Here is a 72,089-nt window from a genome sequence, read left to right on the forward strand (position 1 = left end):
CTTCAGCAAATAGTCCTTTGGTGGGACGGTAGAAAGAGATAGACGGCTTCTTCCTCAGCCCGACATTGTGTCCAGTTGAAGTCGGAAAGAAAAGTCATCTGGTCTCCGCTGTTATAAGAACCAATGGATGTCCAATGGTTGGAAATTAAACGATGGACAAGTCGAGAGGCAAACCTGTAATAAGTCATAAAAATTCAGAAAAAATGAAATAATTCCAGAGTTGATAAAAACTCGGAATAAATGAAAGAAACATTTTTAGAATTGGTGAAAATTTAACGTAAACAAAAGAAACAAATCCAGAATTGGTGGAAATTCAAAATTTATGAAACTTGCAGAAATCCAGAATCTTTTTTTTTTCTAGATGAAAATACAGAAAAGTCCAGTGTTATTTCTTTTTTTATTTATGGAATTTATGGAAATTCACAATTCCAGAATTTTTTTTAAATAAAAATTCAGAAAAAAATTACAGTAAAACTCCGCTTAACGGATATCACTCAAATGCGGTTATCCCTCTTTTAGGACCAAATAATAATTTCCCCTTGTTCAGTAAAAGTATGCATTTCAAACACTCATTAACGGACACACCCCATCCTCTTTTTACGGACGAAATATTTTGTCCCACCAGTGTCCGCAGAAGAGAGGTTTTACTGTATTAATAACGTAAGTGCGGGGCCCGGTGCGACCGTCTGTCGCACACTCTTGGCGCGGCTCTGGTTTGTAAGCTCGTTAACGTTAAGTTCATTAACGTTATTCTCTATGGAAACCAGCCAAGGACGCCAATTATTGATAATATAACAGAGAGGTCGTTTCAACCAAAGTCGTTTTAACCAAGTTTCACAGAACTTCTGTAAGGCCACCACGCATAACAATTACGTACAGTAATCAAATATCTAGAAATGAGTAATATTTTCAAAATTAGACTGGTTTCGAAAATGTTCAAAAATGCAAATTATTTACAAAAAACAATTTTGTTTTTGCTGTTTGGTAAATACAAAATTCTTCCTAAAATTATTATTATTATTTTGAGTTGTGCTTCCATTTTTCAGACATCTTTTCATACTCATAACTTCAGGAAAAAGAAATACATATTTTTTTTTCCTCTTCCACTTATGGAACTTTTCAATACGCGAAGATAGGGGAAAAAAATCATTTCAGAAATACATATATATTATGCGAACACAAGAGGAAATTCGAAACCAGATCCGAACTCTCTTTATACACGTATTTGCGGACAAAGTCTCCTGGACCATGTCATCTCTTAACAAAACTGTCAAAAATAATAGTCCTTTTACGACAGAAAAAAGCATCAGGGAAAAATACCATCAACTCCCCATAATAAAAAAAAATTCTCTATTTTTTTCCATATATTCATGTACATACCTATATATATATATGCCATTTTTTTATACGTAGTACTGTAATTCTACGCGAATTGACTGACGTCAGCTTGACTGTCAATTGTTGGCGAATGTCACTATTCTCGAAAAACATGCCTAAATGGTTCCTTGTGGTGGGGCTGCCGGGAAGAAGGACAAGGAAATAATGCACCTCAAAACCTGGATCCAATGACCCCCCGCTTCCTTCATACCGTGCGTATGCACTTCCCACAACCCCCCAGTTATGTGGTTTTTTAGTCACGGATAATAATAATAGTAAAAAGACTCTCCAGATTGTGGATAGGGTCTTCATAGGGGCACATATAGTCCTCTGGAACAGCACGAATGATGAATTCCTTATATACGTATCTCTCCTCGAATGCGTTGAAATTTTTTTGTTGTTGAGTTGCGTGTGTGTGTGTGGAGGAGGATAGCATAAACGAATACAAAAAAGTAGAAGGACAGTCCTCGTATTTCTGCTTTTGTAATTTTGAATTGGATGGAATGCGCTCGAGTAATATTCCTCGAATATTTGACCCCCCACCTTCTTCTTCTTCGGTGAAATGTGTTTTTATCATGTCTCGATGATATAGATATTATTTTGTGCGTGTGCGTGTATTTTTCTGCAACATACGCATGAGTATATTTTTATATCTCTCCGTACATGCGAAATGTAAAGAAAAATGAAAATTTTCTTTTTAGTTGATATTCATGTATGGACATATACAGGGTGTCCTGTAAGTGCGAATGTGGTCTTTATCTCATTGACAGTCCGTCATTGAAGTATGATTCCAATTTAAAAAAATGCTCAAAAGTCGTTCAAAAATTACCCTGTGTCAGTTTTGAGAGTGGAAATACAGTGTTTCACAAAATAAAAAAAATCTAAATTTTTAAACGTTCCCTTTGTCCTTTGACTTCCAATTAGAGAGTTGTTGTCCTGAATCTCCCGAGGTCAACAAAAGAGATCCCATGTTTTTATCTGCAATATTCACTGAAATATTCTAATTTAGAAATCGCAGAAAAGTTGGGAAATAACAGAAAATACAGTAGGTAACAGTGCTCCTTTTATTTATGTTGTCCTTTCCCAACTTCTCTCCGATTTTTGAATTCCAATATCTCGACGAATATTACACTTAAAAGCATGGAATATTTTTTCTTTTGGTACTCTCAAAATTGGTACGGGGTAACTTTGGAATGTCTTTTGAGTATTTTTTAAATTATAACCCAGGTGTTACTGAGGTGTATATCCCTACAAGGAACGGGTGATGAGATAAAAGCCGCATTGCGACTTACAGAACACCGTGTATAGGCCTACAGGGTGATCGGGTAAGTCCCCTTGCCGCAAATTACTGGCAAATCGATGATCCTAGAGGCATAATTTCAATAAAAAAATATTTAAATAACGTGTATCAGATACATCATTCATATCGCAAGGGGCTGTATAGTTATTAAAATAAAATAAAAAATTAACTTTTTATACGGACACCCTGTCCAAAAAAACTAATTAGGAAATTTAATTTAATTTGATTTTGGAAAAATGTAACTCTCTCTCTCTTGAGGTCAACCATAAAAGTTCCACGCTTTCTAAGCGGAATATTCGGTGAGATATTTTAATTCAAAAATTGGAGAAAAGTTGAGAAAGAATCGCATAAATGAGGGAAAAGAAGCACTGTTCGTTAGTTTTTGTTTAACATTTTCTAAAATTCGAATTCAAATATCTCAGCCAATACTTAGAAATGCACTTAAAAACGTGAAACAATTGTTGAGCTCAAGAGATACAAGACAACATTTTTCTAATTGTGTTTTTAGGACAGGGTTTGTCCGTATAAAAAATCATTATTTTTTTTAATCATTATATATATATTTTATACAGTTTCAATAGTAGTAGCCTACTAAAAACTGTAATATCCGCAACCGCGAATTCTATTCATAAATAATGACATTTCAAGGAATGGAAGAGCTTGCAATTTACGTTTCTGTAGAAAAAACGTCTAGTTTTAGTTTTATTTTTTGAAAGTATTGTTTACAAATTGACATCTAAAAATATTTATTTCTACTCGAAACGTTAATTTTTTAGACACAACTAGTTTAACTAGTTTTCCGAGGATAACGTCACTCTCCACTATCCAGACTAAGTTTTTTACCAGCTGGCCGATGCGACGATATATTTTGGAAAGGGAGAAAATTCAACTGCCCCTGCGTGAAATCGAAACCACGTCCTTTCATTTTCCGTTCTCAACCATTGGAAGCTCGAGGCCCGGTAAATCTCTGTTGCGTAAGTGAAAGGCCCGGTCATCAGCTAACGAGTAATTAACGGGAAAATGAAACCCCGAATCACACACTCACGGCCCGGTGTGACACGGCTCGTGTGCACTGAATGAGACCGTGCATGGACGGTCGCACTTAATTCAGGGCCAAAGTTCATAATTGCTGACAATGCCACCAGATGGCGATTTATTCGAGGATGTTAGCCTGAGTTATGTCCGACTGTCCATGTACGATCCCGTTCAGTGCACACGAGCTCGAAGGAAAGATTGCGATATTCGTTACCTCTGTAGTCTAGTGCAGTGGTTCTCAACCTTTGTAAGCCCGCAGCCCGGTAAATCTCTTTTGTGTAAGTGAAAGGCCCGGCCGTACACACGACTAACGAGAAACTAAAGGAGAATATTAAACTGCGAATCACTCTCCCGGCCCGGTGTGACTAGTGTCAGGTCCCGGTACTTGAGAAACACTGGTCTAGTGGTCTAGGGCAGTGTTTCTTAACCTTTTTCAGCTCATGGCCCCCCCCCCCCCTATGGATCGCATTTTTTTCTCGTGGCCCCCCTCTACCCTCATTCAAGAGTGAGATACTTTCTATTTTTTTTCTTATGAATGGAATTTTAATAAATCAGATCAATCTCTGGAATCCTGGCTAGGCACGGATTCAAAAATGGTGGATTATCATCCCTCCCAGGAGTCAAATTATATGGTAAAAAATGGTCTGTGTAAAATACGGCACGATCCAACGAACCTGCACGATAAATCGACCCTCCCAGCACATCAAATGTTACTTTGGCGGCCCTCCATACTTAGCTGGAAATAACAGCTTACATATGAAAATCATAGTACCAAATCCCATATAGTGCAGTCCCCTCCCATTATAGACATGAAGACACGGATCATGCCACATAGACCCAAGGGTTAAGATACCCCTGGTTCTATGGACGGATCTGATGAATTCTGAAAGCAGTAATATTTTTCAACCATGTTTCACTTTTAAACCTTTTCTAATCACAGCTCTCTATAACTCCCTTCACCACCTGTCGTGGATCACCTTTCTTCTGATTTTCTCCCGTGGCCCCCCTAGAATATCCCAGGACCGCAAGGGGGCCATATGGCCCCAGGTTGAGAACCACTGGTCTAGGGCGTGCACCCTGGAAGTGAAAGGACGTGGATCCGATTCCCCGCAGGGGCAGTTGAATTTTCTCTCTCTCCAAAACATATCTTCGCATCAGACAGCTGTTGAAAAGCTTTGTACAACTAATTTTATTAACAAATATTTTGAAAAAATCTTGAAAAGTCAGTTTTTCTTTTATTAGACCACAGTAGGGAAAACGTGCTTAATATCGCAACCATGTTGAATGTTTGTTCTCAAGTTGTTTGTATTGCACAAAATGAAGCTGGGGGGCGGATATGATTGATGGAATATGCTCATAGACAAATGCAGTTATGTGTTTTTCGTCGATGATGATATTAATTACAGGAAAATCAATTTTTGTGAAAAAAAATAGACGAACGTCGAAATTGTCATCTTTCTAATAGTGTTCCTAAAATAGCACAAAAAATTTGTTAATTCTCGCATTATGTTGTTCAAGTAGTTTTGGCGCATGAAGGCAGAAGAGACATCGTATCTACCGGTATTTCACTGTGTCCGATCTTTTTTATAAAGAGATGGCGCTAAAAACGAAACCAATTTATCTTCGCACGCACAATTATTGAAACCCAAATTATTTCGAGAAATAACAAAGTGTGTGTCTGTGTGTTGACACCCACAACAAAACAAAATATTATACCAAACGATTATTTGATTGAATCAATTTCTCTAAAGAACAAACACCGTTATAAAATTACTGAATTATACATAAAGTTGTGGGGGCGGCAAAATCATGCTTTCCCGGGTGGCAAAAATCCTAGTTACGGCCCTGGTGCCACCTATCTAACTCCGGGTATTAGTGTATACTGCTATTAAGACGGACCTGGCTTTGTCTGCTGGAGATTAATTAAAATGTATAAAGAATATCTCAAAAGACAGAGTTGTTCATTGCAACAAGAATAGAAGTTTAGAAACTACACATTAAGTCCAGCTGGACAGTGAACAACATTAACCGAAATTCACCGTGGAATGATAGTAAATGTGATAGAAGGAACGGAGGAGAGGGGGGACTACCGAATTTTTGCTTCCCCCCTTGAAACAGAAATACGAGCATCGCTCGCACCCAAGCCCAACCACTGGGTTTTCGGTCCGGGAGGGCGGGATGTATCACATCAGATTTCGGGTTCCTCAATTCAAGCCTCCCATTTTATACCAAAAGCCTTCAGCACTTTGTATTGTACAAAGAGAAGAAGAAAAAAAAATGTAGGGGGAGGGCAAAGAGACTACATAACATATATGTGTGCAGTATATACTACACGGGACCCCCATTCCGGGTCAAAATAGAAAATGTCGAGGGGGGTCCCGCTGTTTTTTGAATAGAGGAAAATCTCCCGATAGGTACCTCCCCTGTCATTTTGCACGTCTTTGTCACCGTGTTTTCATTCTTTGGCGGACTTTTAAGAGGATTTTGATGGAGTCGGAACTCAAAGGAAACTCCTACGAGCGAGTCACTAAGGTAGGTTCGGTATATGTATACGGTATGTGCCCTCGTGAAAGGCACCGGGTTCCCTCTTTTCATTTAGTACCCACTGGTGTATAAATGGCGCAGCAAATCGGCTGAGCCCCCTTCTTCCTCTCTGCCCAAAAAGGAAAATAAAATAAAAATCTGTAGTAGTATATTATATAGTATGGGAAGTCGGGGGGGGGGGGGATATATGGTAAAGAGTGTTAGGTATTAATCCAAACGTTTTTTTTTTTTTGACTGAAAAAAAAGTACCTTTTATTCTGTCCACCACACCCTCGAAATCTGTTAGCCTTGAATATTTGTGGACCAATGGTGTGAAACCTTTCTTGCGGATGTCCTTTTACAAACTATTTCGGCCACGTCAAAAAGTTCATGGCATCTGGATGTGATCTCGGTTTTAGAGCTCCCCCCCCCCCCACCTCACCCCCATTAGTTTCTGTATTTACAAGCTTAGTGAATGGAGGCAAAGACGGTATAACCCTTTGGGCAGAAGCATGAGTATTTTATTTGAAAATACGTTACTATATAAAACGCAACAGCTGGAAGAAACAATATGTGGTCACCATGGCCCTACGTACCCTTAAATGTAGTCCCATACGTCATTGTTTTGGGCATGGCCCCCACAAGGGGTGGGCTAGCAAGGCTCCAGCCCTGGGGCCCGGAGAATTTTCACAATTTTTTTGCTTTTTCACGCTATAAATTCATCATAAAGGGGCCCGCAAAAGATCCCAGCCTAGGGGCCCTACTCCAGGATGTGGGGGCTATGGTTTTGGGTGGGCTCCTTCTGTTTATTAGCTAGTAAATTTATAGTGAACGAAATACATTGATCTCTCACTTATGCGTGGGTGCAAGAGAAGAAGAAGAAAAAGACGCATGAGGTGTATAATTGAATAGTATTTATATGCTATATCTTTGGCCGAAGTGCAGAAAATCGTCTTATAACTGAGATGGTGTATAAGTGAGAGATCACTGTATATACGGGTTTTCTTGTCAGCATTGTAGAAGCCGTGGTGTTCCTATAAGGCAAGGGGTCTTCAACCTTTCAGACATCGCGGGTCAAATTGAAAATTCCCATGAATCCCGCTGATCAACTCATAACTGAGGTATTTAGAATTAAAAGTTGGACTCCGGATTTACAATGGCACAGTAGCATCTTAACAGGGGAGGGCCAACTCCCCCTCCCCTATTTTAAAGTTATACAGGAGCTCAAAATAATCGAATACTTGGATTAAATAATCTTGAAATTATTTTTTTCATCAATTCCGAAATAATATATTTCAGTAATTCTGGATTTTTTTTCTTCCATCGCTAACGCAAAAATGATTTCTTTCACTATTTCTGAAAATATTTGGTTCAAAAATTACTTCTTGCAGTGATTCCAGAATTATTCTTCCATTGATTAGAAATTTTTATCAATTACGAAGTGATTTCAAAATTTCGTGGAATTATTACTTTTAAAAAAAAATTCTGCAATTATTTCTTGGTTAAAGTATGTTCTTTTCCACATTTTTCTGTGAATTCTGTTATTAGGTATGCCTTTTCGAATGCCGACTTTTTCATCTGAAATGTATGAAATCAAGGGCCCTAAAAACTGATTGGGCCTCGCGCTCAGATATCACTGACCTGTGGGTAAAATTATTATTATTTTTATTAATTATCTTTCGACTATTTTTAGACATTTTCTGAAAATGGTCGACGGGCCATGATAAAAATTCTCCGAGGGCCAAAAGTGGCCCGTGGGTCATGGGTTGATGATTCCTGCTATAAGAAATAATAGAGTGATTTTTCGAAATACACTTTACGGAGATCACCCTTTTTAAATAAAGTAAATAAACTTTTGCACGATTTTTGTATTAGGTACTAGTAGAATGCTTCCTATAATAACTTTTCACGTGCCTCTACCTGAATTACCAAAAAACGCCCAAAGATTTTGTCTGATTTAGTAGGTCTACTCGTAAGGTATCGATTAGTTTCTCAATCAACATCTTATTTAAATTGTGTTGTTTCTATACGATGCATCTGAAATTTCTTCATTTTCTTATGTTCATTCCCCCTCCCCCCGAATATTATACATAAAATAAATCCATAAATTATAGTCAAACACGTTAATAAAATGAACTACAGATCAATTGCTCTAATGAACATATTATTTTCAGACTTGTTTCCTGATGCACTTGCGGAGATGTTCTTTTTCACAAACTACTTCCGCCACGTCGAAAAGTTCATGGCATCTGAATACGATCTACACTCATGGCACCTGGATGTGTTACAATTGGATATTGATATAAAATATACGTCCTCTAATGGTGGTTAAACTATCAAAGGAAAAGAAATACACAATTTCTCCAGATTTTTATGTCTTTTAAGATAAATGTTAATGGCAAAGTTGTTGTTTAACAACTTTGTCAAGAAAAGCAAAGTCTGTCTTTTTTGCAGAATTTTTCCAAACTATAAATTAGATCCTTCAAAAATAATGATTTTTTTTTCTAATTTTGAATTATCCAAATCACTCGAAAAAAAATTAACTAAATAAGAACTTTTAATATTAAATTAGGTAAAAAACCCAAGGGTAGTTCGAGTTATCCAAAATTCGAATTAACCAAGTATACTACTGTATACAGTCGCTCTCGCTTATAAAGTTTATAAGCAAGAGCTTAAAGTTATAAGCATCAAATCTTCATGAAAAACGTTCTAAGAGGGAAAACGCTTGAAACGGGAGATCTTGATGAGTCTAGGTAAGAGTTGAGTTCTACTAAAATGAATCGTACTAAACGAGAAAACGTTATAAGTGGGTACATTATGAGCGGGATCCGCTGTGTATTTCATCCTACTTTACATTAGCACAGTGATTCTCAACCTGAGGCCACATGGCCTCCTTGCCATCCTGGAATATTTTAAGGGGGCCACGGGCAGAGCTAGAGGCAGATTTAATGGCGAGAGCACCAGGCGCGCCCAGGGCCCCGATTTCTAAAGGGCCATGGAAACCCCAAATTTCACACTTTTTTCTAATTTAAGGGGCCCAATATTTTCTTTTGCGCCCGGAACCTCGACAAACTTTAATCCGCCACTTATCGTGGTACACTGCTTTTAAATTTCTCGAATATGAGTAGCGATACCACATGAGATATTTGGAAAAAATGAAATATCTCATCTCTTTAAAATAGAATCCCCGCATTAAAGTGTTCATTCCGAATTCATTTTTTTTATATAAAAATATTGAGTAAAAATGACTCAACTTCTGGTTAAGTGAAAATAACATCATATAGCAAGGAGGATTTGGGGTTTTGGCTGAATTGATCATGTTTTCCCTTTGAATTCTTTAATTCCATTGCAATTTTCAAAAAAGAGACGCAAATTTTATACCGCTTTCATTGATCTCAGTCGCGCGTTCGATTCTGTAAATTGTAATACTTTTTGGGGAAAAATTATTTCATTATGGAATTAATTCCGGGTTCATTTCAACTACAAAGAACTTCTATGATAAAGCGAAAGCAGATGAAAGTTTTAACGAGGAGATTTCACCAAGTTTCCCAATAAAATCTGGTGTATTGCAGAGAGTGATCTTAAGCCCTAATCATATTTTTCCTATAGGGGTCATTCAAGTATTACGTCAGCATCGGGGGGGGGGAAAGGGGGGTTTCGGATTTGCTGACTTTTGATGACAACGGGGGGAGGGGGGTTTGAAGATTGCTTACGTCATCAACGACCCCTTTTTGAAGATATGATACTCCAAGCTGCTGACGAAATTTTGCTGACGGGGGGGTGGGGGTCAGTGTTTTGCTGACTTTTGCTGACGGGGGGGGGGGGGTCAAAAATAGCTGAAAATCTGCTTACGTAATACTTGAATGGCCCCAAATACGTATATATATCAATGAAGTAGTTTAATTATTAGAAAATATTCCTAACATATGGTGTGGATTCTAATACTGAACGAAATATCATGCTTTACGCCGATGATATGATGTCCTTGGCACGTCTGGACTCGATAACCAAAGTTCCGTTGGAGCAGGTTCGTCCGCGATCGTTGGATATCAGTTATAGTTACAGCCCGGATTATATGCAAATGCATATTTCGGCCTTTTTCAGCATTAATGCATATAAATCAAGGAATTTTTAGAATAAGTGCATACTTTTTTTGTGAAGGTTTATTGAAGCTCTCAATCACTTTTTCATAGTTTTTCAAATGAATATTGCTCACAAATATTTTCATAACATCGGTTTTTTTTCCTCGCGCAGGTAGGATTGTTCCCCCCCCCCCCCCCAAATATCAACTGTTTCATTTTAACGTTATTTCTAGAGATAGCGTTCAATTGTTTTAGAAATAGCCTCGAAATATTTCTTTTTACTGGTATTTCGTTACTAAACACAGCCACGACTAACTAGAAATTAAAAATGCTCAAATAAAAAGTTTTAGCGTTTTATAAGTTATATTTGCATATGCAGTATGTTTATATGTGAGGGTAGTTTTTGTAAATGAATATGCACTATAGAAAATATGCATTTTAAAACATATTTGCTTTTTTTTTTGCCCAGTGATTTTTTAACGTGTATTTTCCAGTTTTTTGGTACATATTTTTGAATTTTTAATTTTTTAAATATTTTTTTGAATACAAACACAAAGGCCACAACAGGAAAATTGTCTAACGAGGCGGCTGAAAAAAGATACCCATAAAAAATATGGATCCGTGTAAAGATAGTATATATTTCGGCATTTTTAAGTGCATATTTTTGGATTTTTAAGTGCATATTTTAGCATTTTTAAGTGCATATTTTAGCATTTTTAAGTGCATATTTTAGCATTTTAAGTGCATATTTTAGCATTTTTAAGTGCATATTTTAGCATTTTTAAGTGCATATTTTAGCATTTTTAAGTGCATATTTGCATATTTTTAGAGCATATTTTGTCACTTTTTAAGTGCATATAATCCGGGCTCTAGTTATAGTCGTGTAGGCCGTACAACTACAAATCGATGTCATCTTTGCGTTTTATGGAGTCCTGGTCCAAGTCAGCGAATGTTCGGACACCTAGGTGTTTTAGCTGATATTAGGCACACATTCCTGTTCCATAAGTATTCAACATCTTAATTCTCCTGGGCAAATAGGAGAGTTTCATATTTCCCGAAGCTACATCGACTGGATAGCTGGATTATGGGTGGCATTGATTCACCACGTTTACATGTTAAGTGTCTATTATAAACATTCTATTATAACAATATAAAAATTCAGTTTTTCATTTTTACGAGAGCCATATTTAAATTTAACATTTAAAGTCATTCGCACATTTTTCCGACTGAGATCTAGCTTGTCCTTTCTGAATGAGAATGGTGAAATTACGTTGTGTTATAAGTGCGAAGAAATCGGTACGCTTTGTAATTCTGAACTCATTGGTACATATCCTATTTCATTATGTGTTCCCTTTTCCATATTTACTGTATTACCATAATACCATACAGATATATTTGAGATATATGAAAATGGATTTTTTGTAAATTATTAACTCATCGAATAGAAATTTTATATCAAATATATACAATTTTTTCAACAATGTTTGTTTACACTTATTTGAAATTGATATGTAAATTAATTTCTCCCCTTTCCTTTTTAATTTTTGAACAAGTGTGATTATCATGATTTCTTGAATTATGATGTATTGTTGTGTAATCATGGTGTTGTCAATCTTTACAACGGGCGCATTACTTACAGAGAAATCAGAGGTGCCCAAACCGTAGGACACATGCGGTCAAACCAAATCGTGCCGAATGACTCAATTAGATAATAATTTTTAAATTAAATAAATAAATACTGTTCTAAAAAATTAAATGTCGCATAAACACATAAATAAGTAAAAAATTTATTTTAGAAAAAAATAAAGTAGCTCTTATATTTGAATGCGGTTTGCGAAAAAGTTTTTATCATGGAGGAAAGATTTTTTTTTTGATTCAATAAAAAAATAGTTGAATTCTTGTCACTAGAGAGCGCTGCACGGAATCAAATCATTAGAAAATGTAAATCAGAGCCCAATAAAATGTGGGGTGTATGATTAAAAAACAGTCCGGTTATATACACTAGCACTTACATAAGGTTTTCATTGTGATGTTAACATTTGGTGGATAAAGCGCAATTTACGAAGTGGTTTTACCTCAGCCACGAATCGGTCGGCTGAGGCTTTACGAACGTTTCGAACACAATATTGAAGAAAGATTCACATCCGATCACTCCTGATTTACTTTCGTGCAGCATCCTGAAAAAAAAAATCCCTTTCTGTGAAAATAAGTTTTTTGCAAATCGCATTCAAAAAATTCATAAATAAATCATAATAATTCATAAATAATTCATAATAATTCATAAATAATTCATAATAATTCATAAATAATTCATAATAATTCATAAATAATTCATAATAATTATAATTTGCAGCCTTCAATTTTTATGCATTTTTAAACTATTTACCAGTTTGAGAGAAACACTGTATCAATGTTGCTCGTGGCAGATTTCAAGTTTTCAGTGTGGATCCCACTTATAACGTTTTTCAAAAAACCGTCGTACAAAACGTGGTAAGCGATAAATCTCGATGAGTAGGCTATTAGTGAAAGTTGGGACCACGATAATAAGTCTTCAGTGCAGGAAAATGTTATTATATAGAGGAAACGTTATAAGCGGCATCCACTGTATTTCGCCACAAAAAAGACAAGGAAAAGGCCCTGCTCATTTTTTTCCAATAAAAATGATACATTTAGATCAAAAATGCTCTTCTCAGCTATCATTTGCATTTCGAGTACTGCTTATAAGGCCGGCATTACACTATACAAGTTTGATAAAATCCCTTTTATAAAACGCAAAAAATTCAACCGATAAAGCTCATAGGTTACATTCGAGCAAATGCAACCGATAATCTTATTCGTTGAATTCTTCAAGTTTTATGAAAATACTTTTAGAAAACTTCCTTGCTAAAAAAAACACATTTAGGGGTCATTCAAGTATTACGTCAGCATCGCGGGGGGGGGGGGAGGGGGTTTCGGATTTCTGACTTTTGATGACAAGGGGGGAGGGGGGTTTGAAGGTTGCTTACGTCATCAAACACCCCTTTTGAAGGTATGAAATATTCTAAGCTGCTGACGAAATTTTGCTGACAAGGGGGGGGGGGAGGGGGTCAAAAATGACTAAAAATCTGCTTACGTAATACTTGAATGGCCCCTTACAAAGTGTAAATGTGTTCTTCCTCTCTCGCGTTTACAGTAAATTAATTTGTAAACATTATCGCAATGCATGTTTATTTATGGCGTTCTTATATTATATATATTTTATTGTAGTACTTATTACATAATTATTGTGTTGTATTATTGATTGAATGCTGTTTTTATTAGTCATTTTTATATGAATCAATAATTGTGCTATTATTTCCTAATGGAAAGTTTGATTCGGTATACGAGCTCGTTGGCGGAAGAACGAATTAAGCTCGCTAACCAAAGTTCCACTGTAGTTAGATAATTTTAATATATTTTGCATTATTCTAATTTTTTCCAGTGACTTCAGTTTTGGGTTTCGTAACAACCAAGTTTGGCTGTATAACTAGAAAGAGAGAGAATATTGAGAAGTGTGTGTATATAATATATACTTTTTCATAATATAACTGCGAGAAAAACGAATAATATATTCCGGATAATAATAATAAAAATATTTCTCCATCACACGATCCCTCTTTAGTTATATTATCGGGGGGGGGGGTGTCGTTGTCGACAATGGAATCATGGAGAACGAGGAGGGTATATCATCCCCACACCAGATTGTTGCTCGCACTTCTCTCTCAACAACATCAACCACCAGCTTTCCATCAACGGCGGCGGCGGTACCACCACCACGATCCTATCCTCTCTCTCGTTGGAAATAATCCGACCGAGAGCGACCGATCACATCCTCCAGTCATTTGTCCTCATTTGTCGCTCACTTTTCACGTTTCAACTCCCCGAGAACCGTCCTTTCACAATGTGACGGTGGAAAAAAAAAGCAGTCAAAAGAGAAGAAAGAGGAGGGGCTGTTGAAGAAAGGCAAAAAGGCTGAATGTCATCTGTATAATATAACTTCCACATTGGTCTCTTTTTACCCTCCATCTCGCCTCTCTCTCTATGGAACTTAACTAAAGCAACAGATATTTTTTTATATGTATTTTCAGTGACGGAGTATGTTGTCCTTCCTCTTCGTCGCTGGTTCTGCGCCTGTGAGAAAAACTAGAATGTTTGCTTAACCGGGAAAGGCAACTTTATATGTATATTGAATGACACAATATATAAAATTCTTTTGTCGTTATTATGGTTTCCTCGTTTTTTTTTCTTTTTTTAATACATTTGTGGATTTTTTCCCCTATATTTTTCTTACGTCTTTTTTTAGAAAATTACAAAAAAAAATTCCCTTGTAGATTTTCTTTTTGAATTTCATGAATATCTCGGTGATGATTTAAAATATGTCTATTTTATGAATTATGGAGTTGATTTTCAAACCAATTTTTTCTTCTGTTTTTTTTTACTTAACTCTTTTAGACCTGAACATTCATTTTTTAGGAATTTTCAAAATGCTTTTTGCATTTTTGATGTGTGTTTGCCTACTCAAAAACAAATAAATTATTATTCTTTTTTTTGTGAAGGAATAATTCGTTTCGTTCAATTTTTTCTTCAGCCAAAATGATATATTCATCTAAACATACAGATTTTTTTCCAGAATTTTATTGCTAAATTTTATGCAATTAATCCCTTTTCTCGGAAGCACTTTTTTCTGAAAGCCATCTGAAAAAACCCCTGAAAGTTAACTTCAAGTGCTGCCCTCTGATGATTCCCCGTAAAGTTCATATTTACCCTATTTCTAACTAAAAACGTACACAATCTCTGAAAAGTCAGGGCATGATTCACTGAGGTCAAAAGAAAAAAAATCTACAGAGATATAGTAACCCCACACATTTGTGGCACCAGGGTCTGAAAGAATGGGTCAATTATAAGCATATGAAAACGTTCAGAAAGCATTTTAAATTATACCTAATTTTTTTACGCTGATTTCTTAAGAAATTTTTAATATCTCGATGGTGATTACCTATTTGTTTTCAGCAGGTCATCTACAAGATGTAATTTCAACTAAATATGTGAAATATTGTTGGGTTTAAAAGTTACTTTACTTTAAAAAAAGGATGATTTTATCACTTTTTAGCACGCGTACTTACAATTTATTTGGTGATACAGTTTAATTGCAGCAAAAAAGGTTTTTCTAAACTTAAATCATTTCATAAGACAACAACGAACTGCTTATCATATAACCCAGCGTTTCTCAACCTATGATCCGCGGACAGGCGGTGATATAAAATAGGGATAGATGACTTGAAGATGAATACTAATTTAAACAAAAAGAAAATTGTATGCTACGGATATTTTTTTATATATCCATACAGGTTCGATAAAAGAATACAATGCATAGGGATCCTGCAAGTTGGTGTCGCGAATTGTTTCAGACCTTTCTGGTCTTTGGGTTCATAAAGGGTGACAAATGCTGATATAGGCTATGAACTAATTTAATGGCCATATACACACTTGTACACGCAAAATTCGAAGCAGAAATTAATTTTTACGGTTGAAATTTCTTTATACGGTCTTTGATAGCATGAAATCTCGGCTAGCATTTAACAGATCTTTGTTTTCATTCGCTAATCCAATTCAATCAACATTTTACTTTTTTCGTAAGATCTCTAATTACTGTTAGAAGTTTAGTTATGCAACAAGTTTTCATAATATTGTGTTTGCGAAAGGGCAAAGCCTGCGAATTTTTTTTGAGATTTCTTTTGTCAGCAAATACTGTATGTAATAATACAACGGTGACGTCGGAGCCGGAGGTGCAATGGGTGCTCGAGCACCCCCAGAATTAAGTCAGAAATCAAAATCTCCTATATAAATATCAAGTCGAGCACCTGCAGCTGTAAAACACTTCCAACGCCTCTGTAATAAAATTCTCCGTAAACAAAATCTGAATTTGAAAGTGTATAGGTCTAGTCAAGAAACATTATTGTCTAACCAGTCAAGATTATTCCCCACCAGTTACCCTCAGCAAGAGTCGAAATCAATAGCTGTATGAAACATGTAACTAGAAACACGAACGCTTAAACGAATAGAGACCGTACAATCAGGTAGCGTCCTATAAATTAAAAATTGCTCTGAATATGGACTGAGTTGTCGTTCGGTTAGTTGGTCAAGAAATATAAACACCGAACATGAAAGAGAAACCTAGTCATAAACTTCTTGGGAAACATTAAAATATTTTTCTTAAAGTGAACTTCTTATATTCGCAATAGCACTTCAGAATGCGCTGACAAACATAGTAGGCCGGCGTACTTGTGGCCACATAAATGTATGCGTAATTTGTAGATGACGTGCACATTATCACGTGTTTTAATTTGTATGATGCCTTATTAATTTTTGTATTTTTAATCTTTAATGGATTTTATACGTAGGCCTACTGCATGAACTAATGCGAGCCAAAAAATGCTGGTCTTTTTCACTTCTCGTAGTATAATCGATTTCGATTTTATCAAAAATACCGCGTATAATGCTTAAATAAAGTTTAAAGTGCGATTTACGAATCCTCTGATGTTCAATTTTCTTTTCTAATAAATCTACTGCGAAAGGTATTTATTCAAACTATTTTGTTATCAATCAAATTTCATTTCGAAATGTTAGAGAGAGAGAATATATAATGGTTTTTTTTTTAATTGCGATGAAATTCAGTGAGTTTTTAAAAACGATCAAAATGATTTTACCATTAATTGAGACAATTTCTTTTTCTCCGTTTATCATATAATTTTATTACTCGTATAATATCTCTCTATATAAGTTATGTATATATGTACAATGAGTTATATGCATCTAGGTTAGTTATGCAAAAAAAGTACTGTATTTATTTACAAATTTCTGTTTCGTCGATTTGTCTTTTCATCATTTTTGGCATCTGTCTCATAATACTTGAAAAAGAATTTTGACGTAATTCACTGAAAATTCAATTTGGTATTTCTTGTAAACAGCGATTTTCCATCTAGGGAAATTCATTTTTGAAAGCTCTTTGCGGCGTCAAACGGTGACTAGAAAATTCTGTTCGATGTGATTACGTCGACTTGTACAGGTCACACAAGAGTTTCTCGATGGTTATATTTCCGATGGTTTTCCTGAAGAAAAGTTCCTCTATTGTGTTATTACTAACTGTTTTCAGAGATGGCAACATCAGCAGAAGTTTTCCGAATCTGAAAGGCTGTAACGGGTATGCCGTTTGTATGTACTTGCTGAGGGTCAGCTGAGCCTGGTCTTGTATTGCTGTCACTGTGTGCATGTCTCGCAGACCTCGGATTTCGGCAGCACCGGATGGAAAAGCTGTCGAATAAATAACCACATATTTATTACAAATTTAACGATGTTAGTAAACACATAAGACACGATTTTCTCAATTGCCCTGATTTAGCTTTAGGTAATAAATTAAACAAAAAAAATAAATGCATAGTGAAATTAGAAATAAAGGACTGACCTGTTTTGAATAAGACTATTAATCTCAAGTAATAATATTCTGTTGGATCGACTTGAAGTTGCTTGAATTTGGTAATTAGTTCTTGGAATGCCGTTATTTCAGTCATGATAGCCATCATCTTTTCAGACGAAGAAGGTTCACTGCTCAGACCTTTGATCAAACACATACAAAAATTTAGAATCCATCTTTTTATCCCTTAATTTTTTAGTGCATAAACAAGTAAATGAGCTAATGATGATATAAAATCAATTATAAAATTGGAGTTTTTTTTTCTGCCATTTTTCTAAAATTTATTCGAATATTAGAAATCGATTAATCCCTCAAAAAAAGTGAATGTGAAGTTTACCTGCTGAGGACAATAGAGGTCCAGCCTCTAGCGGCAACTGAATCTCTGCTGCACAAAGTAGGAAAAGTTCTCGCCATCCTTCCTCCAATAACAGAAGCTGAGAAAGAAAAGAAACGATCTTTCAGTTAGAAAAATTTAATGTATAGGCCTACGTGTAAGTTCCAATCATATAAATTATTAATAATATGCGCTGTAATATTTTTATAACGTTCTCTATAGTTTCATGAATGACCTGATCTGCTTCAGTCTCACCTCTTGTGACTGACCCACCATGGTTATCTTTAGTTGCATGAGTCGAATAGACTGAGACCTACACAAATACGAACGATCCAACAGCTTAGAGCTGACAAAAATCTTTAAACGCGTTTTTTTAGAACTGATTCCAAAACACTGAGAAAACACGTTGCCATAACTGGGATTCGAACACAAGCTTGTGTAAAATGAAAGACTAGTGTGCTAATCATTAGGAAATTACCCTTATTTTTCAATTAGTTAGCTATTGTATTTTCCTGCGTTTGATCAGCACACGAAAATCTAATTCACCAATAATGAAATCTCAAGAAATAGAAGGAGTTTGTACCTTTTTGCAAAAGAGATGCCGATTTCTATAATCACATCTATTCGTCATCCCTTTTCTTTTTTTCAAACCGAGCACACAACTCAGGTCTATCGCCATCTATAGGCAATTTACTACCTAGTGAGTTGTGCCGGAAGTGTAAGTGTGTGTACCTGTCTGCGTGCGTATCTACTGTTGATCTGATTTTTCAGTGCTGCCATGTATATTTCGGAAGTGAAGTGAGTGAAGTGTAATGATTGAATTGCATTTGTACTGTTGTATATTTGTTGCTTTCTGTGGCGAGACTTTATCAAGAAAAGACTCACATTCACGCCTCGAAGTTGGGAAAACCAACTTCAGCCAACCACCACTGTGGCGACTGAGGGGTAACACATCACCTATAAATCTTTAACAAAAATTATTGTTCACCAATTAGTTTCCTCATTTATTCCTTATTTATTCATGACAGGGAAAAAATCAGCAGAAAAGAGACGAAGTGGTATATAACCAACACTAAAAAACCCGTCAATCAGTTTATTTTACCTACTTCTTATTTTTTTTGATGAACAAAACAGTTCTGCAGCGTTTATGAAGCTATTGATGAGGGTTCGGAAGATCAGGTTGAGTTAAGTTGGTATTCGCTGCAAACGGTAGGCCTGGTAGGCCAGTGGTTCTCAATGGGAACGTCGCGGCTACTAGGGAATTTCCAGCATCTGTCTGGGGCGTCGCCAGGTGTTGAGTGTATTAATGTATACCCTTTCACTGTTTTGAAGTGATTCTTCTCTAGACTATTCCCAGAGTTCTTTTAATAACAACGTTTAGTTTTCAATGGAAAATACTATACTGAGAGAGGAAGACGACATTTTCTCAACCCAATACATCAAGGAAATAGACATTTTCCAATTTGCAACAGGACCTGGGTTCGATTCCCGGAGACCGATTTTTCTTTCCGATCTCACCTCGGCATAAAATCCAAAACAGGTCTATTTCCTTGAAATTCTATATTAACATTTTTTTTAAATAACAAATAATAATACAGTATACGCCCATCTGAAAATTTTTTAATAACAAATATATGAATGTTTAAATTTTTTTAAACTAATTTCATTCGAAATAAATTTTTATGAACTACTTTTTACTGTCGTTTTAAGTTCCTCTACGAAGAGACGCATGTCGGAGTTATGTAAGCAAATATTTCAATCTATTTTTTACTACGATGTTTTCTACGATTACTTTTTTACTGCACTGGCAAATTTTCTAAATTGCATTTACTCATTAAACATACGCTTACGATCATTTGAACGATTTTCAGAGTTTGTTCTTTAATTTTTCGTAAATATTAATGAAAAGACGTCAAAAATCACTTTCAGAGAAATGAGAAAAGAGAGACGATCTATGAATGAAACGCCTACCTGATCTCTCATTGGTAGAGCTATGAAGGCGGGAACAGTTTTGACCCAATCAACGTTATGGAAGAGCAGTCTTGCAGCCAATTCACAGATCCCTTCCGGACTGTTACTCAGAATACCAGGAGTAGGAAAGTGATGAGGATACTGAAAAGAAAAAAGGATTTAAAAATGTAAATTACAAAAATTCTTAATCATTATCGTCTCCCCCACCCCCATTCAAAATTGGTCCCCCCCCCCACCCCCATTCAAAATTTCAATGTGAAGACTTTGGGGAAAATCATCAATAAAGAAATTTCTATGGCCGAGATTACACTATAAAAGTTTCAGAAAAGTTCTTTTATGAAACTTCAAAAATGCAGCCAATAAGTGCATCGGTTACATTCCAGCGAATGTAACCAATACGCTTATTGGTTGTTGTTTTTTTCAATTATTGTGAAAGCACTTTTATCAAACTTTTATAGCGTAATCCCGGCCGAACAATAAGATCATTAGTTGTATTTGCCCGAACGTAACCGATATGCTTATCGGTTGGATTTTTCAAGTCTTAGGCAGGTTATTAGGCACTATAAAAGTTTCCAAAAGTTCTTTTCTAAAATTTGAAAATTCAACCAGTAAGATTATCGGCTGCATTTGCTCGAATGTAACCTATGAGCTTTATTGGCTGGATTTTTCAAATTTTATAAAAGGGATTTAATCCAACATTCATATTGTGATCCCAGCCTAGCTCATTTCTGTTCATTGCGTAAAATTTATATTGCGAAAAAATAAAATATATATATAGGCTTATATCCGGCCAAATTTAAATAATTATCTTTAATTAAATGATAAACGATTAGCATAAAATAAGAAACGTATTTTATCGTATTTTCCTACGTTCAAACCGTGAATTATAGTTTAAAAAAACATGAGCTTTTTAGTGTGGATTATATAGAATTGCGTCTTATCTGCATATCGTTTTTCTGAGAGATTTTAATAGAAACAGACCACACACATATATTAAAAATTTGTCAAATAAATAATTTATAGATGGCGTAGGTCCTACAGATGACAGTAAAAATCATCCGACAAAAAAAATTGGACAAAATTCATTGGAAAAGAAATTCTGCGTTCTTTTTCTACAAAAACGTGACGAACAAGACTTTCATTCCTTGAAAGTTATTGATTTGTGAAATTTCCACGTGTGGATTATAGACCTACTCCACTGCGGACTATATAATGATATATTATCTCAATAACCGAATTTGGATCTGCGAATTATTGGTGCAGGCTACTCGATTCTCGGCGTACGAAGTTCATTTCATTGCAGGGAAAATATCGTAGTTTAATTAATGCATAATGGATATGATGAATTTACATTAACTTTGAAGATGATTATTTTTCAATTACGCCTATTTCTTTCCACGGTTTAAAGCCAAAATAAACTGACTCAAACGCTTATAATTGATGTCTACAATGTAGACATACGTTGATATGTAGAATCTACATATCAACGTCCATCATAACTCTATCAATATGGGGTATTGTTCCGGACTTTGCCACGAAGCTGGGTTCTGGCAACGGGATAATTCCAGCGGCAAAGTTCTGGCGTTCGTTCATTCATTTTCAATATGGCTGTAGACAGGGCCGTAACTAGAGGGGGGCAACTGCCCCGGCGGTAGTTTTAGGTGGGAGCAAAGAACACCATTACAAAATTATCGAAGTTTAAAGCTGTGGGGGCGGCCGAATCATGTTTGCCCCGGGCGGCAAAAATCTTAGTTACGGCCCCGTATATAAGGAATAGATTCATCGGTACGAGTCTTACGAGTCACGATCTTAAAGTTAAAAAATTGCAATCTGCCAGTAATTTTTTTCTATAAGTAGAGCGAAAAAGGAACTGAATGCCAGAGTGTGAAAGAATCCAAGAAAATTTTCCAAATTTTTTATATGTTTGAATAAATATTACCAACATTTCGACAATTATTTACAGTGTTACCGAGAGAACTTGTGCACATTTTTCCATGAAGTTTTCAGTTATTTCTTTCGAGTGCCCCACCGCTCACAAGCACGGACTGAATTTTGAACGCAGGGTTACTTCCGTTATCTCAAATGAGGCAGGATTGTATCGCGAAATTTAAGTTAGTGAAGATTTATCGCAGCCGCCTCATGCGCGCAAGCACCGTATCTCTCGAGGCAATCTCCCAGGTGGAAACAACTATAAAGTTAAATTGACATGTTTGCGCAGCGTAAATTACGCATCAAGATGCAAAATTTTATTTACCTTGGGTGTTGGTTGGCACAAAGGAATTCCAGGCCTCGCCAGCCTTACTAAATCCACCGGAGGGAACGCAGTCGGAGATGCGACGGTTGTCGGACGCGGTCCACCTCTGTTCTCGGTAGCCAGCAGATTCATCACTGAAACTGGATGATGGTGAGGTGACGACAAAGGTGGAGGTACTGGTGGTCGAAAATGATGAGGCGACAGTGACAGGGAATCGGGACTCGTCTCTTTGAGATACATGGCCACGTGACGACGGAGAGTGGAATTACGAGGACCTCTTTCATGCTGGACTGCTACAGTCGAACAAGGGAAATGCAAAAGAAACAGGGAAAAAAAACACTGAAATTCTGAAGAAAGGCATCATAATCATTAATCAATTATAATATTTCATGACATTCCATGGAAAATGAATTTTTAGTGCTGCCATATATTTTTCGAACTATGAGTGAAGTATAATGATTGATTATTTGTGCCGTTGTATGTTGATCTCGGTGGCGAGACATTTTAACGGAGAGATCGGTTCGCATTCGCGTTTTGAAGTAGGGAACCACAAAAAACCAACTTCATCCAATCACCGATTGTACCACCGGAGGGGTTCGAACCCAGATCTTCCCGATGTCAACCAGTCAATATGAGCTTCCGCACGACTCCACAGCGACAACACTCCTGACTAATCTCATGGTACTTACGGTACCTTTGTGAGGTGGACAGGGCCGTCTTTACGCATGGGCCCACCCGGGCACGGCCCAGTGGCCTCTAGAGAAGAGGGGGCCTCAGAAAAACGAGAAGTAGTCGAATTTTTCGAGAATTTTCCAGGTAGGGCCTCAGAAAACTCCCTTGGCCCGGGTGCCCATGATGTTCTTAAAACGGCCCTGGAAGTGGACAATCACTGTCGGTACCTAGGTTGCTCCAGCACACGATTTAAGAATCACTGACTTATAGGGAATAATTTCTAATAAGCAACATCCTTCAGTGCGCAAAGGGGCTATATGGCAAATTCGAAGGTAAAAATTCATTTATCGGGATAATCTTCCCTCAAGGAAGGGAGCCTAACCCAATATAAACGCTGTTTTACTCAATTTTCCATGTTTTCGGTCTCCTACTGATTCTGAATAGGGGCATCCCGCCGACGGAACCACTTTCTCTGGTAGCCTTCTTGGCGCTCTCAATATTAACCACCCATCGGGACCATGATGATGATACCTCTACGTATGACAATAGCCCGCCCTCCCTTTTCACTATCCTCTGAATCGGTACTCAATGCACGAATCTTCCTCCCCATACGAAGCCCCTCAATATTCTCTGGAAATGATGAAGCACCTGCTTTTTTATAAAAAGATGTATAAGTACTAGGCGGGCGAGGAGGAGAAGATAAAGTACTATCACTATCCCGTATCCAATAAGGCTATACCGGAGGAAGGGGAGGAATGTAATGTCACTCATGTTTTTTTACGAAATATCCTATCGCAAAGTACTTTGCTGGTGGTGGTGGGGGGGGGGGGGGGTGAAGGAACACGAGTAAACTTCCACTGCGACTCAATTAGTTGCATGGAAATGTTCGTGATGAAGTGACGATAATCTTCAAGTTGGCTAGTGCATAGCAAGTTTAGACCCGACCGTATAACCACGATATTATGAGTTCTAATGATGAGCTGAAAAAACCCTTTTACCTAATAAATGACTTCCATACAAGTCATGTTTTACTTGTATTGCAAGTCTCCCCCCTAATCAGAATCATGATCGCGCTTCAACAGTCGTGCTCGTTTCAATTTGATTCATTCTTACATGATTAAAGATGATTTTTCGATTATCCGAGATAAAAAATTTAACTCCTTTTTTATTTAATTGCCAATTTCTATTTTTTAACCGATTTTTAAATCAAAATATTTGTTTTTCTCATAAGTTCTTGGCTTTTTGCGTTGTGAGTTTTTAATAAATGAAAAAAAGTCATTTTTCTAGATTTCTGTTTGCATTCTTCGGGGTCCCTCCTCCATTATTCAATTTATCATTATTAATTAGACCTATCCATTTTCTCAAAGCTTAAGCTACTTGTCAGGAATTTCCTAATTTCCAAAATTTAATTTCTTGAGAATTTAGCTGGTTTGGATTTTAAAAAAAAGTCATCCGTGGGGCTTTAGACAGCATTACACTTCCCACTTGTAGAATTTTGATGAAAGTGGAAGAAATGATGGTTTGATGGTGGGAATATGATGGATATATTTTATCCCAGCATATCCCGTGAAACTTTCCAAAGAGGACTGAGAAAAATGATGCCTTCGTTGGTGTAGGTTGTTTCCGGTTCGCTTCAGAATCACGTCATACATTGAGTATCAATGCATGCAGTTTTTCCGAAACTATTTCCTCGGAATTTTTACGAAGGTTAATTTTTGGATTGCTCAAAACAGGAGTGTTCGACCTTATAATGAGCACGGACCACTTAATGGCTATCGTACAGTCATTGGTGTACATTTTTTACTACCGTTTCGTAGACCATTTGAGTAATTTTTTAATTCTTCGCGATAAAAAAACAGTTAAATTGTGCAAAATTTCCAATAGAACACCACAATGGAAACTTAAAAATAATAATGGTCAGTGTCGTCTTAATGGTCTGGCCCACAGGGCACACGTCCCCAAGTCAAACAAAGGCTCTTAATCATTTAACTTCTCTCTCTCTGAATATTTTTATTACATTATTTTGATGAATATTGCTTTAATTTTGATCGTGGAAAATTATTTAAATCAAAAATAATTTAATTAAATCTTAATTTTAATTTGGTGTTTTACACGTAAAATTAGTTTCACAGAAGAAGAGCCCCAAAATGTTCGGCTCGGGAGCGTTCGAACTCCTGAGATTCGGATTTCCTCTACCTACGTAAAGTAGGAAATAACCTCCTCTCCACGTTAGAGAATCCACAGAATTACATGTGATCCCACTTAGAATATTCATATTTTCCTCAACTAATATTAACTTAAGATCTAGTACGTATTCGATTTGGTTTCAAGGTTCACACACTTGGCAATATAGTATATGGTTAAGAATCTCTGCTAGACGTTGCGTGATCAAATTTAGAATTTGTCCGATTCCCACTTGAATAGCATCGTTACCCGCTGTAACTGTTCATCCACTCTGATCCTCAACTTCTATATAGATCAGTGGTCTTCAATCTTTTCTTTGCTCACGAGCACTGCCTATACCCATCATCAAAACAAGAGCAGCTTTACGGCAAGTTTGACATTGTGTGCTTCAGGAAGCACTGCGGTGCTGGCGAGCAACTAGTTAAAGATGCCTGTTTTACACAGAAACTCTCAGATTTTAAACCATCAAAACGTTGATTCATTTAAAGTAGTGTTTTTCAAAGTGGGCAATATCGCCCCCGGGGGGCGATAGAAGATTTGGGTTTGGTATACGATCCTATGGGTTGGCTTGAGTTGGGGGAATGAGAAAATAAATTTTTTTGAAGAAGGGGGTGATGGAGAACAAAAAGTTTGGGAAACTATGGTTTAACGCATCATCTGAATAGGCTTCATAAAGATTCTTAGAAGTTTGAAGAGCATTACTTCATTTTCTAAAAAAAAAAAATGACAATAACATCGAGTACCTGAAGTTAGCGCCTGTCGCAGTGGTAAGATGCCCGTCTTCAGCTATGAAGATTACTATCAAGGTCCACGGGTTCGAATCCGGGCAAAGAACATGAGAAACAAGTTCTTTACCTATCGCAACCGCCAATACATATCTCCTTCACTTCCCACTGAATTCCACTGATTGGAAATTGCCCTACCACGATCATGGCTCCCACATCCTAGAGCAGGGCTCCTAGGCAAGTTCTTTTGCTGGCCTCCAGACCAGACTTTCACGGTCCACTTTATGATTGGGCCACATGATCCTGATAAATGACCGGAGTTGTTGGGCAGTATCTAAAGAGAGTTCACCTTTCGATCAGCAATATTGAACACCGTGTAAAAATATGCAAATTACGCTAATTCTGATAAAAACCAAATTGGACACCTCAGAAGACTATAAAGTTTCTTGTTTAGCCACAAGTTGTTTATTTTAAGCCAGCGGTTCTCAACCGGTGCTCCGTGGAGCCCTTGGGGCTCCTTGTGCACTCTGCAGGGGTTCCGCGGCCGCTCGAAGAAATTAAAAACGAAACCAGTAAAATTTAAAAAATAGTTGTAAAGGTTCCGCGAGTCAAAAAAGGTTGAGAACCGCTGTTTTAAGCAATAAAAAGACACACCAGCAGTTAAAGCAACAACGCTCAGGACTTTTGGGACAATGAAATACAGTAGATCCCGCTTATAACATTTTCGAAAAACCATCATGAAAGCGCTTTAAACGGAAAATCTCAATAAGTATTAGTAAGCGTTGAGCCATGAAAATATGTCGTACTAAGCGGGTAAACGTTTCAAGTGGGAACGTTATAAGCGGAAATGCACTGTGAATACCAAGATAAAACTTTCAACTGATCGTACTCATATATCATCGGCCGTCTGTTTCTTCGAGTCTTTTCCATATATTTCTTTTTACAAGAGTTTTTCCACACCATGCTCCCAGATTTCCAGGTGTTCATTTTCTAACTTTTTTTTTTTCTCACGGAAGCAAGATGGTGTCGGATTGTAAATGACTGATAAAAGAAAGAAAGAAAGAAACTCACCATCTTTGTTCATTCCAGCTTCCAGACACTTCCTGAGGCGACACGCCCTGCACTGATTCCTGTGAGTTTTGTCCACGGGGCAACTATTGGCACCGGAGCCCCTGGCCTTGCATATGTACTGGCGATTTCTCCTGATACTCCTCTATTACCAACAAAAGAAGGAAAAAAAATCATGACTATTGTGAACATGGCAAATGGTCTCTTTATGGCATAACGCTATTGCGACACAAAAACGCAATTCATTATAGGAGTTACATTCATTACAGACATACAGATGGAAGCCAGACTTTCAAAGATCAATAGAAAAGCAGCAGTAGTCAGATAAGATGAATACGTACTCATATGAGTGGTTATAAAGCCAAGATTTTAATGATAATTTACAGTGGATCTCCCGCTTATAAGTTACATTAAAACTCCGGTTATATTAGAATTTAGTTTCCCACTTCGACGTTTTGCTGCTTAGAACGACTCATTTTCGTCATCTCAACTCTTATTAATACTAATAGAGGTTCAGTTTAAAGTGATTTCCATCTACAACGTTTTTTTAAATGATATGACTATGCTCCACTGTAGTAATTTAATTTCCCAGATGGGTAATCTGGGTAGTACACCTTCTGTCATGATTGTAAAATTTGAATAACGAAAATTATCATGAAATTCCAAATGCAGTAGCTTATTATCGTAATTATCTTCAATTCATCTAATCAATGTTTATTTCATCGATCATCATTAAAATCTTGGTTCATTACTGAAGAATTAAGCTAATAAAGAGAGAGAGGGAGAAAGAAAAAAGGGCTATATATAAAATGTAATTCAATATATATGTATATATAATATGCTTAATGTACATCGAACCAGAACCCAGTCCGAAATATGAAACTCCGGTCATAATTAAAAAAACTGAATGGGGGATACCTTAGACACGCTCTTATTACGTAAGCAGAGCACATGGTTATGTGATATTAAAAGGATATTTATTGAAAAGTTATTGCACACACACACACACACATAAATTTAACTATGTTATAGAACTTACCTTGAAAAAACCAGCACACCTAAACAAGGGAGAAAAAACAACAAAGATTAATTATTTTTCAAAATTGTTTAATTTATTTAGCATTTAAGAGAGATCAATTATGAAAAAAAAGTGATCAATAGAGACAAAATTTCACCGTGAAAATGATTAAACGATTCATTGAAATTGGGATTAAAAACTCACTTGTTCAAAATTTCGTATAAAATGTCTAATAATAAAAATTCATAGTGATTTTATGTCAAGTAGAGGTAAGTATGTAGACCTACTGTATTTTTATTAATTAGAACTCGGAGGAATTACAACGTATGTATTTTTTTTTTTTCTCGCTAGATTTAAATTTGTATTGACTGGAAGGCGCAACACTTTGAACACCTTTCCTTCTATATTCATGAATTAAGAAAAATAATTGAATGGATTTATTTCTTAATAAAAATCATGAGAATAAGTAATTTTTTTGTCGAATTATATAGGCCTATAATTTTCTTAATGTACAGTGTGTATAAAGTTTCTGGAAATTGAAAAATTGAGACGATATCTACTCACCCATCGCACGCGAATATTCCGTAATGCTTTCCCGACGAATGATCCTGGCATACTTTACACGGTACATCGAGTAGAATGCGACCTTATGAGAAAAGAGATAAGATTTAATGAATATTAATTCGAACGATATCTTCATAAACCTCATTTCTAACAAAATACATCGAAATCCTCTCTTAACAGCCACCCATTTTTTATGGATCAATTCATTTGTTCTGCCGGGGTCCGCAAAAGAAGGATTTTACTCAGGCCGTACCGTGCGTTCTCGAGCCCTGGGTCAGACTTTTATTATGCAAAATAAATGAATATTTTTCTGGGGCTCCATTCAGCTTGAGGCCTCGGTTTTACTATTCTCTACAATAGTATTTGCAGTACTTTATAAATCCAAAGTCGAGCATGAATCAAGGCAAACTTATAATTTGCTGAGGGAAAAGTTTGTCATGGCAATTTTTTTTAAAATACTGTTTTTGATTAAGGAAAACCATTGCAAAAAACACAAAGTCCGTGTGATAAAATTAGTTGTCAACTTAATCATTGCTAGAGAAGCCCTTCTCAACCGGTGCTCCGCGGAGCCCCTGAAGCTCCATGTGCACTTTCCAGGGATTCTACGGCTTCTCGAGGAAAATAAAATAAATCAATAAGCTTGTAAATGAATTAAAAAAATCCTACGGGGCTTCGCCATAGAAATTATATACTCGGCTGACAAGAAGCAGTTGTTGCTTGTCAGCCGAGTTGTCTGCACACTAACCTCCAGTTCAACTCGACTAATAAGAACTAAGCGAAGGCATGGAAACGTAGCCAAAGTATGTTTTCGTTGTGTACGCCTGAGTCTGAAATTGTGCTTAAAAATTACCGTTTTAATGCAAAAATTTGAGAAAATATTTGTTAAATAAAGTCGAGAACATCCGTTGAGAGAAGTATTGCCTCGCTCTTTCAATCAAAAATACTTAGGCCTATAGTATAATACTGGCAAGAAAAAGAGATTGTGTATCTTGCAGATTAGTCAAAAGTCTTCATTAGACATTATCGAGTTTCGTTTCGACAGACTTTTCATCCAGTCTTTACAATAATCATCTTCACTCCGTTTCTTACAGGCACAACGGTTCTCGGTGAAGCAACCAGGTGAGTTCGATGCTTGTGGTTGACTTGCTACTCGCTAAGTATTGATCGATACTCTGAAAAGTTGCACAACTATAGTCGATCCCGCCTATAACGTTTTCCTGCTTAGTGCGACTTATTTCCGTGGTCTCAACTCTAAGTAAGTAATTCTCATTAAGATTTCTCGTTTAACAACGGTTTCCAGCTTATAACGTTTTTTCATGACGATTAGTTGGAAAACGTTAAAAGCGAGATGCAATTAAAAGTTAGCTAGAGCTTGGCAAATCTAAAAAAAATATTTAGGCGCATGAGACCCGAATTTCTTAAGAACAAAGCATGATTTTTTCCACCCAGAATAAAAAGCCCTAAATGATTTTTTTTTACTCTTCCTGAACTGAATGACCCCATTCCAAATTTTAGGAGACACATTAATATGAAATCAAGAAATTTTATGCAGTCCTTGTTTTCGACTGATTTCGCAATCACACCAACAGCGATTTTGTAGCGCCGTTATGACCTGACACGTGGGATTTATCAAGCGCTGCATTAGACTCATACTGATTTGAATACTCTTGAGCATGTGTCAGAGTTGCAATATGGGTGCTCTTCTTCTGATGGCGACATAGGAAGTGCTCTTTACTCAGAAATGGTTAAAAGAACTCTCTTTATAAAAATCATAATTGATTGGTTTAAAGATAAATATTTATTTTTTGACTGTTTCAACTGGACATTTATACTTGTGATTATTCACGAAGGATAATTATTGCATATTCTTCTATTAATAGAGCTTTAAAAGAAATTGAATAAAATATCAATTCTGTATGGACAAACCGTTTCATACGCGTACAGTAAGTGGTTTCAATTACATGTACACGCAGGGAACCGAAATGTACTAGTAAGTTCATTGCAGCATATAAAGAGAGATGAACACCTGTACAAAATCCCACACTGTTTATCGAAGCATAGACTTACGGCACCAAAAAGTGCATCCCGTCACGCAATACCATGCACTGATGATGATACTGTATTTTGTACGCGTTTTTTTTTTTTTTTACTTTGTGATTTGTAACCATGCTGCAGCTCATCCTAAATCCAAGTGACTGAATACGTCACAGAAGCCGTTACAGTAAACGTTGGGAAATGAAGAGAGACAGATGTTCCGACACATCTCCCTCTGGGTATACGCATCCACGCACGCACAAACACACACCGTGTCAACACTTCAGTACTTAACTGTACCGTTGTTGTTGTTGTGTTCGGGTGAATTGGAGGGGATTGGCGGAAATTTGAGAAAAATACCAGGTTCGAGGATGGATTTAGTTACTTCTCTGAAAGGGGGAGTAAATATAAAATACCCGTTTAGTACTAGAAAGTAAATCTTGGCAGCCTGGCTAAAGGGTCAGAAAGAAAAATAAATAATATTGGTGCCATTAAAATCCTAGCTGAGTGTAAGGAGGACCCCCACCCCCCCATTAACTAACTTTTACTTGACGATTTAAAAGTGTTTCCCAAAGTGGGCAATATCGCCTCCTAATGGCTGATGGAATGGTCCTGGGGGAGGGGGGGGAATAGAAGTTACGAATTTAGCATTGGATCCTATGGGTTCACTTGAGTTGGGGGGCGATGAGAGAAAAAAAATTCTGAGGGGGGGGGGGGGCGATGTGTGGAATGAAAATTTTAGAAACTTGGAAAACTGAAAAAATTGGAAAAATTTTGGAAACTTGGAAAACTGAAAAAAATTGGAAAAATTTTGGGCATTTTAAAATGATTTAAAATTCCGTATTTACGGTGTTCTCAAAAGTCACTAGCAACGACCATATCGGGAATGCTGACAATGCTCCAGACCGGAGAGGAACGAGATTATTATTTTTTCACTCTGTTAAAATTTACTATGGGAGGGTGGGGGAAATAAACCTTCGTGGCCCGAGAAAGTTCCAGCTCAACGACAAAGCCGTCTTGAATCATGGGTCCTTGGGGGAGGGGGGGACCTTACAAAATGTTGCTACAGTAGACTACTAATAGTCCTATGTCAATAAATCACCGGATCATTGAGATTTACATAGAATATATATTTACATCGTTGACTGATGAACTAAAGAATCGGCAGGGCCCGATTTCCGAATGGCAATCGGGATGTTTGCACAGAACCCCCATAATTTTAGGGGGGAAGCAAAATTTGAACAATATACTGTATATTCGCTGGCTAACCGAAGACCATTAACGGGGGAGGGGGGTTCTAATTCCTGCTTTGCCCAAGACCCTCCCCCTGGCAAAGTCAGACCCTTGCTCCTATCTTCACAAATATCGGAATCGTGAAAAATATTTTCGCGACACACAAACCTTTTATGCTGGGATATGCTAATAAGAACTATACGCTCCTTAAATATTTCTCAGCAATTCGAATGGCCCTTTTTAGATCATGGAAGCATATACTGAGGGCCGAGTTGATCTCCAGGGGTGTGCAGCAAATCGGCTGCACCCGCGGTTGAAGAAACGGAAAATAAAATATTAATTTATAACAAACATGTAAGAATAAAACAACGCGCTACAAATATGGAAAATATTCTAATTAATACGATTATACAATTATACTAATTACTAATTATAACAATATTCGTGCATAATTTTGGTAGGTTTTGGAAACTTTTTTACGCATCTCTCGATCCAAATATCTTCAAAATAATTTACATAAATGTAGTTGGATAAATATAAGTAGCCTACTAATATTTATGCTACATTAGCAGTTGCAGAAAGGGACATTTACAGATAAGAATACAAAGAAATTTGTGCCAATTTCCATGGTTGAAAATCTGTCGAAAATTCATTAAAATTCGTTAAAGGCGTACTTTGCTGAAATCGGTGTTCAATATAAGTGATCAAAACGACATAGATAAGCGATACGAAATTCACGGGACACGGGAAAAACTTCGTTATACGTGGAAATTCCTAGTATCCGTGTTCGTCGTTATAAGTGAGGCCAACTGTAATATGAATTAGTTAACGAAATTGAATAGTGACTAATCAGTTTGGGCTTTTTCTTCAATTTTGATTCACTTTTATCTTTTTAATCCGTATTTCTGTCAGCAAATATTCAAATTATGTGATCACATAGGGTATCCTATTTATTATACCGTATATAGAATAAAAAGAGTAGAACATGGAATTTCTCTCTTACTCTCACCATTAATGGTGTTTCACGATTCAGTTTTCGGCGATGCAAATCCTTTTCGTCGAATGTGTGATGATATCTCAAAAAAAGATTGTTAGAGATTACTTATTTTCTCAATTAGGTGTCTGCCACCTATATAAGGAAAATTCTCTCTATGTCTCATAATGGTGAAGGCTCATAGGAGTCTAGCCTGGTATCCAAGGGATCAACCTTATTTATCTATTTATGCTTGAAATTGACGCAATATACAAATACAAATACAACGCCACAACAGGCAAAGTGCCCAACGAGGTGGCTGAGATTTGCTTATTTATAAGCAAAGGTGCGAGGTGCTTATTTATAAAATGAATATGGGGCCCACGAAATTTCTAGTGTCCAAGTGCCCACCAAAATCCTAATTTAAAGACTTATTCCAGGGTGTCTACTGAGCATCAGGGCCATCTTAACAGCATCGAAGACCCCCCCCCCCCCCACCTGGGCAAAGTGGTTTTTCTGGAGCGCCCTAACAAGGATAGAAATACCTGGTAACCAATTTTCATACTCACTCTCGAAAATTTTGACCAGATCTCACTGTCATAAGGCTCTTTATGCACTTGAGGCCCAATAGATAGTGCTATGGGGTCTCCATAATAATCGTAACTCGTAACTTTGTGTGATTTTAGTGACAATTTCTCTAAAATATTTCGTTTCGTCCAGTATGATTTAACGTGAGCATCAGCATTATTATATCAAGTTTTCTTCTCCAACTACAAATTTCGAAACTTAAGTCCATTTAAAAATTGTATATAAGCAACAACAAAAATGAAGTCAGTTAAGATAAGACATACAAAATTATCCTACGAGATTGTAGAATTTGCATTATTAAATAATAATTGGTTGGTAAAAAACCCAAATTAGAAATTCACGAGACATATCAAAATATATCACGTCCCAAAAGCAAATAAAACACTTTTTAACTAAAAGCTATTCCTGTACAGCCCCAAAAATATTGAACTACTTCCATAATGTCAACAATTAATGTTACAAATTCCACGAAAGACATTCTCAATTATGAAAAAACTGAAATCTAAGCAGATATAATACAGCGAGATTCATTTACTGTTTAAAAAAAGAAAATTCTTAATTTTATCAAAAAAATTAATTTATAGTTTGATCTCTCTCTCTCTCTCTCACTATTCCCTCTGAATATTTTTCTCAGATAAGCAAACAGTAATAACTTTCTAAAATACCATAGTAATCAACACTGTTGCATTGTAACAAGTTGTCACATCTAGATCTAATTGCAAAATCCTTTCATTTAACAAAGTATATGTTTATTTTTTTTCCGCTTTATTGTTTGAGCAAATACAAAACAATATATTACATTGTTTTGTATTTTGACGTTCAATGTGTTTTTTGCATTTTTGTCTGATTGTGTGTATGCATTTGAGATATAAAATTTAAAAATAGTTTTCTACTTACTAGAAGTGCTGGTGGGTTTGGTGCTTATAGCCATTGCTGTGCAATCTTGGAAACTGACACGACTCGTCAGGTTCATCAGTTCACAGAATGAGCTCTGTCCACAAAGTCCTTGGTTTTCAATCGGTAGCAGTTTTAAAGAAACGTGACTGAATCGTAGAAATTTTATCCGACATAAAAACACATTCTTTCTTTGGACTATAGCAGTAGTGTCCACGATAACTGATCGGTGGTTATCGATTTCTCTTCTGATTTATAACTTCAGTCTCTCACCACATGTGTGAAGCCACTAGAAGCAGATCTTCAATATGTTTTTCCACAAGGGGGCAAACAAACAACGCACTGTTGGTTCGAAGTTTTCACGAGGGAATAACTTTTTGACCGAGTTGGGAACCTACATACTCAAAAAAAGATGCTCAATGATCATGACTTCTCAACTTCTACGCGCTAAAGGGGGAGTGGTCTCTTCTCTCACACACCCGTAAAACTCTGACTCGCCAGTCGATACGTCAGGGAGCAGGTCACTTTTTGATTGGTTACCAGCTTCGCAGGTCGTACCGGATTGGTTCACGGATGAACAATAGGAGGGAGGATGGGGATGATACGATCTCATCCATCCATCCCAACGTAGGTCAGGACGGAAAGCCAACAACAGGGATGAATGAGAGTGGGAAAAATGGTTGGGATGAAGGAGAGGAAGTTGAGTAGATAAACACACTTATAAGGCCAGATAGTGTAAACGTGGGTGCCTCGAATCTGGCTTTGGCACGTCACCAATATCGATTGATGATAAAATAGAAACACTACCGTGTGACATAGAGCAGAGGGGGGACCCGTCAAAGGGTAACTTCGGTGCAGATCATCACAGTTCCCCGATCCCTTTCAGCTCTAATGACACCGATAATCCTCTCTGAATTCCGTTATTTTCATTTCCATCAAATAAAAAGCTTTCCACTCGGCAAGGGCTAATATTGAGTTTCTGTTATCGAATGCAATAATGCAATTAATCATCTTTTAACGTATCACTAATTTGATGACACTTTGAACAGTTTGATTTCCAGGTGAGCATTTGGAGAGAAATAAATAACTTTTTCCGTTTTTCTAAACACATCCAGTATTACGGATTTCAACTTTTAAATTAGTGTGTACAGTAAATTTTTGGTTCTTCAGTTAATTTTTTTTACGCAATGAAAACGGTATCCTATATTTTCAGTTAAGAAATATGCATAATTGAAGGGTTTGGTCGAATAACGGTCTATGTAGGCCCTAATTGTTTTTAAAACTTTCGAGGAGACAAAACAAAAATCACCGTTGAATTAGCAAAATACTTTTTTGCTTGGAAGTAACAGACCGCTATTCCTCTCAAACTCCTATAGCCTATATGGAAAGGTAACAGAAGAAAACGATGAACGTAATGGTGATATAGACCGTTGTTCCAATTATAATTAGAACAACGCATGCTATGTAAAGTGGCATAACATGACATTTGTTGGTCTCTGCAAGAATTTACTTAAGGGACGTGTAACGGAAGCTGCATAGAACGTTATTCGGTCAAAAAACCCGATTTCACAAAAAATGTAACACGCCGATATTCGGCCGAACATTTTTCAAACAGTTTTCATGTACAGTGGCCTATTTCAGTCTGGTCACATGATTAATTAGGCTAAACTAATAAAATCATGACTAATTTCAATATCATAAAATATACTCGTTCAGACCCGAACTTATGAAAAATATTTCCGGAATTATTTTAAGGGATGTCGGGACCTTTGAAGTCGAATTTTCAAAAATTACTTCAAAAAAAAATATTGTTCCGGATAATGACCCTCTCAAGCACTCGAGATGGCAAAGCACGAAGCAATCTGAAGATTTATTTTACAGAACAGCTTTGAACACGTATTCACAAGCAGAGATTTGACTAAATCTCACTAAACAGAGAGCGATTTCTCTCATATACAAGAAATCTCGTATGCGAAAACTTTGTACATTGAAGGATCGGACACGACCAGCTTCCCATCTCAAGGAGATATCGAAACTTTCCCGAAAGATGGGTGCATCTGGAATTTTATTAAATGACTAGGCCTATATGTATAAATAATCTATATAAATTTGTAAAACAGAATAATAAGTCTGACTAAAAGCGTATAAATCAACAAAAACTCAACAAACTACTTATAGTTCTGCTTTGGTGACGTTTTTGTACAGTCAGATAAAAGTCGTGAAGCTTCTAAAAAGATCTTTTGGCGTCACGATATCGCCAAATCATCGGAGTTGTCACTAAATTCACCAAGTTCGTCGTCAATTTGGTGAGATTTATAGAGAAATACGTTAACGACTATTTACAGGTGAAAGATGACATGATAAATAATGACTATTTACAGAATTTTCGTAACAATATTTCATTCGATTGCAAATGAAATGCTAAAAATTTCGTGTTAATCGGTTAATTTGTTGTCTCATAATAAAAGAAATGATGAATTATAGTGTGAACGTGAACAAAAAGAAAAAGAAAACACTTTGAACGTGATTTTCTCAAATTGCAATTTTTGAGTTCACCCGTAAGATTTAAAAAACTATCGCCCCAAAAAATTATGAAATTTTGCAGAAATGTTTATTCGAGACATGTTAATAAAACAGACCTCGGAATTAGCAATTCATTAATGGGAAGTATTTTCAAAAAAAAATGTTGAATTTAGATTACTTAAATTTATATAGCCCTCAGTCGATTCCACTTATGACGTTCCCATTTAGAACGTTTCCCCTCTTGGTACGACTTATTTTCGTGGTCCAAACTTTGAGTAATTCTCATTAATATTTCCCGTTTAAAGCGTTTTCCCGCTTACAACGTTTTTTTAATGACAATTTTTTGGAAAATCTTTTGTTATTAGCGGGACCCATTGTATTTTTTTAAACTTTAAAAATTCATAAAATTGATATCCAAATTCGAGGACTATTTCACTAACACCTGTCGAATAAACATTTCTTCAAAATTTCTGAAATTTTAGTGCAGTCGTTTTTTTTATCTGACGGATGAGCTCAAAAAGTAGTCTGAGAAAATCACTTTCAAAGTGTTTTTTTCTTGTTAACGTTTACACTATAATTCATCATTTTTTTCTTTTATTATGAAACATCAAATTAACCGATTGACACGAAATTTTTTAGCATTTTATTTGCAATTGAATGAAATATTTTTTGAATTCATTTTTTGAAAATTCGACTTCACAAGGATCGTGACACCCTTTGAAAACAAAAACACCAGTAGGTAATATTTAACAAGCATTTTAAAATTCAAAACAGACCCAGGAGTCGCAAAGTTGATCGTGCTATCAATTTTGGGTAACGGAAAAGGTAAAGGTTAACTACACCCCCCCCCCCTGCCTCCTCAGCAGATTATTATTCACTTACATCAAAACTTAACAGGTAGCCTATGCTCTTAATTTTATATTAGGAAACACTTTCCAGTGCTGAAATGTCGAAACATCCCCCCCCCCTACATTTCTTCCACACCTCTTATCACCAAGACTTCTCCGAAGTTCCACATCTTTCCGATCAATAATCATGGCTACATTTTAAACAACACAAAAACTCAAATTATTTATGGATATCTCTTACAAGAAAGTCTTGGCGTAGTAGACCAGTGATTCCCAACCTTTGGATGCCCGCGGCCGGTTGATTCCTCATGTGACTTGAAAGCCTGGTCCTATTCACGACTAATGGGAAATGGGAGAAAATTAAACAGAGTAAATCACCCACGACCCGGTTTGACTGCTGTCAGGGTCCGGTATTTGAGAAACCAGCGTAGGCTACTTTCTTCGTGGAATGTAAAATCCCTAATAAATAATAATGTAATTTTTATTCGAAACATATTTTTCCTCAAGGGGACAAAAAAAATCGTTTTCCATTTTTCTTTCGTTATTAGGCCCATCGGTGTACGCAAGGGGGAGGGGGGGTTCTAACCCCCAACTCAGGGCGAGATTATAGTGCTTTTTTTTCAGGATAAAATGCAAACCCTCCCCCCCCCCCTGAGAAAATTCTGCGTACGCCTATGATTAGGCCACACAAATTAGGCTACTGTCAATGTAAAAAATTAACGTCTTTATCGCCTCTGGAAAGGGAGGGAAAAAAACCAAAAAACCTCTTAACTAAGCTGTTTTTTATTTGCTTCCACTTCTCTGGCAGTCAAACCTAATCGATCTTTCAACGCGTACGCATCTCACGTGACTAATAAGCTCCCCCAAACAGACCATTTAGCTATTCGATGAACAGTTATGCTGCATTAGATAGAAGTTTAAAGTATGGGAGGGCTGATGGGTAAGTAAATTCTTGCAGCAGCTCGTTCCCACCTCCCGGTTTTTTTGTCATTAGCAAACCATTTAGGAAAGTAACATGCGGGTCGTTGGTTGCTTGCTCTGATCCACTCACTCTTTATGCAAAGCCATCATCGAGATACGTTTGTGGCTGACAAATCCCTGTCCGGAACAGACCCTGAGGGGAAATATAAGACTGAATATAACAAGAGAACCAGAATGAAAAAAAAAACTCTCTCCCTTTTGGGATCCCAGGTGCTTTTGTCCCATAGAACTACTTGCAGTTATTATACCATCAAAAAAGATGTAGAGTAAAAAAAAAAATTGTCCTAAGGGAAGTTTGTATCATTGTTAAATACACCGCCTTATGCTATTCAGTGAAGTAACTGTAACAGTCACTAAATATACTGAAAAGCCAGTTCGTATGGTTAAGAAGTTACAGTCAGTATGTGTATGTCAAAGCCCCCAGTCCTTCCTTCCCGGTTGTATTTTTAAAGGAAAAGTCTTATCATGGGTTGACATCAGATATATTAAAGAGTAATCTTATAGCTTTTCGTATTCGGAGTATCAGTGGGTACCCTCCCCTTCCCGATATCGCTTAAGGAGTCTGCTGCTCTTTCAAAGAAAATCACAAAAATTTGAAGATTTTGAATTGATGACATGATCCTCAAAGGGAATTGATCGAGATTATAAAAGTCCATGGCTCATGAAAACTAGGTTATGAAGAGGTTAAACACTTCTTTTCTTTTGGAGTTCATTTCTTATATAGAATCACTTGAATTTTTCTGTAGTGTCTCAGTTTATGTGTACTTGATACATATCAGTAGTGTGATTAATGAAAAAAAAAGTATTTCATGAAAAACTTCAAAACTCGGTGATCACCAATGCCCTGATGTTGTTGACCTAAAAAAATCCTGAAAAATTAAAATAAAAAAAATGGCCCTAAAAACTCGAAAAAATGCTTTAAAAACGAAAAGTTCCACAAAAATGACAAAAAATGCTATTGAAATAACAAAACAAGTTTCTTAGAAACGAATTCAGTCATTATATTGACTAGAGGTGAAAATTTTTTTTCTTATTGTATCTATAAAAATTACATTCATTCTCAACATCAGACTTCCTCAAAAATTTCCAATGGAATTTTTCAAATAAACAATTCATAATTTATGAGTGGGTATGATATCTAAAGACAAAATAGAAATTTCTGAGAATACGAGATAAACTTCTCTCAACATCAACAGATATTATTGGGGGATATTTGGAAGGGATGGGATGGATCTGATCCACTCACTGTGTTAATTTCTCTTCAGTTTCAAAACTTTTAGACGTTCCCGTAAAGACATCTGACATTTTTCTGCAGGCAGTAATTCCACTTTTCTTCCCATTATTTTTACTAAATTTCGTAGCAGAAAATCGGCCTACCCCACTTTTAGCACACTGACGTTTTATCGATAGCATCAATAAGCTCCATACTTTTCTGAAAGGACTGAACGATGGGAAATCAGAATGCTGAAGATTGATATCTTATGTTTCTCATCAGTTCTTTAGTATTCCCAAGGCAAAACAAAGCTTATGAAATCTCACTGCGTGCAGCATAATCATTCAACAAGAATTAGCAGATTTCATAAAATTCTTCCTGTAGTACATGCAAATACCATACCATGTTCCCTTTTATTTAATGAAAATTCCTCTCTCTTTCAACAACCCATATGGGATCAGAATTTCTTGAATTCCTTTTCATTTATTGTTTGGTTAAGTGTGGCCAGCTCTTGGAATTTTTACTAAATACGAATTACTACTAAATTACAGGGAATTTATTCTAAATTTTGTTTGTCATCGGAAGATACAAGTTGAGCGATGAAAGTAATGATTTTTTTTCGTTTAAAAAATTTTAGCCTATTTTTTAATTTGAAAAAAAAAATCATAAAAATGCCAAAAAGTGCCCAAAAAGCTGAAAAAATGCTTTTAAAGTGAAAAAGTATTAAAAAATGCAAATGTCATCAACAATTAGACCCTGGTGAACACATTTAATTGAGGAAAAATACGGAAAATTAGGGTCTTGAATACGGTAAGAGAACATACGAACAACGCCAGTTGTCACCAAAAACATTGCCATAAGTCGGTAAAATCCCCCATTATTGCTTAAATTGATGAAAAATCACTAATAGTGAAGGGGACTACCAGAAATCACTTTGAATTGCAGTTGAAATGCACTTCCCGGTAAGAAGCCTTGAATATATGATAGATAAAATATATATGAGGGAACTAATATTTATACTCCTAATTATCATAACACCATTCTTAAATTATGGAAATTATCTGCATTTACAGTTTTACTAAAAATAACTGATTTAAATAAACTTCGTTGAAAAACCGAGAATTGTATAAAAATGTCTGTCTAAACACAAAAATACAGAAAGGTCCTGTTAAATACGGGTATTAGTCACACATCTCACTGGGGTTGATCAACATGTTTCAGACAATTTACTGGTCCTTGTATATGCTCAACCCATGGCCCGCTAGCCAAATGTGGCCCGCCACTTCAAACCTAATTTTGTAAAAATGAACTATAGAACTAGTGACACATTTTTAGAAATTCCTTAAGTGACATGTGGCATAGTTTTAGAGCACTTAAGCTGCCCGCAGTGCAGTTCTTCATCACTCAAGTTATCCGCAGCATATTACCAGATTATTCAAGTTATCCCCGGCATATTTACGGATCACTTGAGTGACGCGCAGCACAGTTCCAGAGCTATGAAGCGGCCCACAACGCATTTCTAGAGCCACCTCGTTGGGCATTCTGCGTGTTGTGGCGTTATACTTGCATTTGTATTAGAGCACTTAAGCGGCCAGGACACATTTCCACACCACTTGAAGGATTCGCGGAACATTTAGATATCATTAAAGCGATTCTATAGAGCAATAATTATCAACGTTTGGAAGCCCGCGGCCCCGGTTGAATTTTTTTTTTTTTTTTTTTTGAGTAGAAGGCCCGGGGACTTCGATTAATGGAAAATATTTGGGGAAAAATTCAATGATGAATCATTCACGTCCCAGTTAGACTGATGTTAGGGCCCGGCAACGGGCAGCGAAAGAAAACACTGCTGAAGAGGACTCATCAATAGGGAGAAATGTTAGTTCAGGTGCTATGTATAGGGAAAGGTTTTCTAGTTTTTGGCACATACAGTGATGATAAAGTAAAGATGTGATTAAGAATATTTCATATTTTTATAAAGGGTGGCTGATGGCGTAAGCAACATTCAAACCCCCTTTCCCCCTTGTCATCAAAAGTCAGCAAATTCGAAACCTCCGGCCCTCTCCTCCGTCGTTATCGATGCTGATGTAATACTTGAATGAACCCTAAACAGGCACACAAATGAATGTTTCCAGCTCAACGCGACGACCCTGACAAAGGTTGGCGACGCTTCTAGGAGCCGCGGCACACACTTTGAGAAACTGATTTGAAAGCTAGAAAATAACTATCGGAATACCGGAGAACCAAACGATCTTTGACTGCACAGGTGTCAAACGGATGGGAAACACCATTAATGAAATTTTCCGACAGTGATATGAATATGCTTCCCCCTCCCCCTTTTCAGCTGTGCGGTCTAATTTGCTTTGCAGAGTCTAAATGAGACAGCTAATATATTCGTTATTTTCCCACAGTCTCGGAGAGATACCATATAGGGTTGGAAAAAAAAAATCATTTTCAGTCACACCTATGTGAACACATTTACAATAGGAAGGTAGTATTTAATCCGTTCGTTGATGTTACATACACCCCCCTCAAAAGTATGGTAAAGTGTATCATCATCAAAACGAATTTCCCACACACGCATGTACTGTACTGTCTTTTTCCCACGTAACACGTGCGAGTGGTTCACCCTGTACATGTCCATAGATGCATCAATGAACATCATCTCCCGCCATAGTGCTTTTTCCGGTGACGTCACATACGCAACCGGAAATTTCGGCACGTGACTCCTGCTTTTTTTTGTCCCGTAAAAAACACTGCGTGAAACAATGATAGTCACGTGCTTGTTGCCATCACGAGAAAAAACTACATAAAAAAAAAAGTTTCGATTTAAATGGATCATTGCAACATGCACGGCCGGAGGGAGTGTAACAGCTGTTTTTTGTGGGTGAATCCCAATCAAACCTTGAACCCCCTCCCTATCTATATCTGAAACTTACCTAAGGATGTGATGGGTGTATGGGAACGATTCTGTTGTCCCCTCTTTCCCGCGATGGTGATGAACTAATGATGGGGCATTATGGAGTGGCTTCCGCCCCAGATGTTGGCTGGTTGGTTGCCCTAGAAAAATTAACCTTCGTGCTTCGGGTCCCGTAATTAGCGTTTGGCTGCACTCGCTTTACAGTAAAAAAAAAAGTTGGGTGATGGGTGCAGTGGCTATAGTACGTAGTACGGTACAAATCATGTGTGCATTGACTGGGAGCTTCCGCTACTGCCGGGGCGGAGGAGGTGTAATGTTTGATGCCACTGGAATTCGTAATGAATTTTCCTTTGTTTTTGTATTTAAAATTTAGTTTTTATTATATAATGGGTTGATCATTCATTCACCTTAATGAACCGACAGAAAATTGAACGGCATCTCTCTTTCACCCCTAAAATATATTTTTTTTCTTTTTTTAAATAATACGTATGGGTGTAGTGAAAAGAATTGATTTGTAGTCAGTGTTTTAGACCGGTGGTACCTTGATATATTAAACTACTACGAGTAGTTTGAACTACTCGTGCTCGTGCGACTTTTCTGAGCCTGCGAATTATGTGGACAGGATGGTATGTCACATGCGTACTAGATTTATTTATTTACCCTAAATGTGGAAGGCTTTACAAGGCTCTTACTCCACAAAAAAGAGCGGGGAAATACAATCAATAAAAGCACCGAAAACAGACAAATTGCGAGAGTTATAAAGTCAAGAATTATATGTATGAATTGCTTACTGACTCGCGAGGCTTCTACCCGTTATATCCAGTGACAACTTAACGGGCGGGCCATGGCCCCCTACGCTGGGATCTTTTGCGAGCCCCTCGGTCAGACTTTTAACGGGTCCCTTCTGTAGTTAATTTATAACGTTAACAAGAAAGAAAAAAATGATGATAACCGTCCCGGGCCCCAGGACTAGAGCCCTGTCAGTCCCCCTATGTGGGGGCCATGGGGCGGGCCTATAGGGTTTCCGAATCAAACAGGGGCCCAATTTATTTGAGACTTTCTTTCATTCTGAGTTTTCATTACGGCTAAAAATCTATTAAAATGTTTAACTGATTAATCCAAAAAACTTTGATCAATTAATTGATAAATTAATAGAGTTTTGATCGAATATTTTTAATTGCTATCCAATTCACAACAAACGTAGTATTGATAGCTATATTATATCAATTGATGCTATAAAAATATATTTTATTCATTTCGTGTAGGCCCTACTTATTTGCTAGAATTAAACAGGTATAGGAATAGATTTTGAAATCTAAAACAAATAGATTTTGAGAGAAATCGGGCGAGAATTTCGGACGATGTGTTGTCGGGAGGAGCGAATTGTGCAAGTTCGCTGGATCGTCCCGTATTTCACGAGACAGACAAATTTTGCGATATGGGAGAGGGCGATCGTTTCTCCCACCCCTCTTCCCGTACCTCTGGGATTTGAGCGAAGGCAGACATCTTCAGCTGTGAATGAAGCCGAGGTAGGCATCTTCAGCTGTGAATGAAGCCGAGGTAGGCATCTTCAGCTGCAAGTGGAACGGAGGTAGGCATCTTCAGCTGCGAATAGAGTGGAGGCAGGTTGATGTTCCAAAAAAGCGATTTATTGTATAAGTGCATTGAATCAACCCGTATTTTACGGGACAAAAAAATTTATCTTATATTATTCGGCTCTTGGGAGGGCAATCGCCCCCACCAGCTTGAATCAGGGCCACCCACTTGAAGAAATTTAATATGCTGGACACATATGTGTCAAATTCTAAAATTTCTTCACTGGGATATTGTAAGATCGAATCCCTTTATAAAAACGATTGATTTAGGTGCGTCACTGATTTCGAAACTATAGTAGGTACCTACTTTTGATCTTCATACAATTTCTTGCTTTTCTTAGAAACTGTAGGAAATATTTCAGAATGGGTTCGCTCTCAAATGGTAGGCTACTTGCAGAGTTGGGTATCAGTTACAACTGATGCTTCCCGAATACGAAAACTGCTGTTCGTAGTGGAAACAATAAGTTTTTGTTTTGTCTTCTAAAACTCCCATCGAACTCGATTTGAAACTGATCTCATTTATAGTTTCAGTTATACTAATACATGCAAATTTGATCAAAATAGAAAATATTGATTCAAATATAGTTTTGCTTATCTTGTTAAATATAGTTGCTTATAGGAACATTTTGATTTAAAACATATAGTCGGTTTCTTCTCCTTTTGAGACAACGGGTCGTATTAAAAGAAAAAGAAACGTCTGACATTGAATTAGAGTAATACGGGCGTGGATCAGGAGTCATCAACGCATGGCCAGCGGATTTGGCTCTCGGAGCCGTGGCTCACCGACCATTTCTAGAAAATGGTTCAAAGACAGAATTAATGAAAGAAATAATTTCGGATAGAAATTATTTCGCAATTAATGATTGGATAATTGAAAATAAATTATTTCAAGATATATTGAAAGGAAATAATCAAAGAATTATTGAAATAAATAACTAAAAAGAATAATATAAAGTTATTTCAGATCAAAATTAATCATATAATCGATTTAGTTAATCAGTAACTAATCAGAACCTTCTCCAGAATGAATAGAAAAAAAAAAGTGATTCAAGAACTAATTAAAATTTATAATTAATGAAAAATAATTTCAGAATAAATGGAGATCTTTAATTATTTTTGCCCCAATACAACTCGGGGATTTGACATATTAAGATGTCACTGTAAATAGCATGAGTAAGTCCCAGTAAATCCGTGGATTCTTTTTATAACTATAAATACCTCAGTATGAGTTGGTGGTCAGCGGACTTCTTCGGCAATTTCAATCTGGCTCGTGATGTGTGAAAGATTGATGACTCCTAGTGAAGATCTAAGGGGCCATTCAAGTGTTACGTAAGCATATTTTCAGCCATTTTCGACCCCTCCCCCCTTGTCAGCAAAGTTTCGTCAGCAGCTTAGAATATTTCATATCTTCCAAAAGGGGTGGTTGATGGCGTAAGCAACCCCTTCCCCCTTGTCATCAAAAGTCAGCAAATCCGAAACCCCCTTCCCCCTCGATGCTGACGTAATACTTGAATGACCCCTAACAGGGAAAAGCCGGACGAGCACAAGCCTTGTGAGTTTTACTAGTTAGTTAGAACCCACCTTTATAAAAGACAATGGTGTCATTGGAACTGGTTTGTGTATCATGGTTTAAGAATTAATTAAAATTAATTGATTAAAACTTCACAACATGCCCCCCCCCCACACAAGAGGAAGGCTGACGGGGCTCAGAGAGTTAATGTTCATTTCTCCCCCCCCCCCCCCCCCCACTCCCCTTCGGTTGATCACTTACAATGCAGTGGATCCCGTTTATAACCAAACGTTCCACTTGGAACGTTTTCCCGCTTAGTAGGCCTATACGACAAATTTTCTTGGTCCCAACTCTTACTAATGCTCATACAGATTTCCCGTCTAAAGCGTTTTCTCGCTTGCAACGTTTTTTTCATGACGGGTTTTTTTTTTATAGAAACTTTATAAGCGGAATCAACTTTATATTCATTAGAAAACTAATTTAAGAGGCCTAGAAAACGCGATAAAAAAATGTGGGGTCGATACTTCCGAATCAAAACTGAAATTATTGTTTTTCTGCAGTCGATAATTTTTGCCCAAGTCGATAGGCTATCCCGTAAATGCCAATTTATCAGAAATTCATTGAGTGGCCATAGCCAATAAAAACCAACTACGTTAGTAACTATAGAAGGCAGACATTTTTGATATTTTAGAAACACGAAGACACAACCTTCTTCCATTCCAACATGTACTTTGATATCCTTCAAAGGTCAATGTGATTTTCCCCCCCGAAAGTGAATTCTATATTATGTCCTTGTTCGTATTTTCTGTTCGAAATTGTATATTTTACGGTAAAATGACTTTTCGAGTCTTTTTCTTTTCGCTACCCTGACTCCTCAAAACTAGAGCCAAAAATAGTTTTGAGTATGGAGAGTTGGCAATTTCTCACGAATTCCACCCTCGAATCTTACGAATCCGTCCAAGACGCGAGGTACGAGATTCCACGTGGTCTTATCCTTACTGTTGAAGTGACAGTCTTTATGGAGTTCTTTCTTTTCTTCTTTTTTTTTGCCTGGGCCTAAGCAGTAGCGACTTTAGATTAGTGGAGGGGCTGTATAAATGTTTCAACACGAAGCATCAGATCCCGTGTAATCTCGTTAAACTAGCCACTTTATCAAGTGATCTCGAATAGCGTCGCAAGTTACTTAAGTGGTCTGTAAATGCGCCGCGGGCCACTCAAGTGAAATGAAAGTGTGCCGAGGGCCGCTCAAGTGATCGAAAAATGTACAGCGAGTCACTTAATTGATCTGAATAAGAACAGTGGGGCCACTTGAATGATCAGGAGATGTGTCGCGGGTCGCTTAAATGATCTGTAAATGTGCCATTGGTCGCATAAGTAATCTGTAAATGTGCCATTGGTCGCATAAGTAATCTGTAAATGTGCCATTGGTAGCATAAGTGATCTGGAACTGTGCCACGATCCACTAAAATGCTCTGTAATTGTGCCGCGGTGATTATTAAATATGCTGTGGGTCACTAAAAAGATCTGGAACTGTGTCGCGAGCCACTTAAAAGCTCTGAAACTCGGTTACCTGTAAATATGCTGTGGGTCACTTGAGTGACCTAGAAATGTGCCGCGGGCAACTTGATTGATTTGTAAATGGTGTCACGGAAACGATTTAGGAATATGTCACGGGCCACTCAAGCTATGTGAAACTGTGTGAGCTAAGTGATCTGGAAATGTGACGCTTATTGTTAATTTTCACAATAGTAATAGGTCATTTTTACGATATTATGTTTGAGATCGCGAGCGACATCAGATATCTCCCAGGGCGACATTTTGGGCCCCTCGTATCATAGGGAGATAAGCATAACTTATAATTTATCAACAGTAAAAAACATCGCGTTTATAAATACGAAATGAATACTTTGCATTCCAACTGACAGAAATATCCGACGTTTTGGATGAATATATAAAATGTGCAAAGCGTGACAATATTGCGGAGCTAATGAGTGCGGCAAGAGATTCGATTCTCTCTCGGTGGAGACAAATAATTTTCCCTTACGATCTACATTTTGGCACTAATATCCGGTCTCCTTCATAAGAAATATATTCACAATAGAAAATAAACTATCTGTTATACCCGAGGCTTCGCTCGCGTGAAAATTCGGTAATCCGAAAATTCCTCCTTGAGACCCCTTTGAATTTTGAGAAATCCCTTCTTAGCGAGTCTTTGCATCATAAAATGCAGATACTGACCAAATTCCAAATTCGTTTCAGCGGTTTTCACTCGACATGATTTCTCCACATAGCGTTTCAAACCCCTTAAGGGTCGAATTTTGAAAATACCTTCTTAAAGTGAGTCATTATGTGTCATGAAATAAAACTACTGACCGAATTTCGTAAACAAAGCTTCACTGGTTTCAGTTAGGAGCCGTAAATTAGGTTTGAGAAGGGCATTCCGCATCAGATAACCTCCAGGGTCATATTTGGTCCATGGGCCAAGGGCCTTTATGCGATTTATCATTATATGGCTTAGAGGGTGGGTCGCAATGAATTTATTAAGGATAAATTTTCACATAACATTGAAATTAACAGAAATTGATTATAATAACATATAAAGGTATTTTCTTCCGAAATTTCAATTTAAAAAATATTTTTTGCATTAAAAAAATAAATTTTTGGGGAAGGGGGGCACGAGCCTCCTATGCCCCCCCCCCCCCCCCCCCCCCGTGTACGTCTCTGATCCCACCAATATGCTTTAATAAAACTACCGACCAAATTTCATAAATATTGCTCCAGCGGTTTCGGATTGGAATGATTTCTTTGTATAACCTTTGGATCCCCTTATGACCGACCGACATCCCCTTAGGGGTCGAATTTCGAAAAACCCTTTCTTAGTGTCTTTACTTCATAAAATATAACACTACTGTCCGAATTACATATTCATAACTCCAGTGATTTCGGCTCGGCGATGATGAAGATGAATCAGTGAATCAGTCAGTCAGGACATGTCATTATATATATATATATATATGTGTACATAGGGGGGGTTGTGTGCGCCATCTATATACATATATATATATCTCACAATGATTTCTGTGTACTTAAAATCATTGCTATCCATTACAATTCTACAACAAATGATCAAATCACGACAAATATATTCAATAATTAATAATACAAAAATTGGTTTCAAATATGCAAAATAGAAAATACTAATTGATGGAAATGTAAGATAAATAGTATCCAGAATTTGTTTTTTTCTTTAATTTTGTAGATTGTGTGAGTCGGTCGTTAAAAGTAAATAGCCCGAACTTCCGGTTACTTTCGGGGAAGGAATATAACAGGGGGGGGGGGGGTGTGTATACGTTAATAAATGTCCTGCGAATGCTCTGGAACTGTGCCACATTTAACTCAGGTGATCTGGAAATGTGCCGCTTGAATACGCTACCCTGGAACTTTGCAAAGGTCACCTCAAGTGATTTGTAAATGCGTCGCTTCCACTTGAATGCCTTGGAACTGTGCTATAGTTGTTCCCTCAAGTGATCTGGGAGTATGCCGCGGTGATCTGTAAATGTACCACTAGACACACAAACGATCCGAAACTGTGCCACTCAAGTGATCTGAAAATCTGCAGCGGACCACTTTAACGATCTGGAACTGGGTCGTTGGTCACTCAAGTAATCTGTAGAAGTGCCACGGGTTACTTAAGTCCTCTGGAATTCTGTCACAATGGTCTGTAAATAGGCCTCGGGATACACAAGTGATCTGCGACTGTACCGTAGATCACCAAAGTCCTCTGGAAATGTGTCACGAGCAGCACTAGTAATCTGGATATTTGTCACGAGCAACTCAAACAATGTGGAACTGTATCAAGGTTCAATTAAGTGATCTGGAAATATGCCACTTAGTCCATTAAAAAAAAAATAGGTATGAGGTCGCGGGCCACATAAGACGATTCTGAAGGCCATAGGGTGACCATGTATGATCTAGGCCAGTGTTTCCCAATGTGGGCAACATCGCCTCCTGGGGGACGATGGAATGGCCCGGGGGGGGGGGCGATGAGAGAATACAATTCCTGAAGAAGGGGGGGAAGGAACAAAAAGTTTGGGAAACTATGACCTAGTCTTTTGGGGTCATTCAAGTATTACGTCAGCATCGGGGGGGGGGGGGGAAAGAGAGAGATTCGGATTTGCCCTTTTTGTCCCCCCTGTTATTCAAGTGCAGTGGAGCCCTAACAGGTGGCCAAAGGGGACCCCGGATATAAATCTAACACTGGTCTCCATTGAAGATTTGCATTTATTTCTATTTTTTTTAATTAATTTTTATTCATTAGATTTTAATTTAAATTAATTAAAAATTTCATTAATTTAAAATATTCATTAAAATTTTCTTTCTTTCTTCCTTTTTTTTTCTATCGGCGATTCGTTGTTTCATCGCAGAAGAACGTTTCACGTGGAAGTTGAAAAAGAGCCAATCTCATTATAGTGCTGCCATCTATATTTCGTACTATAAGTGAGCTGTGATGATTGAATAATTGTATCGTTGCAGGCCATTGCTGTCTGTGGCGAGACTTATAAACGGGGAGAACAGATCGCATTCGCGCCTCGAAGTTGGGAACCACAGAAAACCAACTTCAGCCAAACTACGCTTATTGGTTGAATTTTTCAAGTTTGATAAAAGTTTTATAGGGTAGTCCCAGCCTTAGAACATGAGAAAGTTTTTTTTTTGAGCAGACAACTCCCGTTAAGAAACATTACTAGAGCCCGGATAGTATGCACATGCATAAATGCATATGCAAGTGCATATTTTCACACTTTTATACTTAAAGCATATAACTGCGTAAAATCACTGAAAGTATTAGAAATAAGTGTATATTTTTAGCATTTTCAGCATATTATTGCTATTAATCGCGTTGGTTTGAAGAAATTATTTTCATCTTTTTACTCTCAATCAAATTTTTTAAATTTTTTTCAAGAAAATATTTCACCATTGAGTATTGCTCATTTTAGGGCAAATTTTTAGGCATTTTAAAAATGCATATATTTTTAGCACTTCTAAATGCATGTTTCCTTCATTTTCTGCCGTTCTCTTAAAGCATACTTCAGCCACGAAGCTGGGCTGGAAGAGATCTCGGCAACGGGATAAGTCCGGTGGCGGAGATCCTGGCGATCATTCATTCAGCACTTATAATATGCCTTTTTTCCCATTTATGTGCATGCATTCATTCACTTTTTTGCGCATATTTTCTCTCTTCAGGGGAAATTCAGGATTTTGAAATACATATATTTTTTTCTTTTTACGTATATTTTTCAATATTCCCATGGGACATATCGAAAAATTTTCGAAGCATACTTTTTATTTTATGCGTATTTCGACATTTTTGAATGCACATTTCAGTATTTGTAGATGCATATTTTGGAAGTTTTTATTAATCTTTTAATTTTTCTGCACTTTTAAGTGCATGGTTTTTTTTTCATTTTTAGTCCCATACTAATTACTAGAATGATTTATTTTAATTTTTTATACATATTTTTGATTTCATTGATCACATCTCAGCATTTATAAATGCAGATTCATCTTATTTTTAGTGCATATTTCAGCTTTTTAGTGCATATTTCAGCTTTTTAGTGCATATTTCAGCTTTTTAGTGCATATTTCAGCTTTTTAGTGCATATTTCAGATTTTTTAGTGCATATTTCGGTGTTTTTTAATGCATATATTCCCTCTTTTTAGCGCATATAATCTGGGCTCTCATACCAGTGCCGTCTTAAGGCATGGGCCCAGCCAGGCGTGGCCTGGGGGGCCACAAGAGAAGAGGGGCCTCACAAAAAAAACGAGGGCCAGTTGAAATTTTTGATTATAGGCCAGGCAGGGCCTCAGAAAAATTACTTGGCCCGGGGGCCCATGATGCTCTAAAGACGGCCCTGCTGATACCTGCAGCATTAAATCGTTTTCGTAATTTTCACACAATCCCTATCGATATCCCCACGAACGTCTTGAAGAACAGGAAGAGCCCGACGCTTCACAATAAAGACACAGGAAATCTTGTGTACGCCAGTGACGATTCCTTTGAGAGAAAAATTGAGAGTTTAGGGAAGATGGGAAAAAACGTACTCTCTCTCTCTCTCTTTTCCAATTGAAAAAAGAACTATCCTGCGCTTAAATTTAAACGGAAGTGTCCAAAATGTTTTTACAAAAGAGACACATATGTAAAAAGAGAGGAAATGTTGACTCCCCCGCTACTCGTGAGGCGACGGAACCATGAAATCGCGCATTAAACCGAAAATGGCGTAAAAACTTGAAAAGTAACTTCTTCAAAAGTATTTTATTCAGCTGCTGACTATGTGGCCGGCTACTCTATGGTTTAAACAGCGTGAAATCATTCTATTATACCGAGAGGACAGTAGAATTCATACGGTTTTTCCCAGGCTGCGACAAGTAGGCCTTCTAACTTTTTTTTACCCCCGATGTTAATGGGGGGGGGGGGATAAAAACTAGAGATTCCCCAACTTTTTACGTTCGCAGTATGTTTGGAAATTTCAAATATTGTTCGGCATCCCCTGAGCATGAAGCATTCCGATGGCATCCGTTACAATCTGGTTGAAAATCACAATCCAATTATAGACGAACTTGGTTAATTCGAAGTTCAAAGTCACTAGAAAAAATTTCGAATTATCAAAAATTTTTTCGAAGTATTCAATTAACCTATCCTGAATTTGTAAAATGACAAGAAATTGTATCCCAGTCATCAACATTTACAGAGAATTGCATATTTATCAACAATTGAAGTTTTATCATCAGTTACGAAACTGTTTTTCAGATTTTAATAATTTGTAATTATAATAGTTGATTTTTATAGCTGCAACATTATGCCCACTGTTGTGGAATCAGCATCACCGCAGAATTTCTGGACCATGCTCAAAGCCTGATTCACGGAAACAGTTCATTATCATCCGTTATTTATGAAACTGTTTCCCAAATTTTGCTTATCATGCTTATGCTATCGAGGAAATATACTTTCATTAACGTATTGCACAATCTGAACTTTCCGATATTTTCCATACTCTTAATGACGCTATAGAAGAAAGAAAGTCTGGTACAACTTTAGCTCGCTTACTCCGAAATCCGGATCCAGTGGTGTCGGAGCCCGCATTAGTTGCACTCACAGGTTCGAAACACTTCCGATGCCCCTGAGTCCACCTCTGCAATAGCTGAATAGGCAATAAGGAGAAATCAGTCCCTCTCGTAAAATACGGGATGATCCAAAGAAACTGAACAATAAATTGCTCCTTCTGACTCATGGATCTGTGTCTGAGGGCCCGACTCCAACTTGGATTCCAACTTGGAGGGGGATGTGTGGGCCATACTCTCAATGTCTTAAAGAATCTTTAATGAATTCAAAACCAACGAGTCATCACCTACTGGTTTTGGCTATTAATAGTCTACAGCAGCGGTTCTCAACCTTTTTTGACACGCGGAGCATTTTTCATTACATAATTTTTATATCGGAGGCCTGTTTGACTCGAGGAGCCCTTTTTGTATATAATTCTTATGGCGGAACCCCGTAGGCCTCTTTTTTTCATTTATCTGTCAAATTTACTTATTTATTTTCTTTTCCTTGAGCACCGGTTGAGAACCGCTGGTCGACAGAAAAACTCATGGTTTTAGCCGCACTTAAGGATGTGTGATAGAGTGGCTCGCGCTGTACTTTACCTATTCAAATGGTTATTGAATAACAATGTGAAGAGTCGTTTTAACGCATGGGCTTACCCGGGCACGACCCGAGGGCCTCAAGTGCATGTGGGGGACCTTGATAATGAAATCTAGTGCCATAATTTTTGAGACAAAACATAAAAATTTATAGTAGGCAATTTCAGTTGCTTGTGGGGGGGGGGGGGCTGTTCTCCAGAATATTACATTGCCCGGGAGCCCATGGTGCTTATAAGACGCCCCTGACAATATATGTAATACCTAATGTGTGTTTATGTAAAGGTTTAAAAATAATTTTAAAATATACTTTCCTTTTCGCGAAGGAATCTCATACTGCCATTTACTATCGATCAAGTTGGGTCGGAAATGAAGGCGCCAACTATCGGTGGTCACTTTAGCAGCTCGATAGGGAAAGAACGTGTTTCCAACGCTCTACTCCGGCATCGAAACCGCGGATTTGACGCTAACCATCACGGTGGTTGGCGAGCATAATATTATGATCAATTATCTCACCACTCGGGCGCTAATCCATCCTAGCTGTGCAACTCCACCAAAAGAGTGGCGAATAAATTATTACTAGGGCAAGAGAATAGTGATTCCTTGTGCGAGGTGGAGGGGGAGGGCGGCACGTCAAATCACCAAAGTTCAGTATAATATACTGAATGTACGACCCGTGAATGTGCCGCGGAGCACCACTTAGTAGAAATCATTGACTTAAAAGCAAAAAAATTATAGATATAACTTTTTCCTCTGTTTACGAGATAGGTTTTTTCATTTTCCGCTGGAGGCGCTGCCTGCCAAATAGTTTTTTCTCTCGCTAACAGCATTGTTACTAGCGACAGTGTTGGTAAATAAACATCATTCTCAACAACAATGCTTTCTTGATGACCTTGAGCAAGGTCATATTTCAACAATATTTAATATGACATTGAAATTTATGACATGATTCAGAGCACTCGTCCGGCAATCGAGGGACCTGGATTCGACTCCCGGTAGAGGCAGAGATGAGTTTTTTCCTTCCTTAAAAAATAAACATCTGAAATAATAAATATCTTCACAACATCCAGTCTTCCGTATATCTTGTATTGAAATTTATGTTAGTTTGCATTATAACAATGATTTCTGAAATTTTCCAGGTGCAACAGTCATTTTTTTTCCAACAATGTGCAGAGTTTTGAGATGGAAAATATGCAGAGGATGATTAACAATTAATATCTTTCGAACGGAGACACAGAATTAAACGGAATAAACTAGACATGCTTTCTCTTGTACCACCATCTTAACGCCCTCTAGCGTTAAATTTGAGAACTTTTTTATATCTGATTTCAATGCCAAAGCCGGGAAAATTGTGTGCAAGAAAAATTCCAATTGCAGTAATATTAGAAGGTTATACTGCAATGGAACTTCCCGTAACGGACACTCCCCGTTAGCGGGCACCTCCCATTAACGGACACCTTTCTGAATTACGTCAACTCGCGGGCCTCGATGTGTATTTGACTGCGAAAAAATAGATACTCTCCCTCAGAAGAAAGATATGTGGTCCTAGGGTGTCCGTTACCGAGAGGTTCTACTATAGAGTTTTGAGATAATGTAAAACTATTCATATTTCTTCAAAAGATGGTCAAGGGCTCTCTAAAAATACTCAGTCGATATATTAGTTATAGGGCTACCATGTATCTTCAGAGAGGTGGTCCTTCAACAGAGGCAAATGAGGAAACAATCATGTCTCAACCCAGGGTCGTAACTAGGATTTTTGCCACCCGGGGTAAACATTATTTCGTCACCCCCTACAACTTCAAAATTGGATGATTTTATAACGGTGTTCTTTGTTCCAGTCTAAAACTGCCACTCCCTCAATTTTTCCGCCAGGGGCAGTTGGTCCCCACCCCGGCTTCCTCTAGTTCCGACTCTGTATCAACCTATAAAGGAGGGGGTTCTTAACCTATGTGTCACTGGGGCTCCCGAAGTGTGGGTCGTAAAATCCCTTTTACAATCCACAATTAATTAAAAACATTTCCAAATTAATGGAAAATAATTCTACAATTTTAATGAAAGGTAATTGAAAAATTAAAAACATAAATAATCCCGGTGTTGATGAAAAATAATTCTAAAATTAATGCAAAACAATAAAGGGACGTATACAGTCAAATCCCATTTTAACGAATACCGTTATAGTGAAAATCTCGTTTTAACGAACACTTCCCCCAGATAAGTTTGCATAGGAACAATGCAAAGACCTGGAATTCCTTTGTAACGAAATTTCGTTTTAACAAAGTGATTTATTCGGTCACTTATAGTTCGACGGGATTCGACTGTACTAGAATAATTTCTTGAAGAGAAGGTACGAAACACCGACTAGTGCGTTATCAAATTGGACATAATATCAAGCTCAATACGCAAAGTATGGGATTCAAGGCTGGACAGATCTCCAAAAATTTACATGCCCGACCCGGCATGCAATTCAAGTTTTTTTTACTTGCCATATTTGTCACAGCATTATCTTCGCTGATCCTACGACGCTTGAGTTGTACAAGTCGATCTCTGAAAAAAATTCCGGTATTTCAGAAAGTTTGAAGTAAATTCGGCCTTTTCAAGGTCATTCTGTACACAAATAAGGCACTCGATGCATATCTTGTTGCATGATAGGTTTTCTTTTAAGGCTGCATTTTTTTCTCTTATTCCATCAGAAAGGGATGGGAGAACTGAAAATAAATAGCCAAAAAAAAATAATAATAATAATAACAATAAAATTCGATCGGGGATTGATGCTCGGATGACTTTGTATGGGTTCTTCCACGATTCAAAATTGCGACGAAACCCGATGACGTCCTTTTATTTGAGAAGAGGCAACACTGCCTCTACCAATCTCTTTTGTGATGGCGAACAAAGATCAACGAGGCAGTGGGTAATCATGCGATTCAAAACATTCAATGACCAAGTCATGCATCATCATATTTTCATGCACTTACTCTGGTCATAGAACTTCGATATAACACGTGATAAATAGCGTTATAACTCTGTGGTAGCGTTTTAATCATATATAGTCACCATTATGGTTGGTATCACTGGTATGAAGGTGATGTGCCGACACTTCAATTCAAATAGTGACTTATCTATTGGTAGTCAAATTCGACTCCATAAAATATACTTAAATTCCTTATAACGGCTAAATATATAAATTTGACGAAACACTACGTTACACATATTTAAACAGAAACGGGAATAGACGGACACATTGAAATATAACATCTTAACTCTGCAAGAAACGAAAGCCTTCTCTCTCAAAACAGTGAAAGAGAGGTAAAGAAAAGGCTCGCTCAAGAAAACGATGTGTTGACAGATTTATAATATTGGAATGCCAACACCTACGCACTCTTGCCGACAGCACCGCCACACATAAATATCCATGTTGCTTGAACAAGTTGAGGCAACATTACGTTAATTTTTAAAATAATAATAACGTCAAGGGCTTAAAACAGAGGCTCCTCAACCTTTCTGGCATCGCGGGCCAAATTGAAACTTCCCACGGAGACCACGGGCCATTTGCTCATGCCGAGGTAAGAAAAATCCAGGTATAAACGACGTTGACATTCATTGGCCTTGAAAATTTAATTATTTGCATACTTAATATATAAAGAACTTCGCATGAGAAATTTTGAAATGATCGGATTATTTTTTATGGGTGCTTCGTGTTTTCTTTTGCAAAATAGTGCATATCCCTCCTTCTGATTCTTTAGTTAAGAGATATTAACCATGAAATTCATGAAAAAAAAATTGCGTACGTTTTCTGGACTTTTCAATGTCCATAGGAATAACATAATAAATAAACAAAAAAAAAGAAGGAAAGAAAAGAAAAAATTAAATTTTGTTCTTCCTTCAAAATAGATGATTGAACTAAAAATTAAGTGCATAAGTGCTAAAATGAATGAAATTTTTGCTTTGTAAATTAAGTTTGGAATCTCTTTGGCGTTCGGGGGAGAAAAAAAATCAAGTGTTTTATGTGAGAAAAATGTTTTTTCTAAATAATGAAACCGATGCTCAAAATTGGGAACATTGGCCGTTAAAAGATTAATTACTGAGTAGTGCAATCTCGAATCAATTTATGACCAAATTTTTCCCTCATGCTAAATGCGTGCGTGAGAAAAGACTTCGCATATCGTTTTCTGTTCGCTGAATAGGAGAAGCTATTTTTTTGGCCGAACGATGTTTTTCGCTTATCTTTCATCTGAATACCGTATCTATACCATCTCTGGAGAAAGAAAGAGAACATCAGAAAACCACAAACCATAAAGGCATGTTTTTGAGCAAGAAAAAAGGGAATATCATAGGATTAGACTTACTGCTAAACCGACAGAAGCAAAAAATATATTCAGTTCGGATGCAGGTACTCTCTGTATGTGAATTCATTTTTCTTTTTTTTTGGTCAGGTTGTTGTCGTTGCTGCTGTATTCGGTAAAGATTCGGAAAAAAGCCACATTTTCAAAGGGGGGAAGTTAAATTTTCTAATCTGGGATAGAGGCCGTCTCTCTTTATGAGTTTAGACTTCTTCCACTACGTCGATCGCTTTATTTCACGGGGAACATCGGTGCTTTTGTGCTAGATCGAGACCACCGTGGTCGTGTGGTTGACTGACCGTATTATGAATGATAATACAAAAAAAAAAGCGGGACTTCGGTTTTAGGATAGTATAAATATTGTATGGTATAACCTGATTTTTCTCCGTGGCTCACGAGATATTATGTATATAACATAAATAGTGTAGTAGTGTGTAGAAAAAGTCCTTCAATACCGATCTCTGACGTCAATTTCAATTATTTGCTCGAGCGATGAGACACTAGATCTTTTTTCCTCTGGCGTCTCAACCATACGTACTTTTACCATAGGCCTAAATACGAAAACTAAGAAGCCAACCAATATAGCATAAATAGTAGTATTTTTCATGTATTTGCCTTATTCGTTGTTGATTTACTCTTCCAAATACTAAAATATACACAATAAAGTTGCTACGACATTTCCTCCTGCACCCTAAGGCAGGCTAATTACTGGACGGCCAGCAAAGCGGGCGAGAAAAGCCGACATTAAATCAGACGACTAGGGACGTTTGATGAACGCATAATTTTCTCGATAGGTTTCAGGGAAATGTCCCCTATCAAAACGAGTAGAGGGCCACCTTTCTGCTTCAGTCTTGATTCAATGTGGGTATACAGTGCCGTCTAAACGCGTGCGCTAACTCGAGCACGGCCCAGAGGCTCCATTGCAAAGGAGGAGGGTGGCTAATGGAAATAAATTATCTGGTTAAAATTTTCGATATTAAATTGTAAATTCGTACGCAGGCATTTCTAGTCAGGTATGGGGGCCTCAGAAAAATCACTTTGCTGGTGCCCACAATGCTCTTAAATCGGCCCTAAGGAAAGTCCCATAATAGCATAAAAGATAGTAAAATACCCCCTGCTAAAATCTACTAAGACATTGTACTGGAATCCACTGTGAATGATTTGAGCAACACATTCCTCAAAAGCCAAATATGGATGGAGTTTAGAGCAGCATTTAGTACTTGCATAGTAGCGGTTCCCAAATACTTTTAGTCGTAGACCCCGTGGAAATCTCGGTGCCACCATATATATGGCTAGAGTTATATATGGCAACCATGGAAGCTCAAGAACTCCAACAAGCAGCTATAATCTATAGCGATAGCCTTTCAAGTATATATGCAATACTTCTACTTAACCGAACATGCAACTCGTACACATTCCTTTACGAAATTTCTAACGAATCGGCACATGCCGGAGAAAATGTGTGTTTTAAGTGTATGCTTGACCCTAACGTATTTATATTGTCGAGTTGCGCTTGTTTAGCATTCATGCGGCCATCTGGCTTCCATTTTACGAAGTAAAAATAAAAATGATGTATATACTATTTTAGTAGACATTACGAATTCAAATAAACATCGTTGAAAAAACGGTACAAATGTATAAAAAATATCGCAACAACCAAAAATACAGGAATGTCTCGTGATGCGGGACACAACAGGTACGTCGAATTGTTTCATATATTTTACAGGTTCTTGGGTTCAGAAAGGTTGCGAAACGCTGGTATAGTATTTGTCATACGAAATTCATTTTCACTTGACGTAATGTTTCGGTTCGGTGTAATTTAAAGGGTTTTTTTGTATATGAAATTCAAGAGAAAAATACAGATCCAGAAAGAAACAGAAAAAAAAAAGTTTACTGACCATCTGTTAGTGAACAGAAATAGTTTCATGTGTTGTTTATCGATTCCTGAGGGCATCCGTGATGACAATTCCGACCAAGGGGTAAAAAAAGCTTGAAAACACAGTAAATAACTACCACAACACGCCCTCTGGCTGGGGGCTCTCTTTGCTTTTCATAACAGAAAGCAAAAATAATGGACCAGTTGGCATTTCTATTCAAGTGCACCATGTAACATCAGGAAAAAGCTCTTTTGTTGGATACATAGAAAAATGTCCCCGTTAGTAGTGGCTAATTGGTCAAAGAAGAGAGGGGTTGGTCTGGTCAGTCAGTCAGGATGCGTTCCCACGTTTGCCTCGATGCGACCTTTCACCAAATATTATTATTATTATTATGGAGCGCTACAGGTGGGACGAAGTATGGAATCAAATGTCCTTTTTTTCAAACGTAGGTGCCGACGTCGCCATGACCGTATGTTGAAGCAGAACATGATTGTAGATAGCGACGGGGATAGATTTTTTTTTTCTTTTTGTGATAATGTAGCTAGAAGCTCCTGTGAAGGTACAAGTGGCGGTCGGATGTTAAAATAGTCTTCGAAATGACAGTGGAAGAGAGAGAGAGAGAGAAAGAGTGACGTTTAGTGAATAGAAAACAGTCTCTTGTGTTATGATGAATACTGAATATTGTTGTCACAAACGTTATGGACTATTGAAATGATTCAAACCACTAAATTGATTCAGTACAATTCTATAACTGAAGAACGAAATAAACTACAAAAAGAGCTTCAAATTATTATTGTTACATTTCAAACAAAATTCTGGGTTCATGTTTCAAAAAAAAAAAAAATTCAATAATAATTGATTGTATTTTTCATTATTTACTTTCGAACGTTTTCAGCATTTTTAGCCGTAGCCTGCAGTTTAGCTACTGGTGTTTCTTATTATAGTACAGTATTCAAATAATTCCATAACGACATAATGAAGTTGAATACCTACTGAGATGTCTCCACTCTAGTTTTTATGGCAATTAATGCATTTTAGAGTAAGAGAGAATATTTATCTGGGATATGATCAAAATACTGCCGATCAAATGATGAATTTTCCAAACCCTATTCCATTTTCTTTCTTTTTTATTGATGAGGGTAATGTTACACATTAAATTTGTGTTAGATCTTTTGTGAAGTTTATATAGCTTTTTAATATTCTTATTATCTTCACTATGCGAGATTAATACTTTTGACCTTTGAAGACCAGTCACACCCCGCTTCCCATCTCAGAGATATATCGAAGCTTTCCCGAAAGATGGGTGTATCCAGAAGGTTTTATTATAGACAACAACATTGCCGCCTCACACGAAGGCAACAAAAAAATTATATTTATATATATATAAAAACGATCGTCAATCTGAAATCATATAACAGATGATTAAAATCTAAACAAACGCCAATGGGCAATAGACATTATAAACAGGATTATAAGATGATGGGGCGTGTAGTCCAATCCTATAAAGAATCTAGCGATCGCCAATTAATCGAGATTAATACTGCTGAATACCGTTTCGTGTGAAAGAACACTTTTAGTGGAATGTAACCCCCTCAGAGACAGGACCGATTCTGAACATTTTTCAAGTGTAAGTGAATAATATTTTAGGGATAAAAAAATCACCCATTTATACATGCAGGGTGTCCTCCTAATGCAGCTTTTGTCTCATCAACCGTCCGTCGTAGAGGTATAGTTTCGATTTAAAAAATTGCTCAAAAATCGTTCAAAAATTACCCTGTACCACTTTTGAGAGTTAAAATACAGTGTGTAACGAAATAAAAAAAATCGAAATTTTCATGCAGTATGCCTGTGCTCTAAGTTCCAATTAGAAAGTTTGTTCTTTGTCTTTGGCTGTTCTTTCATAAAATTTCTCGATTTTTGAATTCAAATATCTCAATTAAGCACTTAGAAACATGGAACTTTCTTTGTTGGCGTCAGTAAATACACGGCAACAACTTTCTAATTGGAACTTAGAGGACAAGGGACCATGTAAAAATTTAGATTTTTTATTTTTATTTTGTTACACACTGTATTTTCACTCTCAAAAGTGGTACAGGGTAATTTTTGAAAGCCTTTTGAAAAATTTTTTTTAAATTGAAATCATACCTCTACGATAGACGGTTGATGAGATAAAGGCCCATTCTCATTCATCCCAGGACACCCTGTATGAATAAAAGCATAGTAGACGAAGTATATTCATGTAAAAAAACCAGAGCAACGGTTCTCTTCATATAAACCAACTACTGTACATACTAATTTCACCTTTTGCTGGATTCATTCATTCTTCCTTTCATTTGACCAAAAGAGTTTAGTGAAAGAACATTTTGAATGCCTCCATTGAGTTCATCGGTTTCCGCGAAGAGCTTGTGAAAGGGTCACTGAATGCGGCAAGAAAATGAAGAATATATATACAGTATGTTCTTGTAGAAAAAGGCCACTGTTAAAAAGAGTTTAAAAGTCTTTTTAAAAGAAGACGCTTTTCCTTTGGTCCGCGCGAGCTATAATCTCAAAAGTCGTGAAGAGTTCCATTTAACAAGACATCATGAAAGCCAACAGCAGCAGATGGCCGCGGCTACCAATGGCAGGAGGCGATACCTACTACAGTGGAAGTGGTGGGCCTACTGTATTACTAAAAGAGCCATGGATCGATTCATTGTCAAGAACGGATTTTGATCTTTTTTTTTTTTCAAGTGCCGAATGATACTCTTTCAACAAGTTATTCACCACGTGTGTGTCTCTACTCTATTTGTTCGAACAAGGTATTTGTCGCGTCCCGCTTCCCACTTCTCTTGAGTATTAAAACTTGGAGTTAAATTCAACACCTTAGTAAAAGAGGGAAAGAGTAAATCTCTAATTTGAATGAATCACCAAAGAAGAAAAAAAAATGCACGTTTGTGTGTGTATTTTACGAAAATCAATAATTTGAACGGATTATAAAAGCTCGTGAAGACTCGTAAGCACTTGAAACATTAAACATTTTAAGCACTTTTAAACATTCAAACATACTCACATTCTTCAGTTCTCGTAGGGACCTCATTTTGCGTGTTGATTGGATCACGTACGGTGATCCAGGCAGGGCCTGTTTATCACAAGTTTAGGCCCTGGGCAAATATGAATTTCTAGGGGCCTCACATATACAGTATAGTGTTCTTTGAGACAGAAGCGTATATGGGGGGGGGGGCATACGCACCTGTGCCTAAAATACAATACAACACAAAAGGCAAGCCGATATTGCAGCCCTGAAAATTTATCTGAAGACCAGGGCACTTGCCCCCTTTCGCCCACAAGCACTGTGGTGATGAACTGATTTTTAAATATGCAGTAAAGACAATTCTCATGAATGTTTCCTATTCAACTTTTATATTTCAATTAACGGTTTAACTTTCTTTTTGTTCTACATATTGCGTTGTACGGCATCTTGGGGCCCATATTAAGGTTTCTTGAGCATCTTTGGAATCAAATTCAAAATTGTCAGGAGAAAAAAAAATTCACTCGACATTAGCGATACTCAAATTTTGCCATTGTTTGCAGTTGTGCATGTCCAAATACCGCCATGCATCCTAGAACCAAGAGTGACAACCGTGTCTGGTCTGCCTCAAAATTTTCGTTCTTTGGTTCACCAGGTAGCCGATAGCGGAGCTGGCCAGTTAGGCCCCGTGATTGCACCAAGTTTTTGGAAAGTTACCAAACATTACATGACACTTTATATTTATTTTAACTTTAAAATTTTTTTTTTCAAAAAATTCAAGAAAATCATTAGTGAAAATATTATACAGTTCATCCCACTTATAACGTTCCCACTAATAACTTTTCCCACTTAGTGCGACTTATTTTCGTAGTTTCAACTCTGTGATAACCAGAGCTATGAAAACTCTGGTTATCACACACTACAGCAGCGGTTCTCAACCTTTTTTGACTCGTGGAGCCCTTTTGTGTAAAATACTTTTATGGCGGAGGCCCGTAGGCTAATTTCTCATTTATTCATCAAAGTTACTGATTCATTTTTATTATTTAAAAATATTTACAATTTTTTTTACACATTTACTGGTTTTTTTCCCTCGAGTGGCCACGGAGCCCCTGGACAGTGCATACGAGTGCACCGGTTGAGAACCGCTGCTCTACCGCATCATGAGTTCCCGGGCAAAGCGATTCTTTTGGGTTCCTTCACTAAATTTGATTTATTTTATAGTATCACGGGGCGGGGTCATTGCTATAAGATTTGCTAACTTTCTAATAATAATCTTTGCTAATTTTTTCCCTACACAAATTCACCTCATTTGAGGTAACGGAAGTAAGTCGCTTTGCATCAATCCGGGGTTGTGAGTGGTTCAATCTATCTTCAACAGATATGAAGTATTCTTCACAAAGCGCTTCGGCTTGGAGTTTTATTATACATATATATTTTTTAATTTTTTGGTCTCATTAATACATGATAACTTCCAGAGAATCTGGTGCACTCAGGGGTAAACCTCATGCTTCACTTCAGCCCTGCTGGCAGTTTTTTGGTGCGTCTCTAATCTAAACTGGCGCCTGAGAATTGACATTCAGACTTCAGTAACGCGATCGACCGACCAAGCCTCTTCCCGTATCCAGCTGACTACGTACGCCATCTTTATTCAACGGATTAAATACACACGAGCTAGCCTTTCCTTTCTTATTGTGACGGTGATGACGATTCAGTGACGACTGTGGATTCTGTTGCAACTATTCTAGCAACCTGTATACACCTTGCACGCGTTTCAAATCTTGATAGACAATCCACCCTTGTCTGTTGTCTTCTTACTGCCAAGATAACAGCATCATTCTTGAAAAGGTATAGATTAGACAGTTGAATAGGATGATAAATAATAGGACTGTTACCACGGGACAACCCCCTCGATTCAAGGATGGACAAATGGCTTATTTTTCTCTTGATATTAATCTCGACAGAAGTCACTAGATTTAAGATAAGTCACTGTTGGAGCACGAGTCCTCACAAAATGAGCAATACAATGAGTAGTAAGTAATCCTCATTTGTTTGGGAATAAAGGGAAGAATGAAGGGGACGGAATAAAAGGATGATAGCAGGGAAAGACGTGTTGAAGACTGAAAATGGGCGAGGCTCCATCTTTCTTCAGTTTATCAAATTCCAAATTTACTTCTGGTTTCTCAGATATTGACTTGAAAAAACATTCATTAAATGTACACATATGTTTTATAAGTGACTGAATACAGGAATATTACTGATCATATCAGTGACCAATCAACGAATTAAAACTTTTTTCAGAATCCGGTTTGTGAATGTATTATCTAATCGTGGTGTTCTGGATATAGTGGAAAAATCTGATTATTTCTATCGCATCCATCTTTCCAAGATGCAAACACTATAATATAATAGGCAATAGCAAATGCTTTTAAATGGAGACAGAACCATAATGATGCTAACTGTTTATAATATCTGTTCCAGGTAATATTTATGTAGATATGAGGCCAAAGTTGAAAAAAAAAATCATACGTAAGATAATCATCATGTATAGTTTTCAAAGTTTAATTTGACTTAACAGAACAAGAAGACGACAGTTTGTTTTGTTTTGTGCCCACGCCCCCTCGGGGGGGGGGGGTGCTGACAGGACTCTAGCCCTGGGGCCGGGACGCTTCTCGTCCTTTGTTTCTCACGCTACAAACTTCACCGTAGAGAGGACGACTGAAGACCCTCACCTTGTCCCAGGATATGGAGAGGGAAGGGGGTGCATGTTAGCGCCTCTCCAATCTCTTTAGGCCGGGATCTGGGATTTCAACTGCTTTTGTTCGCAAAAACCCTTGATGATCGACTATACGAGACTGTTTAACAGAACCCAAACATGCAAGAATATACAATCGGCTCCGCTTAATCGCATATCAACGATTCCAGCCCATAATATCCGATTATGCCGAGAACAATTCAATTGCCATATTACGACATCAGTATAGTTTGTACATTGAAAACTCTAAAAAAAAAACAATATTAGTGAAGCTTCTCGAATAAATCAGACACCAAAAATGAAATGAAAATTATTTGCAATGATCATAATATCTAAGATTTTTACTGTTGATTAGAAAAGTTAGTGCCTTCTTTGGCTCAACAGCAAGGGCGTAGCGAGGGGGTGACTTATGGGTTTGTTTCCCCCGAAATGTGATAAAATGAGCGAAAAAAGGGGAAAAAAAGTAGCCAAATCTATTGTTCTATCACTTTGGTCCACCCCCCGAACGAAATTTCTGGCTACGCCCCTGCTCAACAGAGAACAAAAATAAAATAATTAAATTGGAGCTCCGTATTATTATTTCTCCGTATTAGCTCCGTATTGGAGCCAACTTAAATGCTTGGAGAGGGGCCAGTACTTATTCCCAAATATATATATATTTTTTGTAAATCTTAACCTAGTAACATATTTTCCATTAATTCCAGATGTTTCATTCAATAAAATCATTATGTGTATAGTGGTTGATGTGTATTAACAGTTGACGTGGGAAGCTTAGTACTATTCGACTAAGCGGGGAAAATAGTTGAAATATTATCAAAAAGCGGGGAACTTTAACATTGTCTCAATGGGAGAAATTTTGATGCATGAGGATTTTATCTGTTCAAGAGGGGTATCCGTTTACATCCGTTATCCGATTAAGCGGTGCCGACTAACTGATAGGATTTTATTGGCCGTCGTGTCAATTTAAAGAGAAAATTTATCGACCACACAAGAATATACTGTATCATATACCGCTTATACAAACAAAAACTTTGACAACTTTTGATACTGTGCATAGAAACTCCCCGGAAAAACTTTTTCGGAAACCTATGTTTTTTAAAGAAGTAGAAACGAAAACAGTTTTTCTGGGTGGAAACAAATAACGATTATTCATCACTGAAGAGCTCGTGTCCTTGACAACAATGCTCAATAACAAGGATATCTTGTGATGTTGTGTTTATATATGTCTTTAAAAGTGTCTACTTTTCATTCGCTCGAATTTTTCGCGTCCAATTGTTCTTTCAGTGGCCTAATACACCACTTACCATAAAAATAGTCTTCTCCGTGTCCCAAGAAAGCCGCATAAATCACTTCAAAGGAGGAGTCCGCCTTAGAAGAAAGTGAAGAACAAATGAAAGTTAATCCCCCCCCCCCCGGGATGACAAATGCTTGATGTCAAAGATTTAGATCTTTCAATAATTTTCTTTTTTGTGGCTCACATTTTCAGACTGAGTTCAATCAATCAATTTAGAAAACATTTGCAGATGACTGAAGGCCTGACCTCCTGTATTTAGTTTTAGCGAAAGTTTTCATGAAGGTTTCAGTCATCAGGTCCAACTTGACAAAAGGGGGAAAGAAAATGACTTTACTCGGCTCAACAAATAAAGGAATCCACATTTTCTTCTGAAGTTATATAACTTTACTTCGGTGCGATTCTTTGTTCCCCATTGAAAACAGCAGTACAGTAGGCCCATTCATCAAACCTACTCGGTGATAGTGCAACAACTTTTAAATGGCAGCATAGCTTTCATTCATAATTATGGATGGAGATACGAGAGGGGAGCAATGTCCCCTCCTCAGTGTCAATGACGGAGTCGACTGATCTAAATGTGAAATGGCATCATCAACATCATCATGCCCCCCCCCCCAGCCTTTCATGTCTATGTCCACCTATGTTCATAATCTTTATAGTTGATTGCATCAATCATCAAAGTCATGCTCTCATACGTTTTTCTCATGTCCAACGCGTAGGTTTTGCAGTGTCCGAAATCCAATTTTCTGACTTTAAAAAAGTAACTGATTCATGTTATTTTCATGCGAAAGAATTGAAGAGAAACATCTGCAAGAACACCTCCTTGAGATATCTCATACAAGAGAACCATCCAAAAATTTTCAACCCTTCCCTAGTAACGTAGATACCCCTTTAAAAAGTCCTCCATATCTTATCAGACATTTTAAAAGCAACTCCTCTTTTTTATTTTGCTTTCACAAAATAGGCAGGTCAATTAGAAGCAGATATAAGTGCATGTTCTTTTTTTTTTTAAACCTCCGTCACTCACTCCACTGTATTTGTATACAGTGTCAAAATAAGGGGTAAAAGGTTGGATCTGGAACCGTGTTGTCGCGCGTGTGCCCATCTATTCTTTAGCAACGTTTAGTGACTCGACCTTTAAGAAGTTTATTCGGGCGTGATTCCTGTGACAAGGGCTACTAAACGCTAACTCCCCGTTTTTCTATTTTTTCCCCTTCCACAAATGGACATGATGGACCCCCAAACTATTGGACAGTATCGGCGAGTCGGAAAATTCGCTGTCAATGGACGTGAGTGACCCCAGAGGACACGTTTCAAAATTGCAAAAGAAGTGTCTTTTCTATTGTACTTTTTTCTTTACGTACAAATAATGCGTGAAATTCTCTTTCCCCACCTGAAAGAAAATAGCATTATAACTCGAATATACATCGAAAGCGCATTTTAAAGTATCTAAAATGCACCAAACAGAATGTACAGAAATTAATTTATGCTGTTCGTAGATGTTATAAGTATTCCCAGGGACTCGACTCTGCTTGAGATAGTCCCTAAACAGAAGGCACATTTCTACTAAGATCGAAGCTGTTTGGTGTGATAATAGCCAATATCAATTTCCCAAATTTATTCTATGTCAGAGGTTCTCAACCTTTTTTGACTCGCGCGCTTTCAGTAAATAATTTCTATGGCGGAGCCCTGTTTGACTCGAGGAACCCTTTTTTGTACATAATTTTTATGGCAGAACCTTGTAGGCCTCTCTTATTTAGTACATATCTATCAAATTTACTAATTCATTTTATTTTCCTCGAGTCGCCGCGGAGCCCCTGGGAGAGAACCGCTGCTCTATGTGAAAGTGGGGCCCCTAAGCCGACGGGCTGTCTTAATAGCATCGTAAGCGTAGGGGCTCGGGAAAAGGGATTTTCAGACCCCCCCCCCCCACCTCCCACCTGACTAGACATACCTGGGTAACAATTGTTACATAGGTATCTCTATAAATTTTATAAATTAATTTATATACTTATTCATAAACTGAAACCATCTCACTATCATAAGGCTTCCCTTTGCTCTTGAGGCACCCAGGGCCGCAACTAGATTGTTGGTCACCAGGGGCAAGTGCGCATTTTGGCACCCCCTTGTAATGTTGAAGGTAAGGTTTGAGAATGTAATTCTTGCCCCCTCCGCCCGGGTGAACGGTGTCCAGCGCCCGGGGCACCAGACTCGGCTGCTCCCCCCTTGTTGCGGCCCTGGAGGCACCCCTCGCCATACTCTGTTAAGCCCATGCGTTAAGACGATGCTGTGTGCAGATGTCTTCCACTTTCCCATGTGGTAACAAGTGTCATGTACGGCACATTATATTCTGCTTTCAAAATATACTGGCATCACACACCTAATCGCATCTGTGTTTTTATTAATTTTGTATTGTTGTACGAGTTTTGTTTCCACAATTTTGGCATTCCATGAATCCCCCCCCCCTCCCCAGATCATCCCCCAGGGCCGTCTTGACCACAATATAGGCACCCCTTTCCCCTCGGGCAAAGTGGTGTTCTGTGGTTCCCTTTCTTGGATGAAGGTGGTAATTAAAAAACATTAAAACCCATTAAAAAACAAAGAAAACAGGATGCAAACAGCACTCAATGCTATTTCTTAGTAGCGTCACCTGTTGTGGAAATTGAGGAAAAGTGACGCGAAAAACGATGCGGAGCAGGCATCCTTTCTTTCCAGTTTTCGAATTTGGCAACTCTAATATACATAATAGAGCAGTGTTTCTCAACCGCCAGGCCGCGGCCCGGTACCGGGTCCTGGCAAGAGTCAAATTGGGCCGTGAGTGATTCATCATTTCATATATACCCCGTTCGTTTTCCATTAGTCGTGTTTATGACCGGACTTTCCACTCAGAAAAAAGTCTTACCGGGTCGCGGTCTTCCAAAGGTGTTGAGAACCACTGTAATAGCGAACGTTGATATGACCCCCTAGTAACACTGAGACCCCCTAGTGCCATCTTAAAAAAATCCAAAGCAAAATGTTCGTTGTAGTAAATTTCCTGCTGTGAAATATCCAATTACTGTATTTCATATTCTCCACAAAAAGAATAACTGTTTAATTCTTTGACAAAAGATTAAACACAAGTTGTTTGGGTGCCATAATTTTTTCTGTTATCTCGCACCATCCTTGCTTTTCCGCATGGTCCCCCGCATCCAAGAGCAGGACCGACCCGACTTTTACGGGCTTCTTTATGATGGATGAAAAAGGATGAGAATCATCCCGGCCTCGCGTGGTGGGGGTGGGGGAATAATGGTTTTCCGAGATGCGTGCCTTAAGCCAAGACTTTTGTATAGATTAATTACATAATTTCGCTTTCTTTGTAGAAAGCAAAAACCTCATGCCCTGGGGAAGGGCAATGTTATTTTTTTTGTTATTGTATCACATATGGCTTATTTTTATGCCGTACATCGGTCAAAAAATAACCAATTTTTTTTATGAAGAATTATAAGAAATATAGTTTTGTTTTTACTTAAAAGGTGGCAGCACAGGTCCCATCGCAATGCTCTTTTTCGCCTGTATAATATAAGCTTACAAGGTTATCAGATCCGAACACAGAAAGGAGGACGTCTGGGCAAGCATCCTTATAGCGAGTCACTTATACCAATTTGCCCAATAGATGGCGCCACTGTTCCGATGATTAAAAAATCGATCACAACAATAATTTTTCCCAACTCTAAAACAGAACTGCTAAAAAAAGCAGAAATAGAAAAAATTCTGGGAATTTCGACGGCTATTGATGAATGCGTGTGGGAACAATAAACAAAACACATGAATGAAAAAAATATATGTTTCAAAAAGGGGGAAAAAGTTTTTCCAGAAAAAAATATTATTCCGGAAACCTGAAAAGCAAGGACATGTCCTCCTTTTGATGTCACTTCAAGCATACGAACAGTGGCGGATCCGGGGGGGGGGGGGATCGTGATAAATAAGATGAATCATCGTTTTCTAGCCTTTGTTATCTCTCTCTTTTTTTAAATTCAGTCCTGAAACCCGCAAGCTTGACGTGGATCAAAAAATGGCCATGTCTTCGAAAAAAACTGTTTTCAGTAAGCAAAAATTTTAAAATTTTAAAATAAATGGGTGTTAAGAAAATTAATTCTATTACTTTTTGTAGCACATCTGGGGTTTTCCCAGAGAATGAAGCTGCATTCGCTTACGGATTCACTGATAATGACATTAACGGGGGGTTCCCCCACAGGGTGAGGCTAATAGGGCTCAGGACGATTCTTATCATTTTTTGATTTTCACTCTACAAATTCACTATAGTGGGGCCTAAAAGTATGAAAAATCTCAGCAAAGCCCCCCCCCCCCCCCCGAAAACGTAGCTCAAAAGCCCTGCTGCAGAAGGTGAGCATTTGAACACACATTGCTTCTCTATAATATCTATGAAAATATAGGCCTCGGCCCCATCTAATAATTAAAGCCTTTGTAATTTGAAATAAGTACCTGGATTAAACATTATAAGTGGATCGCGCGTATAACGCTTTTCCAAAAACCGCCATAAAGCGTTTTTCCGCTTGCAACGTCGCTATAGTCTGAGCATTAGTTGAAGATGGGACCACGAAAATGAATCGCACTAAGCGGGAAAAGGTTCTAAGAGTTCGGCCTTGGGGAACGTTATAAGTGGAATCCACTATATAAAATTGATTGTGTGGTGTCGGATGTTCTGCAGGAATTAAATTTAACCACCATCTTTTCAGACAAAAAATCTGAAAATTAATATTGTGCACTTGATAATCATAATTAAATATTAATAAAAATCATTCCGATTTGCATGAAAGTAAGCTTTTGCTATTTAACGTATCTGTGGCGAAAAACTGTTTTTGAATAGGTTTTTGACAACCATATAGTCTGCACAAAATTGAATAAGAAATTTATTATTTTAAATCGCGCAATATTAGAATTTCATTAGGAAGTTTTTTACTCTTAAATTTTTCTTAATTATGCAGACAAATTAGTACCCACATATTTTATTGAAATATGCGTCAATTATTTCTTGTTATCGAAAAAGGGTAATCGCTGGGTAAGATAATTGAAGTTAAAGATAATAAAAGTCTTTGTCAGGATCCGCGGTCGCCTCGGGGAAGCAATAATTTTTATGGCTTTCAATACAAAGGCAGAGGGACGAGCATCTTCCTTTGTGAATGACCGAACAAGTACGGTTTACTTCACGCCCGCTGTTATTTTTGCGG

General features: G+C 37.4%; 1 protein-coding gene across 2 annotated transcripts; it reads right to left on the reverse strand.

The window, feature by feature from the left end:
- Nucleotides 1-17,102: 17,102 nt before the first annotated feature.
- Nucleotides 17,103-34,709, reverse strand: tll (nuclear receptor subfamily 2 group E member tailless). 2 transcript variants are annotated; one of them, XM_089236913.1, is made up of 9 exons: nt 34,322-34,709; nt 28,597-28,678; nt 28,054-28,072; nt 27,018-27,159; nt 22,366-22,655; nt 20,112-20,252; nt 18,144-18,240; nt 17,798-17,947; nt 17,103-17,646 (listed from the first exon to the last, which is right to left on the reverse strand). In XM_089236913.1, the coding sequence occupies exons 1-9, from the start codon at nt 34,395-34,397 to the stop codon at nt 17,384-17,386; spliced, it is 1,260 nt and encodes a 419-aa protein (XP_089093039.1). In that variant the 5' UTR covers nt 34,398-34,709; the 3' UTR covers nt 17,103-17,383. The 2 variants fall into 2 exon arrangements, with proteins under 2 accessions (XP_089093039.1, XP_089093038.1); XM_089236912.1 differs by having other exon boundaries at nt 22,366-22,658.
- Nucleotides 34,710-72,089: the final 37,380 nt, after the last annotated feature.

This window comes from Pholcus phalangioides, unplaced genomic scaffold (assembly GCF_987345545.1).
Source record: "Pholcus phalangioides strain wild (caught in Gottingen) unplaced genomic scaffold, Ppha-v1.0 ptg000009l_1, whole genome shotgun sequence".
Lineage (NCBI taxonomy): Eukaryota > Metazoa > Arthropoda > Arachnida > Araneae > Pholcidae > Pholcus > Pholcus phalangioides.

Coding starts and splice junctions, on each gene's coding strand:
- tll (XM_089236912.1), bottom strand. CDS start 34,397: ATGAACCTGACGAGTCGTGTCAGTTTCCAAGATTGCACAGCAATGGCT. Junction 22,659..27,017: donor AGCTGGAATGAACAAAGATG/GTGAGTTTCTTT, acceptor GTTCGACTGTAG/CAGTCCAGCATGAAAGAGGT. Junction 18,241..20,111: donor CTCTACCAATGAGAGATCAG/GTAGGCGTTTCA, acceptor TTTCTTTCTCAG/CTTCTGTTATTGGAGGAAGG.